General features: G+C 42.6%; 1 protein-coding gene across 1 annotated transcript; it reads left to right on the forward strand.

Annotated features, from left to right (window-relative positions):
* Window positions 1-8,397: 8,397 nt before the first annotated feature.
* On the forward strand, window positions 8,398-58,357 carry b3gat1a (beta-1,3-glucuronyltransferase 1 (glucuronosyltransferase P) a). Its single transcript, XM_047035900.1, has 8 exons — window positions 8,398-8,955; window positions 34,496-34,724; window positions 47,860-48,009; window positions 48,631-48,773; window positions 50,072-50,580; window positions 55,411-55,707; window positions 57,271-57,375; window positions 57,938-58,357. The coding sequence occupies exons 4-7, from the start codon at window positions 48,662-48,664 to the stop codon at window positions 57,355-57,357; spliced, it is 1,005 nt and encodes a 334-aa protein (XP_046891856.1). The 5' UTR covers window positions 8,398-8,955; window positions 34,496-34,724; window positions 47,860-48,009; window positions 48,631-48,661; the 3' UTR covers window positions 57,358-57,375; window positions 57,938-58,357.
* The last annotated feature ends 2,297 nt before the right edge of the window (window positions 58,358-60,654 follow it).

Raw genomic sequence — 60,654 nt, forward strand, 5'->3', positions numbered from 1 at the left:
AAAATATTTTTCTGTAGTTGCATCATGCCTCTCCAGTTTGGCGAATTTCTGAAGCCTCTGTGTTCCCCATGGATCCATATCTCTGCTGGTTTCAAAATGATGACGCAAATTATAGCCTATTTTTGGAGAACATAGATAGTCTCATGGCAAATAAGACACACAGGCTTCTCTTTACACTATAAAGCAGTACTCCGTCTACCACCTGTCTTCAAAGTCACCTTTCATTTTGTGTTACCTAATCCATTTGATACTTGTGTAGGCTACGTGTTTGCTGTAATTATACAAACATTCAAGCTATAGACATTGGAATGGTCAATATTGCACCACAGCTGTATTTGGATGTATTTTTCTGGAGGCTGGCCATGCATAAGTGCTGACGGAGCTACTAGTCCATGCACATTCACTATAAAAATTAAGTAGATTAAGTAATCTGCTCTGTTTAAATAACTGTAAAATACCATACAAATTGTAATATGAAATAGAAGGTAATAACTGAATCCAGCTACCGAAATCTGTCAGGATGACAAGTACTTATTAGAAAAGGAAATATAACACTAATGGAGGAAGGAGACATGCCAGTCTCTGATTAGCAGACATTTTAATACAAAGCTTGGTTTCTAAGTGGCAGCAGGGGTGACCTCAGAAATTCCCCACATGATGATTCCAAATGTTTTGATTGGATACAGAATGACATGCATGGAAAACACACGAGGAAACATGATTTATGTAAATTACAGATGTGATCATTTGTTTTGCTTTGGAGACTCATTGTAGAGCTTTCATTTTCTTTATTTAGACAGATCATTGTTTCACACTGGAACCTGGTTGTCTCAATGAATTAAAAAATATTTATATTTTTGATTAGACAACTTTGACCTAAAGAAAAAAAAACAAAGAATAACCTCAGGTGGTTCATTGAAATCTGACAACTGAAGTATTTTTTTTAGCTCCTGTCATAACAAACTGAACAAAAGCATATCTGTGCATCTAAGCAAAAGCTAATACTATCAAATTGAAAAACTTTTTGTCAAAAAGAAGGAAAATTAATTGGACTTGGATAAATCTGACATCCATCCTTTCAGAAAGAGAGGATTGCTAAAAAACTTTACTCTGTTGGAAACAGCAGTAGTATCTCGCTCATCTGTACGACACGCACATCAGACATAGTCTACATCAAAACCCCAACTTGGCTGAGAAAACGCACCAATGGAAATTGATAGCACACTAGTTTAATCTAAAGTATTTCAGAATGGAGTTTTGAGGCTGAAGATAAAGAATGAAGGAGAAACTTTACTATCAGAATCAGAATCAGAATTGTGTTTAATCGCCAAGTAAGTGGTCACAAACAAGGAATTTACTTTGGTGGGCAGGTGCATACAGTGAACATTTAAACATAATAAACATAAACAAAAAATTGTGTTTTTGTTGTACAAAATGTACAACAAAATAAAATAAACTGATACTTGTACTTTACTTATAAACAGACTTGTCTTCATGATATGAGTCTTAGCTATGACAGTCATAGCTGTAATGGCAGTGTGACTAAGCATGAGTACAGACCAGACTCAGCAAGGTCGGAATAGAACGCAACATTTTCCACCAATGTGTACCTTCTATGAAGAGCAAAATAAAATACATCGTAAAATTGCAAAACATTCTCGAGATGGAAGCAACATCATTCACTCTTCTATGACATTGCTTACATTACTGTGACTCCTTGTCATTATCTGCAGTGTCACATCAAGAGACATTTCTCATGAAAATGAACACAGCCTCCAATATTATATTTCAGTTGTTTGTGTATTGCCTTATTGTCCCTATTATATAATTTAGAGGTATACTGTGTCAGTTAGAATTCAGAGGCAGGTAAATTTTTATTCTGATTGGGTGTACAATGCATGTTGTTACTCTATCCAGAGGACAAATTTGCCAATTAAAGACCTTGCTATAATGGACTATTCATGTTTTACCAAACAAACACTCTGCCTGTGGATAAAAGAAGAGACAAAAGAGTTCCGAAAATGATTACGCCCCTTTGGCTCTATCAAACTGTGTCTGTGGACATGGCTGTTTCACACTCATGAATATATTAACTCAGATTTAAGGAATACACCAAAAATATATTACTTAAGAAGAATGTCCACATTGTCCACAGCATTTCAAGATTTGAGGAACAATAATTGAGACTGATTGAATCATCAGATCTCAATAAATAAATGAATTTAAGACCACATGTATTGAGGCAAAATGTAAGAAAGATAAATAAGTGGAGCCGGGTTTAATATCAATTCTCTCTGACAGATATTCACAGGGTCCATGTTGCAGAAGCAATGGGGGAAAGAAAGCTCCAAGCCATACTCCTTGTTTGTTTTTGGTAACTGTGACATCATTATCTAAATACCAGTTAGTACTAATTTATCCAGGCCTTTATGAGAACAACTGAGGAGATGCATTTCTTCACAGTCTTCATTTTGATCTTGTTAGTGCAGCTTAAAATTGAACCTGAGAAGTACTTGAGGGTGTTGCTTCAAAAAAAGCTATTTATGTTTTACAAATAACTTTCTCACAACATGTTTCTTTAAGCTTGTTCCATATTATGAAGCTGTGTAATGTTTTAAAGAATCTTCGGATGGTGTCCTGTTGTTGTCACATACTATGTGTACAACATTGTTAATTCTGGAGACCGTAACTGTGTATATTCCTGTGATTGTTCAGAGTGGATGTCAATCTGAGATTTGTTGCTGTCTAAGACTTTGCCCTTGAATCACTGACTCCCCGATCTGACTCCCCAGTCTGAGTCCCTGTATACCAGGGCCCCTGTCCAACTGATGGCCTAATTCAGAGTAAATACAGTGTCTGGACCCCCCTCAGACAGCATCTCTGATGTGAGCTGGCCTCTGACACTCCCCAGTAGGCCAATAAATCACTAAAACCTCAGCCTCAGTAATTACATTAGTAGCTATCATAAAGAATTCTCTAGAACATGGCTGATATTTAATCATCCCACTAAGTGACAATATAATTTGTCTATATTCTTGTGGCTCACTGTTCATGGTTGTAGTGTGTCACAAGTTAAAATGTCCCTGTTCAGTAACAGGATGATTAAACAAGTCATGTACTGTAGGCATCAAGCCACATGATGGAACAAACACTGTTGTTGTTGTTGTAGTCTGACAGTTTAAGTATAATACAGACTGATTATGATCATGTTATGCCAACTGTGCAGGATGATGACAAAACTTCCGGACAGGTTTATCTACGTAATAAAAACACTTGTAAAGGGTTCGTGTTGTGATTCTCCATGCATGCTTCTTGTAACATTGGGGTGGAAGGAGGACCCACGTGCAAGGAGATAGACGAGGCAGGAGTGACTGAAAGACAATCAACAAGACACAGGTTCAACTAATAAACACAGAACACAGGGAAACACTAGGGCAGAAAAACTAAGGCTGGGGCACGGGCTGTGGGCATGACACTTCTACTCAATGCTGGTTGCCCTGCTTTATGTGTGTATGTTATGTTAGGATTGTATCAAGGATTTACCCCACACCCAGATGAAATCATATTCATGTGATCCTGTCTGCTGCTGAATTCAGTCAAAACAGACACACCCTATCTTATTGAGGTCACCGACACCAAGTAAAGGCTAACTGCTTAAGAAAATTCGACAACAGGAAACAGTAAATGACTAATTAGCTGCAAAAAAATCTGTGCTTCATTAGCGAACTTCAACACTTGACCTCAGCAAGGTGAAGACCAGAGTGTCAGTCATTCCCAGGCATAGGCAAATATTTGAGTCAAATAGGAGAATAACTCATTTGTCTAATTTTGCCTGAAGAAATTTTGCCATTTATTATCTACAAATTGGTCGTTGCATGTCACCATCAGATAAATCCTGTGGAACTCACCTGGAAATACCCCCGACTTCATCATAATGTTACACAGCCCAAGGCCACAGACACAGAAAAGTCATAATGGAGAACATTATTCGGCTTGACACCAGTCCATGCATCATTTTAATGTTTTCATAATCATCACATACAGGGCTGGTCATTCATCCCATTATATGAGGTAAGGGTGGGTGTGATGTTCTCTTGAGTTAATAACCATGGGTTTGGACTTCCTCTGGAACAAAGTGACAAGTATACTTAGTCATGCCCCCCGGCCCAAACGACTGGCAGTGACTGGTTTACAGAGCACATCAGACACATCTGCATTCTCCCGTGTCTTCCATAACAGCATTGCCGAATGCTGACACCGTTTTTTACCAATCTCTTTTTCTTAGAAGTAAGAATTTTAAGAGAATAACGTCGGAATTTTCGGAACCATATATAACATAAACCTTATTACAGAGTTAAACAAAAATAGGTAAAGATAACATATTTCATATTGTCAGTAGACATAAGAAAGGACAACTACAGTAAATAAAGTGTTTGTCTTTAGGTCCCAAAGTTATCATTGTTAAGGTTTTTATTAGGGGTCCGTATAAAAAATTTGGGCTGTAATTCGACTTGACTGAGAGAAAGGTCTACATATCTGGCAATTGCTTGGGCCAGCGTTATCCAAATGTGTTTACACAGCACACAGTTTACAGTGTATTCCCAAACAAAGGCAAAATGTCACCTACTGTTGCATACCAATTAGGCAAAACTTATACATTTCTTCATTTGCTGCAATTGGATGTGGATAAGGCAAAGCATTCCAGAGTTTCCTTTCAAATTGCATACATTTGCCTTAAATACACAGACTGCCTAGAATGGTTTAGAAAGTGCAATAAATAGTTAATGCAATTAATTTTATTATATTATGACAGATACATTTAGTCAGTGTTAAAGGAATACAAGCCAAATGTATTCAGCAATAAGTGAAGCAGGATGAAATGGACTGACCACAAACTGCATAAGAAAACATCAATATGTGGGCGCTCCTGTGATTTAATCACTGTCAGGTCCTCGTGGCTATGTCATCATAGTAAAAGCGTCCAACTGTCTGCAGCAATATGTCTTCTAATAAGGCAAATAAGACTGAGGTTGTGTGGGTCATTTATATGATGAAATCAATTGTAATTGCATCACAAAAGGGGAAGCATTTATTAAAAAAATAAAAATGTCACTGGTAAGAACTACATATTTGGAGCTTTTATACTGTATATGGTTCATCTTACTTTGTAAGATGAAGTTGTTGTATGCCTTACCAATACATCTAACCCTAGCCTTAACTAACTACTGACAATACTGTTTTCCTGTGTATTTAGGTAGGTACATTGTAAATGAATTGCCAGGGAGGATATGTTCTTGTTAATTTGCCCCTTAATAAAAAGCCTGCTTGAATATTCTTCCAACTAAATAAAATCACAGCATTAGACGTCAACAGACCAATGAAGCCATGGAATCGGGACCACTTCCAGGAACGTATCAGCGCCCTCTCCATCTGTTGCCTCTGCCTTCACTGTGTGTGTAGCCATCCAGCAACCCTATCAAATATAGAGCTCCAGTTTCTATCTGCTCCCCTCTCATTAGGTCACAACAATATATAACAGATGGCTTGTGGGAAATCACACTCCTCCAAAAAGTGGGGAGGCGCCACCCACAGCTATAGGAGGGTGTTGAAAGATTGAAAAGACCCACTGGCAAAAATGAGGTCCTCTTTGTATGCTGCTCATCAGGAGTTCTTTAATCAGCATATGGCCTCTATAAAAGGATTGACTACAGCAGATAAACAGGTTATCATTGTTGATGTATTTTCCAGGTACATGACCTTGATATTGACTCCAACACGTTTGTAAACGTTTTTTCCCATTCTGCAACATGTACTTGTGAACCAACAGCAGCGCAGGGTCATACCACTGCGGGCCAATTAGTTGATCCTTTAATCTATTAAAGCTGGGGGAAATCATGTTTAGGGAATGTGGGCTTTGGGTAACAAAATCTAAATCGTGCTTTTATGATGTTGTGTCATCGTCATCGAAAAAAGTAAAACAAAACATTTTTACAAACCATGGTAGTCCAATGTTGAATGTTTGTTTTCTGAAAGAAAATCTAAAGCCTAATTTAAAGTCAGATGATGCACAAACAGCTGAAAGCTTACCCTCCTCACATGTTGATTGCATCAAATAAAAATGTACATTTATTCATTTATCAGACGCTTTTATCCAAAGCGACTTTCAAGAGAGAGCTTTACAAAGTGCATAGGTCACAGATAACAAGATAGCTCCAAAAACATTGCGAGTAGCCAAAACATGAAGCTTATATTGTGAACAACCAAAATAAGTGCCAAAGTGAAGAACCATAAGAGCATGTAGTTAAACAAGTTACAATTAAACAACATGAATCGCTATAAGTGCAAGTGTACCTGTAGAAAAGCAAGCAACAGTAAAAAAACAACAAGAGCAACAAGTCTCTAAGCCTGAGTCATTGTGATCCTTGAGGAAACTAACATCGGGACCAGCAAACCATTTCTAAGTACCGTTGTACTCCCGGAATAAGTGCGTCTTGAGCATTTTCTTGAATATAGCCCACATTGACCATTTATTCCTATTGTTATATTTGTCTGTTCATGTGGGACCAATGCAGCACCCTCAAAATCTTTATCCTCACAGTAATTGGTCCTTTCAAAGGCATGCAAAGTTTTGCCTCAAAGATTCACATTGACTCAGTGACTCAAGTCGGGAGTCCAACCACTCTGACGGAATCATCCCTAAAATACTGCCTAGCACTCCTCAGTAAAATGTGTCACGCAATCGCTAGCTCATCTGAGGGCTTTTCGCTGCAGGCAATCCAAGTTTACAATCCCTGAAATATCATCATATTAATGGCTGCTGAGATTGTTAGCATTACACAAAATGTCTTGCCAGGAGGATGGTGGTCAGACTACTGTAGTAGTCCATAGGAGTCTATGCATTAAAGAATTAGTTAGTAATTAGCATTCTACTAATGCCATCTTTTACATGTATACCTTGCCTGCAGGGAATCTTAAATGTTCCACTTCCTTGAACACTATACAGATCCACAAAATACATGTATTTGCGTTGAATGCATACCGTTAATTTAAACATATGTCTGTGTCGTGTGCATGTGTCTTTGTGGGTGAATGTATGCACACAGAGGCATATGTTCGTGCTTGTGGTCATCGCAGCTGATCTCTAGTGCCAATTTCAGATGCCCTGACCCCCCTGCCCCCCCATCTCCTGCCATTGAGCCTTAGACACTGGCTCTTTCCATGGGCACATCCCTGCACTTGTCATGCCCTAACAAGAGCTACCCCCCCCACCTACCCCAGGCACAGTGACCTAGTTGAGCTCCTTAGAAAAGCAGGTTGCTGCCGGAGAAGAAAGGCAAAAGAGGTGGTGTTTTCAATCTTCATACCAGAAGATTGGTATACCGCTACATACTACTGCCGCAGACAGATGCAATAAGGCTCAAGACAGGTAGCACTCGCAGTTATGCTGTTTACTCAAGAGGTGATTTGAGTATAGGCAACTAACTTCAGATGAACCGTTTCCTTTTCATCCGTTTCAGTGTTCCATTTCACTGTTGACTTGCATCTTACACCTTTCAATACCGTGCACGCATGCTGTATATGGATGCTGTGCAGGCACCACGGAGGGTTGGTTGTGAGAACAGCCTACATAATTCATGCCAAATTTAGTCCATCTTAATTCCACCTAGATTTCTCCAATGTGTTTGCACAAGTGCATAATTGCTCAGCCAGTCATGCATATGTGTATGCTTTATTTCTGAAACAATTGTAATATATTATATCTGATGCATCTCTTCTACAATGAATCAACTAAATGTATGCAGTTTTTTTCCAACACGTGTTTTACAATTTTAAACAGTCATTAATAATGTTTCCGAAATTATACCTAGACATTTCCAGAAATGTTTTCCCAATTCCCAACATAAAATAGATCACAAATGTCGATAGTGAGGTCACATATATCTGCAGCTTCAAAAGTTATGTTTGGGAGAATATGAGGGCAATGTGAGGTTCCTGCCTTAAAAAATGATGGGGACTCTAATGCTATCAGGGGGAATTAAATAGTTAGCTAGTAGGGTCATTCAAATGAAAGTGGGTAAGCTCCATTTCCAACCAAGTATTCTCTCATGTCTGAAAGAAAAAGAAGTTAGCACTGGTGATAAATGCTTGATAAGGAGTAAGGAGGAAAAGGAGCACTGTGCTGTCTACACCATGTCTCTCTCCCTTTTTTTCACTTGCCTCTCTCTTTCCCCCTCCTCTGCTCTCATTTCTCGAGCAGCCCACCCTTGCACTGAGGCTTAATGGTACATGCCATTAGCGAGCCCATCTCTGTAAGGGGAGGGGTGGTCTCTGCCTGGTCTAAGAGGCTACTTCAGTCCCACATAAACACATTCACAGATGTCTCTCAACGAGTAGACTCATCTCTCCCGTTACGACGGCAGCACAGCACAGCCCTGCACAGCCTGCCTCTGTGAGAACCACCAAGTCGTGCTGAGAGAAAGAGAGAGAGAACGAAAGAGACAGAGAGAGGAGGGGGTTAGAGTAAGTGAGACAGAGAAAGAGAAAGAGACAGAGAGAAGAGTAGGACCACGGAGGGAGCAAAATACAGCCCTATTGCCGTCACTCTCTCTGACATCTCCTCTCGTGCTCGTGTGTTCCAGTGTGTGAACGCGTGGAGGAGAGAGGGGGAATAATAGAATTAAGCCTGGGTGATTCTTTCTTTCTTGCCTCCTCCCCCTCCTTCCTTATTTTCCTTCTTTTTTTCTCCTCATCATCCAAGTCTTGAATACGGGTGTCAGCTGCCACAGCGGGATAAAATAAAGGGATGCTTTGAATGCTGCCTCTGTTTGCAAAAGGGACGAGGAGGACGAGAGAAGCACAACAAGCAAGGGACAAAAACCGGATTTCTCGAATGAATGGGAGTCCCCCGCAGCATGTGCTGGGAATAGCAGTCGGATACTGAAGTCTCTGATTCAGGTAAAAAAGAAAACACACAAAAAACAACCATACAATCATCCTTTTTTTTGTCCATGCTTGGTTACATCTCTGTCAATAGAGGATCGAGGTAACACTATAACCTTAGCACAGAGGAACCTTTCAACAATAATCAAGATTTCTCAACGGCAAGGGAGATATTGCTGTCTGTGTCCAGGGTCTCAGTGCGTAGCAGCATTGTGAAAGTCCAGGTTAGGCTTTGAGCCATGCTGTATGTGGTGAACAGGCGGCGTGAAGGGTTAAAAGGACCTGATGGTGGCCTGACAGGGTGAATAATAGACAATCCTCACCGTGTTGGTTTTTGTTGCTTGCTGACATACTAGGCACATGGCAAGAACGGATTGACTGGAGTCTCCTAACTAACTATTCAAATGAGCATGGTTCTAATTGAACATGACGCGAGATCAAACATGGTCATGTTTAGCTGGGTTATTACTCAGTGTCTGACTCTGACAAGCAAGACCCGACTTCTTGTTTGTAGAGAGCTGAGCTGGCAGAATCACACTTTTTACAGGTGGCTCTGGGGAATCGTTCAGTACCTCTGAAAAAACGAAATAACGGGTTGTCCGATGCAACGAAAAGGGCATCGCCTTTGGAAAAGACAGACCCAGCCAAGCTCGCAGGTTTTCTCCTGCGGAGCAAGCTGTATGTCCTCATTTCCTGACAGGTAGCCTTCAGCACCTTCCCACTTCAGTGGGAAAAAGATGCAGCTCTCATGTTGGCTACCTTGAAAAACCCTTGAGTATACACACTAAATCAACTTGATCAGCACCTCTCCTGCTCCCAGTACAAAACTATTGTGCATTGTTTTGTCTGACAATCCAGACACAATGCTTCAAAGGCAGTATGCTTTGGGGGTGATGCTAATTAGGATGCAGCCTGGGCAGAGTTGATTGGATGAACATCACATCAAACACAAGAACCTCCCTCCCCATCATGTTTCATATTATGCCTTCTCTGCAGAAGGGAGCATTAAATGAGCAAGCTAGCAATAGTAAAAATTGCTGGGCGCAATAGCTAAAAGTATAAATCAATGAATTAGTGGTGGGATTGTGCTGTAGGGTCCAGTTATTAACAGAGGCTCACTGTGCTGTTACTGGAAAAAAAATAGCTTGATGTGGCAGCAATTACCGAAGTCTGGGACACGGCCCCAAGTTCTCATGCATGTGTCAAGACGGAGAGAGAAACTTTGGAAGTTCTGACTCGTCTTGCACTGACACCCACCATGACATCAGAGACTCTGGACACATATATTGCTTCAAAAACAAACAACTGACTAAGTAAGGAGAACTAGAAGGGTGTGAAATGTTGCGAAGGAAGAGACATTGCTTCATGAATATGTTTTCAACGGCAGATGCAAAAGCATACGCTTGTCTGACAGGCTTCTCTCTTCATCACTGTACCAAGGGTTCACTCCTCACCACACTGAATCCATCGTCTTGTAGCGTTAGGATACATGTGGTACATCATTTCAAACCCGGTCTCTGCTTTCCCAGCATGCCTGCTTGCATACCATGAAGGCCAACACCCAGCTGTTTCTCACATGGGTGGCAGCTCCTGCTCCTGTCAATGCTCCGTGAGCCTGGACGTATTTAGCCTCTGCACCGTCAAACTTTGCCAGCAGAGCCCTTATGATTCTGCATGCTTTACAGTTGACTGAGGGACAAACTGTACAGTGCTGTACATGCTGATGGGACAAAATGTTGCACATGTGATCATGTCTTGGCAGAGGGGCAACCCATAACTGAGAGATTAATATTGACAACACAGCCGGTTGTACTTGGGCAGAGTTAAAACTGCTGTACCTATAATATAATATGTATGACTAAATGACTAAAATTTAATTGTTAATATAATAATTGGTTTATTTCAGACAAACAACTTAGTTTCATACAGTTGAGCTAACAAACAAAATCATATTTACATCAGTCTAAAACAGGTGTAGGCTGAAGCTCATGCTTATATATGCCTCACCAACAGTGTGCAAGGGAAGTGGGTTTTGGTGCAATGCAAGTAAAAAAAAACAAGACCACTGTGCTTTTCAAAAGTGTCCACTTTTATTTGGTTTGCAGTGAACCCCGGGTCCACTGGGTAAGGTTAAAAAGCTTTTGATGTCAGTTCAAAATATGTTGCTCTCGTGTTGCTGTTTGAAGGTATTTGGAAGATGTTAGTTTTTTTGCTAGACCATCTGAGAATTCACTGGCTTCACTGACCCAGCTCAGGGTAAACTGGGGAAACCATGTAACTGTAGCAGAAACATCATACCACACACTGAACACCCACCCCCACACACCTGTTACATCACACGAGCCAAGAAAGGAGGTACAACTACCCTTTAAAACGAGATCTTCTCCGTAAATTGACTATAAGTGAATGGGTCCCACCTACAGAGAGTCTGTCAACTGGCTTTTTCCCCCACATTCCAGAACCAGAGAAACGTGTGTGCAGAAACTAAGTTGATGGAGATTCATGAGGGCTCTCTTTGCCTGCCACATTTCCATACAATGAATATTAACCACCCCGATTGTTTCCGGAGTGTCCCCACAGTAGCCAGATCCCTTTTGTTGTTATATTATTCATTCACTCCGAGCTGCCTGCCACCGACACTTACACACTGACATCCAAAAGGGCAGGGAGAAAAAAAGAGAGAAAGGTCCCTCTGGACACTAGCAGTCTTTTCTAAATACTATCTATAAAAATAAATAAAAAACAGCTGAAGAGCAATGACATGGTGCTTTGAATGCAAGATACATGCTGTTTGGCCCTGGAATGTGGCCTAGCTCCATGGCTAACACAGCCCACTGGGTGCTCGCTTGTGCTTGGCTGCCTAAATAGACAACCACCATGAACTTCTGCTAGTAGTGTCCTACAGACTGCAGACATAATAGCCCCCACCCTTCACTTTCTACTCCCTGACAAGGACAGACTATCTCCTCTAACCCCTTTCTCCAGAACACTTTCACCTGTGATAGCAGCTATGGTGTTCCACTGAGAGGGTTTTAAGCTAGGGTGCCAAAAATGGAGTGTAGGGAACTCCCATCAATCGCAATGCTGTTTCAGCAGTGATTGGTCACTCCTGCTGGCATCTTGTTTACCACATGACTACTCCGTTCATACCTGGCTCAAATTCTCCTTAACGGCTTTTGGCAGCCATGTTATTTTTCTTTGCATAATCTCATTATGATGATTTTGAGTTTGTACGTACGATGTTCCCTCAGGGTTGTGGGGTTGTGTTAGGAGGCAAAGGGGGGGGGGGGGGCTGTATTAAAGACAGCTGGCAGTGTAGCACCCTCATGTTCACATCTATCACGTCTGTAGGCCTGTCTGTCGCAGATTAGAGCAGCGACGCTCCCTTGGTGGAGGCACACACACGAGTGAACACACACACACACAAGCACTTGCACACACACATGTCGCTGCAATGGCACTAACGCTGAGAGGAGATGCTTAATATTGGAGCTCAGTACCTATGGGGGAAACAAAAAGGGTTGAACCTGACCCGCCCCCCCCCCCCCCCCCCCCCCCCCCATCCCACACTGCACCAATGTCAAGTTACATTCTGCTTCACACAGCAAAGAATCAAGATGACACTGGAAGAAACTGTGTTTTGGCATCAGCTATCTTTTTCTTTTTTTGTACCCGTGTGCCTCTTCAGTTAAACACAATGAACCCTTTCGTGGCTCAGTGGAACTGTTGTACAAGGGTACCACAGTTTTTTTTCCTGCGGAAACATATCGTACAATCGAGGTGGTGAAGGTGCACAGCTTGTGTCTCCTGTGAAGTAATGCTCACCATGGGGGACAGAGTTGAATGAAGGCTTTGACAGAGCTGGACCAGACTCCACTGGCTAACAGCAGGCGCATGGGAAAGCTAGTCGACTGCAGTCAACGTCCATGGCTTTGACAAGGTCAGTCTGATCCCAGTAGCCTGCCATGCCTCCTCTGTCCCCTGCTGTGCACTCTTCCTTATCACACCCTCTCGCTGATCACAGATCCAGTTCAAAGTCCTTTTTCAAAGAATCTTTGCTCCAATTACTCACAGCTTAAGAATTAGCACTGGCAAATGCAGCAGACAAGACTTGGTGGTATAGCACTGCCGTTACTCAAGTAATCAAAAAGCACAGAGTCTTGCTACAAATCCCCAGGCTTACCGAAACAGAAGACTGCATCCCCAACAGAGTAGGAAAAGATCAGTGACTGTAATGAATGGTATAAGACCACCAGCCGTTTGACCTTTCAAAGACAATACCAATTTCCAGCATAGGAGGCATTAGGCTTGTACTTAGTGGTGCTCCAGTGCTCGTCACAGCCTGCTGTACACACTCCAGTCTGCTCCTGGTGAAGAAAAGCCCCTCATACTGTAAGAAATACAGATACGCTTTAGTGACATTCAAGTGCCACCTGGGGTCTCACTTCAACCTGGCTGATGTATCTGCTGTCATGTGACGAGTCAAGAAGGTGACAACCACGAGGCGAGGGTTAGGTCGATAAACCCGGACGAGTGAGCGTCTTTAGATCCGAGACCAATCAGATTTACTAATCCCTCCACAAACATATTATTAAGACCATGACCGTTTTATCCGGCGGCACTGAATACAAACTCATTTTCCACCGCAACGCAATCATCCTCGTTACACAGAATGAAATGAGATTGGCACAGAGGGTCGTTTGACTTTGGAATTTGCAGGAGTTACTTGGGGTTAATGTAGACAGCGTATTTTGCTGCGCTGACTGGCACCGATAAATACAAATTACTGCAGGGAATTGCTGTATACTTGTATATTAATTATTGATAAATTAGTCTGGTCTTTTACATCTAGGAAGAGAGCTACATTACAAGGCAAAACGAGTCATCAGCATAGCAGAGAACAAAGTTCCTGTAACAAGAGAATATGATAATTTATATGACCTTGTCCCACAAGAAGAAGAAACTTGAAGCAAGCAATGGATGATTTAGGAATGCACCAATTAAAGCCAAAAATGTTTCTCAGGAAGATAGTCTTCAGCGTGACTGCAGTTCAGCCCTGTCAAACAGTGACATACGCGTGGGTGAGGAGTGGGGCATGACAGGATAGATAGATGGAAGGGAGCAATATTTGTTGTTGTTGTAATGCACTCACAGCCTTTCAAGCGAGCCCCAATTACTTTCAACGCTGTGTGTTGTGTCTTCGACACTGGCTGGCACGCACCAATGTTGGCTAAGAGCTTGGGCCCTCTTTATTTTTATATATATATTTTTATAAAGGCAATCGAACTAATGCCACGCTCATCACAAACCAGACTGGCTCTGTCTCTCAAACTTTGCTAAGCCCAGTCTTCAGCAGACATGCTAACACTGTAACACACATGACCTCTCTCCATCCAAAGGCATCACCGTATCACCAACACTTTCTGATCTGTGAGAAATCGAACACATTTTCATTGATTTAATGTCAAAAGTCATAAAGAATGGTGTGACCTGATGGTGTCTGTTGTGCGTTCAATGCCTCATGCCTCAGTAACAGTAATCTACATTTTAAAAAGTGAAGCGAACCTGAACCGCATGGCCCTCGAATTAAATGAGTAAGCTCCTCCATTTAAAAGATGTGAGAGAATTACTACGAGCAAAAGCTAAATGTAGATACAGTTATGCAAGGGGGAAAGCTGCTCAGTTCATACCATTCAAATGAATCATTCGCTTTGCTAATAACCCTTCATGTGCAATTGTACTTTCGAACAATGGCTTGCCTAAAAAACGCTAATGGGCTCCAACAAGGTATAGTGTAATGTGCATGCAGCCTATACAAAAGACACTTCAATGTAACATACTGTGGTGTAAGCTTGGCCAAGCAAATGTAAATGTTACACTACCCTTGATAAGCTTTCTTAGTAGACTTACTTGTACTGTCTCTCGCAAACACAACTTTAACTTTGCCAGTTCACATGATAGCTGATGATACATTATTTATTATGTTCTTTATTACATTATTATGTTCTTTCATGTCCAAGACAAAATCAATACATAACTTAATGTAATGTGTACAGTGCCTCTCCTAAACGTAAAATCATGTCCAAAAACAGGGTAGAGATTCAAAGTGAATGTACCTTACTTACTCTACCATCTTAATTCTAATCCCAGATTTATCTAGCACGTCTTCATAGGCTTGATAGATACACTCTCATGTCCCCAAGCTCTGTACAGTCTCTGTGACTGCAGACGTGATAGCACGCCTCATTATAAGTGTCACATGAATATCTTGGAATAATTGGGCCAGAAGGTTGGCGAAGACTTGTGCATTCATTAAAAGGGGCTCGTGCCATGTTTTCATCCCATCCCATCAATTGGGGACCAGTGAGTTTTTTCACTACACCCATTAGGCCTGATTGGAAGAACAGGCTTATACAGTGGGACTTTCACCCTACTGGGTGTTAGCATTATGCAATGTCTGGTGTCAGTCTGGCACACAGATCCCTTTTATATACAGTATTGTAATTCACTGACAACAGAAAATGTAAAAGGGAAATTAATTAACTGCTACTGGGTGTTAGCATGATGCTAATTCTGGTGTCACTTTGGCAAGCAGATACCTGTTACAAACAATATTGTATTCACTGACAACAGAGAATGTAACATGGACGTGGTTAACTGTGTGATTCAGCTTGGTTGCTCAAAGTGAAGGATAGGGGGAGTAACGGAAAGTGTGATTGCTCTAGCATCATTGATAATTAAAGTAACATCTGTTTCTGTTGCGGTTTAGTGGGTGTTACTTTTCTCAATCACTTTAAATGGCAAACGACAACCCAAAAAACATTTATTGCTCCTGCATATGAACACCAGTGTGATAATGGTATAACTATCTAACTATTCTATGGGCATGAATCTCTCCAATCTGTCTGCCTGTCTGTGTCTTGAATATCCCAAGAAACGGGCATTTAATGAAGTTGAAATGTGCCAGCTATATAGCTCAGGACCCAATAATGTGCAGTGTCACATATGAAGGTATTTAAATAGGCGCTTCTCGAATAGAATATAAATGCAGGAATATGAACAGATTTGCTGCTATGTTGAGTTGCACAATGCGATGGAGCCATAGATCTCTGAACTGGCACTGAATTAGCATTTGCTGCAAACAGGTGCTGCCATTGGGCATTTCACTAGTCAATCTCATTTAAAATGTAATAAACTTTACAAGACTTAGATGCAGACATTTCTATAACGTAGTGTGTCTACTCAACAAACACTTGCCCGTCAACACACATCCATCCACATTTATCTGAGAAACAATGACCGTATCTGATGCTCTAATGTATAAATAGACACGACCACTCACCCATCCCCAAGGCCCTGCAACAGTTAAATCTGCAAGAGGTAACATACAACATATTCAAATGTAAATGTAAAAAGCTCTCTTGTCTGAATACCTGAGCTTTCCTCCAGCTTTAGTTTGATTGGCAGAGGGTTCACAAAATAAGCAAAGAAAAAAGGCATGCCTCACCAAAGGTGATTAGCTGGAACAGGATTCTTGCAACAGGACTGGCTGGAAAGTAACGGCATGCTCCAAAAATTGTAAATTTACATTCCACTGGCACTGAACTGTCTGTGTTGCTAAACAACTCTCAAAGAGCTGTCTTAGAACACACAACTTGTTTATAGGGGACATGGTTCTGTTTTTTTCAGAAAAAATCTTGCCTATTGTACCTTTAACCTTCCCGTACCCTCAGCAAACATGGGAAACATACGCAATTTACACCAAGAACAAGTCTCGGCACTGCATTGATTTCTCACTAGTGGTGTGACAATATATCCCTACCTCGAATAATGCCACTTTTCTCTTTTGATTTGTCCACCTTTCATGCAGTAGCCTATGACTTTGCCACACAATCTGACTGCAGATTTCCAGAATAGGGGATGGGCAGCTCCTGTATATTCCAGATTTAATGAATAAGGGGAGCGAACACATTAGGCTCATCAGTAGTGCAAATGATGTTTACACAAGAGCATGGAACAGCTGCTTATGTTCTCTCCTGAGAGGTGAAGTGAGGTGATTTCTTGACCCTTCGTTATGAAGTGGGGGTTATTAGACAGACATGACTGGATGTGTGCTCCCTGCCAGAGTAAACACTGCATCATTTACTATTATCCGAGCCGGGTCACTTGAACGCTTGCCAGGGTGGGTGGCTAGCATTAGAATGCAGCTCAATGTGACTGCCACTGCAGATGCTAACCGGAGGCTAACACTGTCAGAAACGAGAATGGTGTTGAGCTTTGTACATTGGTTAGGGGAGCGCATCGAATGCCCTTGTGTGATTCATTCCCACACTACAAACTAATGAGATAAACAGAGCCCCAATCGATTCAGTTGGAGAAAAAGCATGCTATAGGGGCATATGCAGTGGTGTGTGCTAGATCTATTGACACGCTCATATTCAAAACCCCTATCATAATTTACATTCTGCAGCACCTGCTACTGTGGCCAGCATCAAAGTTTGTTTGAATAACATGTTATGAGAACTGACATGGTAAAAGCACTTACTGTTTCGAAAACGGCAGCACAGCTATAAAAGCATTACTGATTTGTCAGCACAGTGGATTGCTGCTTTGGACTCTCTGGGTGGGGGCCAGAGTTGAATGCTCACATCAGCTGGGGGGTGAAGAAAACTGGGGGACTTTCTACGCGTCATCTACGGTGGTGACTGAGAAACTGAATTAGGGCCTCAATGGTTGTCCACCGGGCCAATTTAGGAGCAGCTTTCCTGTGGTTCACACATGTTTATGAGAGTCAGCCTGATGAGCCAGTGCTGTACTTAACCAATTAAAGCCCTCATGCTTTGCATTATAATTTCAAGAGGGGAATGGTCAGAGGCCTTGTATGATGCCAAGCCTGCCCAAGCTGCAATAACTCCCAAATATAGGCAAGAGAGGACAGTGACCAAACTTATAAATCAGAAAATTTTTATGAACTCAGAAATAAGTGTGTAGCTTATTAATTTAGTTTTTTGCTATTTGCTGACATGTCAACAAATTAAATAGTGGCTTTTCCAATAGACTTTGGGTGTGACATTTGTGACTATGAGCAATCAAGCACTTTGAACTTTTCTGGTAACTAAGCCAGACAGTAGCAAATAACTTAAGGGCATGGTATAAGATTGTGTTTAATTGATTGCCCTACGATGGTGTCACTCAGGCCTTTTCTTTTTCACAGACAGACACAGAAGGTGAGTCATCCGTCATGAAGTACTGATGGGAAAGGGGGAGGGAGAGAGAGAGAGCGAGGGAGAGCAGGGCAGAGGACAGTGCCTGGCTGCAGAGGACAAGCGTTGATAGCTCACAAGCAGAACGGAACATCAGAATAGATGTGCCGAATGTTCGTTCGCAGATCCAAAGGCCGAATGCCATTTCATCTTCCTTTCAATTGCTTAAAAGTTCAATTTATTGCCAGCATCTTAGGCTTATAGGTAAAAAGGGAATGGGGAAGGGCATGACATAATATATATGTGTACATGAATTTTACACTTGAAGGTTTCACAGGGAGATAAATGTTCCTTTTTGAAGCTCCCTTCCTGCATCATCATGATGACGTGTTGCAGTGGCTGTTTAAGAATGTGTTATGTCTTTGTCATCTTACTTCCTGAGTCAAGAAGGCTCTCCCACTCATTTAAGCTACCAAGTAGAAACCCAGAGAGAAGAAACCACCCTCACCAGAGAGGCGTTTGTCACAACAATTGGCAATTAAAGTATTTTTGTGTCACCTCACAACCAGGAGGCAATCAGCTGTGGAGCGGTTTCTGCAAGGCATGAATATGAAATTTTTTCAAAGCACCAGCAAAGTCCAGCAAGATTATACTGGGAGAAATAACTATATTTCAGGAGACTGAACTCAATGTAGTACAATTGGTATTTCAGTTGTTTTAATAACCCAATGTAATGTTTACAACTGCACCTGACAGTGTTATGGCCGTGCATTTAATTTCACATTTTCAAATCACTAATTCAACCGACCTTCAAAGAAACATGTTTGAGTTGGGTTTATGCACTGTGGCTTTATTGCTTCTCAGTATCCTGATGATACTATTTCTGATTGGTACAGGTCAAATCAGTAAGAGTACAGAATTAACTGAATAAAGTAGCATACAGATCCCCCTCTACAGGTGTCACCTCTTTACATGTTCAAGAACACAACATTAACCAGCTAATATAGTTTACGTGACCCAATACAACGCCCTTGTTGATGAAACTGCTTCCAAAGATTGTAGAATATGGTTATATCACTAATCCAATTTACCATTCAGTAGCATACGAAGGGCAATTTAAACCAATGTACTGAATAGAAAAAAAGTGGTAGCCAATGACATGGCTAGTTGGCCATAGACCAACCACAGTGTTTACAGACTTGGTGCAATGATTCATGTTAAATGCTATGGCTACTTATGTAGGATCCCAGGATTCATCACATGGAACAAATGCTACAAGCTAACATGCGGAATACAGATGTGAAGAAAAACAAGCTTTAACTCCACAGAGAGTAACGGAACAAGGGTCGGAAATCAATAAAGTTCCAGCCAGCCAACCTGAGCAAATGAAAAGCATGCATGCTACGATAATGGGTATGGATTTCTGAAAGTACGCCTCATGTTTTATTCCCGAACTTTGGAAATATTGGAAATATCGCACAGGAGGTGATTGATGACAGGTCATGCCAATGAGTGCATTTTCTGCACACTATGATGGCTGTGCCTGGACATTTATTCAACACAGATGGAGTAAGATAAAACTTCCTCTCATTTGGTTTCCATGTGGTTATGATGTAGTACCATCCCTGTCTTTGCTTACATTGACATAAGACATGTGGTTTTCATTGAAATCACGTCTTTGGAGTTGAAAATACTTGCATCCACACACTGTGAGTATAGAGCAAGTTTTGTCAGTGCTGAACACTTTTGTATTATTTTGCTCGGAGGCGGTCAGGCAGTGTGTTTTGTTTTGTCAGTATGTTGTCAGAGTGAACCTCTAAACATGTTTTGGTCAGTCATAATGTAAATACTGCTGAAAGTAGAAGTATACGCCTTCACGTATTATTCTTTTTTTCTGTCTATACTGTCTATATTATGAACTGTATAATAATTGTAGGCTATTCATGCATGCTCAGAGATATTGTACATCAGGTCAGAGGGCCTGGCCATTGCTACTGTGTGACTATGAGCCAACTGGGGCCTACCTTGGGAAAGAAAGAGAATAATGTGAGAAGAGGTTGGTTGCTGTTTAAGCTTTAAAACTCAGTTTGAATGGCAAACTACAATATTAGCATCACTGAGAGACAGGCTTTTTTGTCCGTCAAAACAAGGACATTTCACAACAGAGGCACCTTGTCTGCAGTGTATGTGAGATTGTATGTGGGTATGCATTTGTGTGTGCATGTGGCTGGTTGAGTGTATGTGTGTGTGTGTGTGTGTGTGTGTAGTGTGTGCATAAGGGATGCTACTGCTCATGGGAATTAGAGTCAAAGTGCATGACCTGTGAGTGCAGACAGGAGACCAACCATGACTTGGCTCAGGCTGGAGGCAGAGGGAGGGAGAGAGTGAGAGAGAGAAGCTGAATTAGAGAAATCTTGGCTTCTGAATTGCGGTCTGACTTGAGATCTCTTCATCCCGTTACCAGGGTGACAGTCCCAGGGTTGTTATGGTGAGTGGCACATGAATATAGGGTTGAGAAACAACATGAGGCTGTGTTTGTGGCTGTCATGACTTGAGTTTGCCACATCCATCGTATTCAGTGTGCTTCTCACAGGGTTGCATGAATGGGCAAAATATGAAAGATGTAGCTCTCCTTCAAATCCAGCATCGTTTAGACCAGATGGGTCAATTTTATTCACCACGTAACTTTAATCCTTTAAAATCCCAGAGATGATATAGTTTTGGTTATGTACAGTTGAACTAGCAAACGTTTAAAAAGCAAGTATTACTTGATGTGCCACAATCAAGTAATACATGAAAAGTATACATTAATAGCCTGCCTTTTCTCCTCTTTTTTTGGGTGACATAATTAAACCTGGTTACCCTCAGTGACCATGTCAGGTTTATCAATCTGCTCTCCTCAAGATCAGACAGCGCTTGATAAAATGCGATCCGTCTCCTGAATTGGGAGTCAAATCTCAATATCTATTTTTTTGCTGCACTGACTGAAACCTAAAGCAATATTACCAAAGAAGAAAGGATCGTTTTTTTCTTTTCTCTAAAACATTCACATTTCACGCACTTCCAAAAAATGCATAACCTACCAAAATGGTTTCACTTTCAGAGGTACATCTGAGTACTCTAAATGTATTTCCATATTTGTATTCCTAGCTGTACTCACCAACCAATTGCATCCATGCACATTCCATGAAACTTTCACTTGACACACTCTCCTCCAATTGGGACTGGTGATTTGGGAATGTGCAGTCCTCCAGTTGATCAGTTTAAATCGAGATAATAACTAACAGATGTGTGGTAGTCAAAGGGGACAACAAAGGTCACCTTCTCTATCACAAAAAAAAGTTTTGTCTTTTCCCTCTCTTCTCTGCCATTTATAAAACATGCAGTTTGTTCCAGAGCGTGGGACTGAGCTTGCCTAAGCCTAATGTCCTAAAACTCTTTCCACCCCTCTGACTGTCACCTCTCTTATGTTGTGGCAAACATCATCTGCACTTATAGGGTAAGCAGATTGGAGTCCTGTAAAGGGACAGACTGCTGTGTGTTCTTCCTATTTTTATCCACCAAGCAATTTAGCGTGGCTGCACAACATTTTTGCATTTGTTTGGGTGCCCGATATTAGAGTAATGAGAAAGGTTAGGGATGCTGAGCTATGAGAAAGCAGACATATATGCTTGTGGCTAAATCTAAGTAGGTTAAAGCCATTTAAATAAAGAGGAAATAGTACCTCTAAAGGGGGTTTTCGTTAAGCTTCACACAAATCTGATAAGTGCTCTGCGCTCAAATAGTTTTTATACAGTTCAAGAATTTATTCATGGGGGGTTTAAGTAATGATCATGTGATTAGTATGATTCTTCTCTTATCTCTTGCAAGCATGCATGCGTGCAAACAACATGAATACGACATGTATTCACATTAAGCATATCTAAAAGACGAACAAGATGGATGTTACAGACAGTATAATTTATGAAAGAGATCGGTAGTGAAAATGCCCCATGAAGTGCAATGCGATGTCTGTCTGTATGCCAAACTGAGGTTAGAGCGTGTTTAATCGCATCATTGATCAGTTGAGAGAGGTTTTGTTTTTCTTCCAGGACTAATTGGCTCTTAATTCTGAATAAAGGCACATAAGGTTTAGCCTTTACAAAGCTTGTCAGCCTTACTCATTCATCAAACGTGGCTTCAAGGGACACAGAGCCATGCTGATGTCACCGATGACTCATTGCTTTAATTTGGCCGGATTCAAGTTGATCACTCTTTCCCCCCTAACAGCGGTCTTGTTTAGTCAAATCTGTGTACCTTCTTAACTTGTACGGTATGTGTGTCACTTTCCCCCACCATAATGTGGTCAATTAGTTGTTGATTACTCAACCAGAAACACATGATACATGGCCACTCTCGACAATGAGAACATAAACTACAGTACTAAATAATCAAGACTGTAATTTATCCTGCCAAGAGAAGTGGAATCCAGATTGTGTCGGCACATTGCAAACACGCCACTCAACCTCTAACATTTCAAAGTAAAACAATGCAGAGACAGCTACTTCAGGTAAAAAAGTATTGAAAAAAATTTTGATGACGGAAAACTGTCACTCTGAAAGCACATTATTCAGGCAACCTCACAAAAAAAGAAGAAACCAGCCTCTGATGTATATGTGTCAACAGACCTGTCAAGAGCAACCTGGGCTGCTCCTCCAGAGAGACAACCTCCATTTTCATCCAACCTCACCATGACTCACGCTCATAATCTTTGCTTCTTAGCTTGGCGTGAATGTCCGTGCAGTAGGGGGAGGCACGGTTACTGGTTCGTGGTGGTATGTAATTGATCACCATGCAGGTCTTTTTCCACAGGCTACTGCCTGGAGACCAGTGTGGCAGAAGCACAAGGAAGGTTACAGGTTCTGTTGTAATTGCTCTGGCCTTGTAGTCCAGGTCCAGGTGGAGCAGCACTGAACTGTCTGGTGGGATGGGGAAGAGGCGATCTCGAGCAGGGTTAATTGAAGTGGTGGAAGGCCAGGGTGGAGCAGGAGTAAGATAGAGAGGAAGGGCTTTGAGTCCTGACCTGTAGGTGTGATGAGGATGGAATGCCACGTCTTCTCTTCGCAGCCTCCAGCAGATCTCTGAGCGGGTCTTCAAGCTGAGCTACATCGAGGCTCTGAGATGGACAGGAACCCATTCCACTGTCTCATTTGGAAGATGTAATGAGATGCTATCTCAAGACGGGTACTGAAAAAGACTATTGATCTGATCACAGTGCAGCTAATTGAATATGTATGGAGTCCATGACAAATTTTTCTCAAAGTGTATAAGTGCTGTGCTCCTGTGGTTTATACGCCCCCCCCCCCCCCCCCCCCAATACAAAATACAAATAAGAGGCATTCTTTCTTTGATAAAGCATGTTTGTCAGCCTCTGAAGAAAGAAAAAACACAAGCTTAAAAACACATTAATGGTGTTTTTAGAACAAGATTTCAATGGGATTTCCAAGCTTTGTGTAGATTAAGAAGGATTAATCCAAATCAAATTTACAGCTCATGCATTAATTCCCCGAAGGTGTGAGACAGTTTGAGCTCAGACAGTGCCTAGGTCTCTCTCTAGATTTCACAGAGGGAGCACTGCCTACATTAAAACCCCATGAGAGTGGGCCAGAGCTTTTGGATAGCCATACACAGACAATCCTTTCCGATGCGGTCTTCTGGTGCTGTTGTGAGGTTTCCCTGCACTTCTGTTCCCCTGGCCAATCTCAATGTTAGGATGGATGCCCCAGCTCAATTCCTCACAGTCAGACAACCAAACTTTGGAGAGATTCCATATTTTTACTTCACGGGCAACACCAAAACACTTGGGTTGCCTGTAATGCACACAGTTCATAAAATGTTCTATATTACCTCTAAACTTTTTACGGGCGAATGAAAAGCATGATAAATGTCTCTATGTGCTTTTAACCAAGCAAATTGACACTTATAAGCTTGTGGTGAGAGTATGGCAGTTGCCGCTGAGGTATTGAAGTGGAGACTCATCGACAAATTGCACTCCACATTTCTAACCACAAGAAGGAAAGACAGCGGAGAGAACTGATTTCATTTGAAGCCCAATATCAACTGAGTTTTCCATGGAATATTTAATTATATTGTTAGAAGTCTACTGAAATGTGAGGAGATATTCCCTGGGGGGAAAAAGACACATTATCTGTAACGTTTTGCCCATGAAACTTCTTTGAAATGTCATGAAAGAGACAAATAGAAAGAAATAAAGGACATATGTCCCCATACTATGAATTCTCTCATGAGTGATACACTCATGCTGAAAATCTGCAAAGGTAAATCTCAAAGGGTTTCTTTGGACAAACTCTGACAAACCCCAGACCCCTTATCTCCAACTGACAGAATAATATGAAAATCATTAAGCCTTGGTAAACAGGCGCGAGTCCATTCACAACGCTTACATAACTATCTCAAGGAGCCTAAGCAGGAGGGAAAAAAATGGAACCTGTGATGTGCTTTCTAGGGGCCTCTTTCTCTTATTATCTTTCTCTCTGCCATTCTCTTCCATTCCCTTTTCTCCCTTTTGCTGTTTCAGTTATTTGCCTCCTCTACCTCTCATCCAAAGACACAGAGCCCCGAGACTAGATTGGATGGCACCGGCACCAGCACCAAGGGGAGTTTTGTAGAGTAACCAGGACTCTGCCTCAGTGCTCCCAACCCCGGAGCTCTTTCCACCACATTAGCAGTGAACAGAGAGAGAGAGAGAGTGCAGGTTCTTTGTCTTGCCGGCCTGAAAGAGAGGGAGTCATGAAAGCTCAGCGGCTATGCTTCCCTCTCCACTCCTCTCCCCAAGCTCCTTAAAACACTTTACAACTACATCTGTTGCCTACGGGGGAGGGCTGGATTTGCCCTCGTGATATTTTTCATCTTCCTCGCTCGAGAAAGATAAGAAAAGTAAGCCTTTGAACGTAGAGACGGAGGGCTTACATTTCAAATTTTATACAGTACATTCTCCCCCTTTTTGAGTCTCACATGAAAAGACAGATGGTGTAGAGTTTATACTTTGCCTGTTTTTGCTAAATGTCCCGTGCATCACAAATATCATTGGTGCGACCATCAGTTATGTGTTGTGCATTTCTTTTTATTGTGAAAGCAGTTGACTTACTAGGGACAGCTAATCATCGCTTCTACCCAATCTTTCTGTGATGATTTAACTATAAACAGGTAAAAAGTCGTATTGGTTCACTCACTGAGGGATTGTGTTGGGGATTACTTGAAACCCCAAATTACCTCTTGTCCAGAAGAACAGGGAAGTGTCATAAATCAGTAGGTATGTCATAAAATTTGCAGCTCATCTTCTTACAAGGGGAAAAAGGCTGAACAAACATACGTACAGCATGTACAGTATGTTGAAATATTCATTTGACTCACAAGCTACTGTGCAGAAACAGTATAGAATCTGATGTAAACTGTTTAACTTTCCCGCAATAGAGCCAGAGCTCAAAAACGGGTCAATTTTCTTTTTGAGCTCTCCACTTTTGTTTTATGGAGGCTGATTTGCAAATCTTGTTTGGTTGGATGTTTGCATATGTTATTGATTTTTTTCTTCTCACTGAAAGCTTGGGGTGCTGAAGTGAAAAGAAATAATCACTGTGGATTTATTGCCTTCTCTGCAGTCTTAACTTGTGAAAGAGAGTGCGCTCTCGTGCCCTTTATAATTACATTTTGTGGTTTGTGCTCAAAGCGGTGCAAGCAGACATGGCACAACTTTTGCATTCAAGACTTAAGGTCTCTTTAGCGAATGCTTGAAAAGCCTTGGCTTCATGAGCTGAGCTCCTTGAGCTGTATAATGAAATATTCGCACCTGTACTTTATCCTTGTCTTTTTGGGGGGGCATATCAAATATATCAGATCTATCAGATCTAGTATCAAACAAAAAAAACAAATTCAAAAACAGAAGAACTGCTGTGGGATTTCTGTGTATCTCTGATACATCCCATTTCAAGGTGGGCGTGTGTGCGGAGGGGGTGTGGTACGATGAAGCAATTGTGATGGTGTGTTGGCAGACCCCTGCAGTCCTCGCCTCACTAAAAGCCCACTGTCAAGGCCAGGGATGCCTCATAGTGAGCCTATATAGGAAGACTGATAGGTGTACTGTTCATAGGTTGCACCAAATCCTCCCATCCCAGTGTGAGCAGGTCACAGGAAACGACAGGTGTTTTCTCAACTTCTGTCATTAAAATGGGAACATTGAGGGATCTAAATGCGCCTCTGTGTGCGTTCGGTAGAGGTCATACGATCATTTTGTCTTTAATGTTCGTGTCTGTGTCATAAAAATAGGAATGTAGGGTGACAAACAGAGTGGAAAATGCTAGCCACACATCCCCTTAACTGCAGGACATCCCATCACTCATTCTATTGAGTCTCTGTTTTTTGCCTGGAGCCCTGTGAGCGCATGGGTGAGTGTCCACAGGGAACTCTGGTGAACATGCTGTCGCACTGTGACAGGTCATCCCTCAAATAGAGGTTACTCCTATCATACACAAATAGTGTGACTACACCTGCACTGATATGTGTACATGTTCACACAATCTCTCTCTCTCACACACACACACACACACACACACACACAGACCAATACATTAGTGATCTTGTATACTCACACAAGCATACAGAACATTGACATTTCAAGAATAACAATTCAGAAGGCAGGCTCATAGGACTTCCTTACACATGCAGTAAACTGTATGTGGGGAAAGCAACTTGCATTGAGCTGTCCAGCATGTGTTCACACATGCATACCCACACACAGAATCACACACACACTCACAGCAAACAGGACGCAAATGGACAAACCTGATGAACTCTGATGCAAGGATGACAGCAGTAAGCGTAGTAGCATGTTGTCCTTCAGCAGTGGCATCAAAACCGACAAAGATGAAATATCTACAGCCTGCAAATTCAGTTTCAGAAAATCGGATCATTCTGTTGACAGCTTTTCCTGCAACATGCAGCAATTAGTCACTGTTTCTAATGTGATCTGCTACCCAGGCACATTTTCCCTTCATTAGGGAGGTTCTCTCACAACATGTTTGCAATCTAGGGTGGTTCTCAAACACAGAGAAACTGTATCTGCTTGCCTTGTTAGAAAAGAACACTCTTCCTATGAACAGCTAAACCCCAAAATATATATCTGAGCTGTGCTGCATTGAGGAGAGAGAGGAACAAAGACACCAACACTAACTCATTTCCCCAGGCCCTCAGGGTACTGGCACAAGGATGCTCGTTTGAAGCCTAAGAGAGAGCTCCTCTGCTGGGCTCGGTCGCTGTCAGACAAGGTGTCCACACTGGCTGGGCCCTGACAATACATCCATGTCAACCTGTGAAAGAGCCCTGAAGTTTGAACAGGATGGGTTACGATAAAAAAGGCTGCTGTTGTGAGGCTTGAAGAGATAAACAGAGGTTGACAGGAAGCTTGAAAGAGGATAGAATTGTTGGAAAGACGACAAAAAATTGAACTTTTTGTAAAAAGTTATCATCCAAGTTCTTTCAATATCTGTCTACGTATACAGCCATCGGATACATATTTCATACTGTACTCTAATCCATCAAGCCCAATCATTTTTTCCCCTCTTTTCTGCATAAATGAAACTGACTATTGCCATTGTCAGCGCTTTTGTTGTTAGTCCTTCCTTGCTGTCTCACTTAAATATTAAATATTTTGGCACCACCCATCTTACCTGTACTGTTTCAGCACAACGATTCTGTGGGAGGGGGGAGGGGAGAGAGGGGGGGGGGAGGGGGGGACAACAACGAAGACATGGAGGTTCAATCCCCTTGAGAACAGGAAGAGATACTTCTCTTCAAAAGAGCTCTGAATATACTATTCATAGAAAGCTCTCTGTCAGAATCGCAGATGGCAGACAAGAGGGAATGCCTTGTCATTTGTCTTGGGCCTGATTAGACTTGTCAGGGATGAGTGGTGCTGTCCACCAACACACTCTTCACACACTCTCTTGTCCTGATCCGAGGACAAGCAAACTACTGGGCCCATTTCACGGTGAAAATGGACCTCTATATTTTATGACTTTAAAATACGTTTAATGCAGTATGCAACACCATACAGCTACAACCCGATATTTCACTGCGTCAGTCACCTCTACATACAGGTCTTGTTCTTCGTCTAAAGCTGGTGTCAGAGTCGTAGCTGTAACGTGTTTGCAGGCAGTGCTGCTTGTCAGCCGAAAACCGAGAAGCAACCGTTAGCCACGTCTTTATCCTAGCGTTGGCAGGTTGTGCACGGCATGCTGAAGCACTGATCCAACAAGGACGCACCGTGTTCTTTTTAATGTCTTTCATCTCGCCGAGATCACTTAAGCCCCCTGTTTTATGGGTAGCGCAGCCCCTCGATTTCCCCAAGCCCCTATAATTATGCAGACCATGGCCGTGCGCTAGCTGTGTGATTGCACTCTGTGACATATGGTATATTACCTTTTAGGGCGTCCAGTCGGTTTACCTCAGGTAGTTGTATGCATTAATTTCGGCTGACATTTAATTCAATTTTTAGATAGCTTACAGTAAAAGGGATTTTTTTATTGTTTGGTTGACTGAGTCCTTAGCCCCAGACGTGGATAATTTACAGTTGAGGAATGAAACATGTAATATGATCCATGATTAGAAATTACATTGATGTGGATGTGTGCTTTCTGCCATCATACACTAGACATGTACAGAGGGGGGGAAGTGGGGGGGGGACAATTACAGGACATTTTCTCAAGGGCAATTGTTGAGGGAGTGGGGGCAAAAATAGTGCTGTAACACATTACCTATGTTGTAATGTATATTGGGGGGGACACATTATTTATTGCCCCGTATTTTGCCCAGGATTGGGGGACCCTGGGATTTCCGCAAATGGGTTTAAGCATATTCCAGTCAGCATTAGGGGACAATTTACTTTGTACTTCATTAAGCATTCTGTCATAGTACTTATTATTTTGCCCACCCCATTGCATGAAAAAATATTGAGTGAAATAATGTAACCATTGTAAAAACATTGATTCACAACTGTTGGTTGAAAATGAATATGATAGAAAGTATGATAAAGTAATGTTTTATGACTGTAAACTAAATACTGTCAGCCACCTAACAGTATATTTACTTCTTGAAAAGTTGGGCCTCAAAGAATAATTGAATACAATAGAGCAATACAAACAATTAGGTATGTGATACATATTTCAAGGTGTGCTCTTACTCTTACCATTGCCATTTCCCTCTTGCTCTAATGGACCATTATGGGGGCCATAACAGCAACTCATAAAGATTCAAGGCAGGCAGGGGGGATTTTTGCCAAGCCCCCACCATGTCATCACCTCCAGAGCTTCTTAAAGTGTCCCAGTGACAGAGAAAGATTGCAGCCCTCTGCTCTTGCTATTCCGGTTGCATAGCACCTTGGGCCAAACAGGGGAGGGAAGACAGCCAAGTAAACAGAACAGCAGTCACCTACTCACCAAGGGTGAAAATGAACCCTCTCTCCCATTTGGTCCTGGATTAATTGAGCCCTTGCCGGAGCAGAAAATGACCCAGTGAGGTTGAGTGACAGCTGTAGAAGATGAAAGGTCCGGACTGAAAGGTTGAGCTCGGAGCAGTCACCACAGAAGCAATATGACCCCCCCCCCCCTTCTCTCAAGCCAGGGAGCCGGCAGCAAAGAGCTTTCAGTAATAGAGGTATTTTACTGCAACTTGGGATTGAGAGAGCAATTACTATAATGGCACTCAAAACATCCAACATCTTCGGTTTTCTAGGATCGAGCCTGACCTTGCATCGGTGAAGGATTATGGGATATTTTACCCTAGGGGAGACACATGACAATAAAACATGTTTTTTGCTTTGTATATTCAAACACAGTGAATAGCCTGCTTTAGTCAACATTTTCTTTTGGAAATACATTCATGGGTGCACAGTGTTCTACTTACAGTATCTCCAGCGGTCATTCTCTATTTATACCCTTGGGAGCATCTGCAATACTGTCTACATTACCCGGCACCTTTGGACTGTGTTATTCCTGTAACACTCGGTTCTGCTGGGTAGGGTTTCTTTACAGGGCTCAGCATATCGTTTTACAGACAAGGAAGGGAAGTTACTAGTATGTGTGGTTGGTGGGAGAGAAAGCAAGAGAGACACATTTTTCTGAGAGATAGTGTGTGAAAGAGAGAAAATGTGTGTGTGTGTGTGTGCCTGCACTGGTGCTGTCTGGGTAGGGGGGATTGCTGTAATGCCACAACCTTCTCCTGTCCTTTATCTCTGGCAGAGCCTGAGCCCTCCCCCTGGAGGAGAAGCGTTGGGAGGAGAGGAGGAGGTGGTGTTGGATGGAGAGCCTTGGCCCTGCTCCTGGCTGACCTCCTGGAGGAAGCCTTCCTGGTGTCCCTGCTCATACCCAGCACTACCCACTATCATTGGGCCCACAGTCATGGTGCATTAATAGCTTTCCGTTTAATCCAGGATGTCTGCTGTGATTTTGGCATGGTCAACGCTAAATACTATAAATAGTACTTTTCCATATCAGCAGTGTTATCGCCCATCCACATAAACAGATAAAGAAGGGTCATATTTACCAAATGGCCAAGACACTTACTTCTTTTCGGTAGGAGTAGGAGTATTACTGCACAAATATTGAAGATTTGTATATCTGTGTTCAGTATCCTGTTCTAACCAACGCCATGCACTGATTCAGTATTCGTTGAATATCCTGCCTCATTCTAAACATGTTCAGGGTGATCTTGTTCTCTAAATGTGCCTGCACTCAATCATTTTCAATTCTCTGTAGTGCATGAGGTGAGTGCCTCTCTGCCTGTAAGCAATCTCAAGCCATCACCAAAACAAACAGGTTTTTATGGGGTGCAAATGTCCTTGGAGTTTAGGGGCATTGTCTTTTTGCATTTTTAACACTGTCGCCACAGCTGTGCGTGAGAAATACCGTCATTACCCCCTGTTAGAAAACAATCTGAGGTAGCATGATGGGGCCAGTTCCGACAAAGACCATCAGTTAAAGGTAAATAGTCGTTGTGGTGTGCCTGCATCTATAATACCAGACTCAGGCAGAGAGAGTTAACACATCACCATGGCAACCGTTGGTCTAGTAGGCAAAGCTCAAGACAGATTTGTTTTGATTTTGGTAAACCATAAAAGAAGAGCAGGAAGAGAGCCTTCCTCTTGGAAGGCGAAGAGAAAAAAGGCTGCAGACCAGCAACAGTCTTAACACTAAATGGTGAAGTGATTAAGAAATATTTGGATGATATCACCAGAGGAAAATAGCCATACCCTTATGGTTAAATATCAAACAATTCACAAAGTAGAATGTTAGACATTCTATGGCAGGTCATTGGGCAAACTAATTATGAATTCCAAGTGATAGGGGGATTTATGCAACCACTGAAATGCAAAAAGCATCTGCAATTAATTAAATAAAAAGTGTAAATGAATCACCCTGGAACACATCATGCCCATACATACTCTGAGAAAATCATTTAGGCCTTGCGTCTCTGTGTCGTTTGATGGAGGCGCTTCAACCTGTGTCCGTCTCGATGACTGTAAATGGTTAATGAGGGTATAATTGGACGGCTCTGTGCTCGGGTTGAGAGAGGGGAGACCCTCACCTCTGATGATCAGACGTGTGAAAGGACACCCTGTCCTTCAAGGCAGCCCGCGCAGCAAGCTGTCAGGGGCTGCAGAGGAGGACGCGCCTCTTTCCTCCTCGCACCATGCCTGGGATCGATGAAGCCCCCCTCCCACCGCCCGAGGTGCCCCCAGCTTGCTGTACCTCCAATTACCACTGATGGGCAGATCCCTCCATCCGCACGGCTGTCATGCTGCCACGCATCCAACTTTCACCTTTCTTTTATGACGGTTGGAGGGGGATCTTCTCCCATCCAGCTTCGAAGGGTTTTTTCAGCGAGAGAACTTTCCAAAGACAGACCCTGAACTTAGCCACCTTGTGCATTATTAATATCGACCACTTATGAAAGAATAAAGCAGCATTTACTCAGCACGGGAGCGTCTGAATTAATAATTGGGCTGGACTCAAAAGGTGCGATGAATTCTCTTTCATTACAAACCCGCCAATTTTAGCTTAAATGACAGATGTCTTCGGGACGAAAAAAAAAGGCCAACTGTCCCTATCATTATCTCAGGCATCGCTTTCCTCCGCATCAAATATTCAACAGAACAACAGGCTTTGTTTTACGGAATTTTCCATTCACCGCGTAAGATCTGATCGAAAGCAAACTGGTGACAATTTTGGAATTGGGTAAAGGAGGATGACACTGTACAATTTACAAAGCCAGCATTACTATTCCACACAGAACGTAGACAACTTGACAGGTCTGGTATTATTTGTGTGCACTCTGTGAAGACAGAGTTAGAGAAAATCCCCTGGGGACCTTCCAAAGACCATGCCCATCAAAGGCCAAAAAGTAGTTTCCATGGTGATTGTGTGAGCGAGTGGCTGTTTAAAGCAGCCCCCTGTGCAGGATCACACAGTGTGCCGCTCCCAGAGTTCTGTGCGGTGTTCCGTCATGCTCAGGGCCAGAGAGCGAGGCTCTCTTTGGTCACCTTCCTCAGACAGCTTCTCATCAGCCTGATCACAAAGACACTGGATTAGACCGAAGTGCCCCCCCCCCCCCCCCCCCCCCCCCCTCAAAAGCCAGGCAACTCAGCTCTGCATGCCTCCATTTTACCCCAAAAATTGCAGAAGTCTTAAAAATAGTTCAGAATAACTGATTTTGTCCAAAGAAAATAATTGGTATATTCCTTTCCCAGAGCCATACAATGACCCTTTAAAGTGTCTGGAGGTGTACTGTCTGACATTTCTCTTCTCACAACACTGACTCCTCACCACAGGTAATTTTCCGTCATAAGACTACTCCCATCCTGAGTGTTTGGAATTACGCTCATAAACGGAAAGGTCAAAGGGGTCAGATGAGGTGTGCACTTATGTTGGAGGATTTACGGGCTTCGTCGTCAACAGGAGGAGCTGGGTTGTACCTGGGACAGACGGAGTTGAGGGGAGCTGATGGGGCGTTGATTCATTCCTGTACTGGTGGGCTGGCGTGGTGTCGATCGATACCAATCCAGTAAACCACCTGCCCCTAAACCCCCAGTTTTATGGTTCCTGTTGGGTCTCCCATCCGTCACTGTCAGCCAGGAGTGACTGGGGGAGAGGTTTGAGTGGTCAACCACAGATAGTCTACCTCATGTCTGTAAGCCCCACCACAGTTTGATGCAACTGCTACAGTAGGTCCTAGAAATTAGCTAGAAATGTGATAGGCCCTCCTAGTTTACAGCTGTATTGACATAAATCAAATTAGCCTGTTGTCAGCAGTGCACATACAATGGTTTCATTATTTGAGAGTTGCATGTGTAACTGCATGGACAGATAATTAATTCAACCATCATGGAAGGCCTCAAGCTAGACAAAAATACTATTGTTAACCAGGGTATTGAAATAGTTAGTACCCATTTTTCCTCGTATGATTACCCTATTGGATTTAGATTAGGCTCACAACAACCCCATGACATTGCACAGCCTCTATTTCTCGCCTTGTCAATATAATGCTAATGTTTTCAACCCAGCTCATTTTTCAAGCATGGCATCGGCCAGCCTTCTTTTGCAACAGTGACTGCCTCCAGGCAAATACAGCTGATACTGTAACTCATGCCAAAGACAGAGGAAAACTCATCAACAATGAAAGAGCGAAGACGCACAAGGAAAAAAAAGTGTCATATCGGCAAATACATCTGGCGTGTTTGTCTTATGTTTCTCCAGGTGGACATCTCTCAAATGTCATTCCTAGCTGAACTCTAGAGGAAGTGCTTTCAATTAATGATTGTCTGATTGACATCACTTTTCTTTGGGTTGAGATGGCCTCGTCTTTTTAGCCTTGTCCACTTTCTGTGCTCAGTCATTGTCACTCAGAAATAAAAATAAACAAAACAATTTTTCGAAACAAAGTTTGGCATTACCCTTCTGTGATGTATTCATTTATAAATGTTTTCTTAAAGAAAGTTAGTTGTTGCTTCTTATTCCCTTTCAAATGCGACCAAAATGCTTGAGCAGTAAACTACATGGGGGCAGCATTTAGCCGCACCTATGCATGGCATCTAGAAAGCTGTGCACTTCCTGCTCGTTAAATTGTGTCATTCTTTACATCATCAGTGTTGCTGTGCCTTTGAGAAAAAACAACCGCCCAGCTGCAGCTATGTCACACTACCCACAAAGACACTGCCAGCCCACCCTTTCCATCAATGCCACCCATTGTTATGGTGTGACACAGGCCATCCGAACTCATGACTCTTTTCCCTCTTGTATCTTTAGGATCCCATCCAGAGGAACTGACCACTCCACTGCACACGGCCTGGGTGTCTCCGAATGCTTTTCTCTGCCAAAGTTCTGGTTGACCAACCACGGCCCACGTTGCTACACTCCAAGTATTTCATCTTAAAGGATGTTTGAGGACTAAGCCTGGGATTCCGACAGATCCTGACCACACCTGCAAAACAAGGGGAGAGATTCTTGCTTGTTGTAGACAGGCAAAGCCCTGCTGGTGAGTATCCTTTTAGTGAATCTTGGTGTGCATCAGCATTTGCACTATATGTATTTTTAGGTTAGATTGTAAATTAGGGCTACTTATATTTTATATTTGATTTTGATTCCCCTTAGTATTAGCTAGACCCCCCTTAGTATTAGCTAGACTTTGCTCCTTTTGTATAGTTAGTCCACATATTTAAGTTTTCTATATTCCTATATGTTTAATGTATGCACCTCCCTGCCAAAGTAAATTCCTTGTTTGTGCAAACATTCATGGCGAATAAAATGCTTCTGATTCTAATTCTGATTTCTGCAGCAGACTGTGATTTGTTGTTCTTAAATTAACATCTGGTTGTGTAGGAATATGTTGAATGTCTGATGTCCATCTTACAGAACCAACATCAGTCTGACAGTTCTCATGAATTTATGAAATTTGTTGGGATTTTATTGGACAGGGCAAGTATGTGAGAGGATGTAACGCACTGTGGATTTTATTCAGTGACCCAGGTTCAAGACGTGTGATTCTCAGCCAAAAGGAAGTTACCAACTGAACGTGCTTTTGCTTAAACTCAACTTTATTTTTAGCTGCACATTCATTAATATTCTCCAGTGGATATAGACACACAATAAGAACATGTTACCTTAACAGCTAAGGAAAGTTCTGTGTTATGTCATACATAAGTCAACATAGCAAAATATTACTGTGAGTTCTCAAATCAGCAAAGCTATCATTTAGTTACAAGTATCATCAACACATTTTCCTGTTGAGTGGTGACAGAACGAAGCATTGTGTAGGTAGAACAAAGCTAGTTCACCCAAGACTGAGTGCTCTGAGAGTGCAATTGTATAAAGTGTACTGTATAAGTTGAGAGCCAATGGTCTGACAATACAGAAGCAGAGTGAGCCTTCACATCCTTTCCATAAACTGCATGATGGGTAGCCAAACAGAAGACCAATCCTGACAAGCTCATCTACCCGCAGATGAACAGACCCTTTGCCGCCATTACTTATTTAGCATCGACAAAGCTAAATTTAAAATGTGATGACACAGTCCTGTCTGTGGTATATCAGGGGATGTGATGTGGGGGTGGATTGCGGTTCAAGCGGGGCTGGTTCAAGCGGGGCTCTACCTCCACCCCCTCTCTCCCTCTCAATGCGGCGCTCCATTTTCGCAGGAGGGGAGGGGAGGATTAGGGGGAGGACAGGGGGCGAAATTATCTGACCGATCCACTTATTTCAACCATCTGTGATCCCCCTCTGGCCCTGGTATTATTAGCGGCAGATACCTGAGAGTCGAAGACACAGGCTGGGGAAGGGGAGGAGACGAAGGTCTGGAGGGGAAAGGAGGAAAGTGTCTTCCGAAAAGCAGATCTCGTGGACTCGCGAGAAGCAGGAGGAATCATTGTCAGATGATGGGAGCAGGGAGGGATGGAGGGAGCAGAGAGCAGGCGGTAGGCGGCAGTGAAAGAACGCCTGTGGGTGCTGTCGTCTCCTGGGTACCAAGGGAAATATTGGGCTTCTTTTCTCGAGTGCCTTGGGCCAGAGTTATCCATTCCTCAGCCTCCGTTTTTTTTAGCCTGATGCAAACAAACAGTGGTGAAATAAGGCTGGTCAGAACACTTACATAAAACATTTTTACCGCTGTGCCCTGGGATAACACCACTGTTGTAGCATGGGAGCTTTTTAAATAGGAATATGGGGAGAAAGAACGTTCTGTATTGTTCTTGCTTGCACAGTATGTTAACCTGTAGTAAACAATCTTCATGTAGTGTTACGGAAAGCACATTATGCAATGTTTTCTTTGTTTAATTTCCTGTATTACAACACACTTCAGAGTAAATGTATTGTAAGAATAGAAATGTAACATTGTCGGTTCTCTTCATTGGGATGTTAGAACATATGTTACGTGGTATCATATAATACATTCTTAAAACCTTAAAAGACAGTAAGTTCAATTAGACGTACTAATCAGCATAGAGAAACACAGCCTCTCATCATGACTGTATAGGGTTAGGGTTAGGGTTGTCACAACTGCTGCCAGGTCCAGATTAACTCTTTCAATCTGGCCAATCCAGGCCAATGACACTTTGAAAGGCTCTTGGCATACAGATGGTGATGAGTCTCTCTCTCTCTCTCTTTCTCTCACTCCTCCCTCTGAAAGGCCTGTCACACACGCTGTGTCTCTGAGCATCAGGAGACCGGGGTTGAGCTGAATTAAACTGAGAGGATGTCCTTTCCAGCTCCACGGAGGGCCACAGAGGCACATCCGCCCCCTTTGAGCGCTGGAGAGACACACAGAGATAGATCATAAAAGAGACAAAGAGAGAGGAGAGAGAGGAGAGAGAGAGAGAGAGAGAGAGAGAGAGAGAGAGAGAGAGAGAGAGAGAGAGAGAGAGAGAGAGAGAGAAGGTGAAGGGAGAATGACAGAGAGCATACTACATCCTCGTTGCCAGCAACTCCTATTAATTAACACCACACATACTACAGCTGCCAGACAGATTCAGAGCATGTTTTTGCTGGCTTTTGTGTCTTTGATCTAAACATATGGGGTCAAACCAACAGAGAGGCCAATCTTTGGTTGGAAAAGAGAACAAACAGTTGTGTGTCATTGCTTTTGTCAAATCACGTCTGTCATTGTGAAACCTGCTTACGCTTTGAATTGGGTCACGTTATATGGTGCTCTCTTGCTGAGCCTAAACTGTATTTCCCATATTTTGCTTCTGAAAAAAACAAAGGCATTTTTGTCCTTGACCTAGATGATAAACATGCGAGACACAGATGTTTTAGTAGAACAAGAAATTGGAACATCCATTATTGAGTGAGAACTCACCCATTGTTCCCCGCACCTTGAAGCCCACAAGTGCTGGAGCTCCATCACAAACAGCATCTAGGTTTCAGCTCAGTGATCCACAGTGAGCCCACCACCATCTCCTCACCTGTGATTCATTTAGAATAGTTTGAATACATTTGGCTACCTCTGTCCTCCAGTGCAAAAACGAGACTAGGAATTGGAAGCCTGCTGCTATGTTTATTTGTGTCATACAGCATGGTTTAATTCACAGGGCTTTGGTACAGTTTAGAAAAAACACATAGATTTTTTGACTGAGAGAAAAAAATTTAGGCAGTATGATAACGTAGGAAAACTCAGTTCCATTGTATACTGTGAGATTAGTACTCAGTTTTGCCATGATGCAATTGTTGCCAACTGCACAGTTATCATCTGAAACGTTTGATAAAAAAATTGAAAATCCTATCTCTGAACCCCACCAACTAAATACACAGGACACATATGCAGCACGTGCTAAATGCATGTTATAGTATTTGCATGGGTGACTTTCACTCAATTCTCAACAGACCGGTATCACTACATTCAGTGTTTGCATGATCTCTAAACATCCAGACAATGTCTAATTCCAAGCATTCCTTTTAGAAAGCCAGCAAATCCACTTGGATCACATGACAAACATAGTTCTGTCTTGTCTGGAGATACTTTTAAGCGTAGCTCCAGCTTGTCCCTCTACAGTCAGTGTACCATCCCACCCATTCGTCCTGGTTGATAAGATAACCACAACTGAACCGAGATGCGGCTCTCCACGGTCCCCTTGGACCCGGACTGCCCTCATCAGAGCACCCTGGGCCAACCAGCAGTGAGGGGGTTGGGTGAAAGAGACCGTCACATCTGAAACAGAAAAATAAAAGATATTCCCAGATTTTCTCAATCTCCGTGGGGACAGCCAGAGATGGATGCCCAACTTTTTCAGCAGCCTAGTGCCCCGCAGCAATACAGCAGTAACACTATTCGCTAAAGCAATTTCGCTGTTCTGTTTTCTGGCTAAACATATGGCCACCACCATGAACGCTTTCTTGGATTGGAAAACAAGGGGTTCGCTTCTCAGGCCCCAAGTGATTGTGAGGCGTCTGGGTTGTGCATACCGAGCAAGGACGGGGTCTAACTAAAGATTCTTGCATTCGCTTCGTCAGTTTGAAAGAGAAGACTTTGTCAAAGAGAAAGACAAAGTGTACTGTTCTGGAATTTAGTGTTCTTAACTTTTTGTCCCAGGAGAAGTGACTGTTAGTTGCTTGTTTCTAGAAGTCTCTAGAAAGTGAGCTAGGCTTGTCCTCAGCAACAAACCCCCCTTTTGCCTCTCTTCTCTGAAGGCAGTCACTGATTCTTCCTGTCCCTCTAATCCCTCTTAAAAACTCAGTATGCAGTCATGTTAGCCATGACCCCAGCCACACTGCTTCCAGAGTGTACAGCAAAACAGTACTCAGGTCAGAGCCGTGGCCGGACAAGTGGGTTTCAACGTAGTCCACACAAACAACGTTGCCATAGAAATGTAACAGTGAAACATGTTTATCGAAGTGGCTACACAATGTTGTTTGGCCTTGTATGGGCATTTTATATTGGCAAATGAACTGATTATATAACCTAGAACCTTTGTTTTGTATTTGGAATTTTAAGGGAATGCAATGAAAGCAACTATTGTTTCACAAAATTACACACACGTTTGTAGTACTATGTGGGGACTCACAATTCAGTCCCTAAATCCTTAACCATAACCTTAATCTGACCCACAAACCTAAACTTAACCCTAGACCTTCTAAACCTGTAACCTTCCCTAACACCAACACAAATTCGAACCATAACCCTAAACCCACTAAACCCCCTGGAAACAGCACTTGAACATGAGGATCAAGAGCTCCCAAGTTCTTTGCCTCAGTTTACTATTTTGGAGGAAACTTCTGGTTCTTACAGCATATATAATAGCCAGGACACACACACAAGTACACACACACACTACCACAAATAATAAGAGCTCATGAGCAAAAGGGGGAAAGCTGCTGCAACTTCACAGAGTTGTTTCTTTTCTTAACTTTGTGAGCAGTGCAGCAGAGCATTGTCAAGCTCGAGAAACGTATTTCCCAACATCTGCCTCGTGCCATTGATCTGTATCTGTATCTGCCGTGCGGATTAGAGCAGGAATTTCAATCAATTGTGAGGCACTACAAACCCCTCTTATTTGCTAGGTACACTGTACACATAATGGCAGAAGAAAGAAAGGAAGACATTTCTTTGCCTATGCCATCTTCAAAATTATTTTGCCATGAAATGAGAGCTAGATTGAATGTTTTCACTGCCTTGGCACACTTACAACAGTGAACATCGTCAGTGAGCTCACAACGCCCTTGAACGTACCCCACCATTACATGATGGTAATTGGATGAATGCTAAGCTGTCTGCTGCAGTGTTACAGTTTGCATTCAATCAAATGACACAGCTAGAAACCATTACAATCGCTGTTAACTCAAAGGTGAAGGGGTGATTGGGGTCACTTTTCCTGAGGTCCATCAAGCTTATGAGGCAGACTTTACACTAATCGGTCATGCAAGCTTGCCAATATGACTTGTCACTGTCCAGGAACAGATTACAATTAGGATTTACAGAGCATTTCAAGTGAAAAATGCCTCAGAGTAAGGTTAGAACGACTAATCACTACACCCAGACAGAGATGTAAACATATGCATTTGGTACAGTAAGCATCTGGCAGAAAGGATGGGTGCACTGCATGATGATGAGGCATCATCTTAAGCTTCACAAGACAGTTTTCTCTCAAGCACACACATCTGAAACAAGTCAGAATGCAAATCACTCCAATAACGTGACTTTCATAGGAGAAAAAAAGCCATTGATTTGAGCAATCAGGGGGTCTTAGGAGAGGCAGGAAGGAATCACTGGTCTGCTATTGTATGGTTGAATGCAGCTCTGATGACCCCGATTAAGCCCGTAGTCGCTGGGGTCACAGCCATACCCCACCCCCCCACCCCCCCCCCCCTCCAAACTTTGCTAACGTGAAACGTTCCATCCTCCTTCCACAGGAATTCACGGCTGGATGGCATAATTGGGGCCATTTCCACATGTAATATGGCATCCCCTGGGGGGCTCATTAGAGCTACTGTTACCCCCCCCCCCCCTCCCAGCCCCCCCATCCGCTTTTTTTCCTTTGTGGGTGGAGAATGGTTTACTCTGTCTGCAGCAAAACACCCTGGTTTTCTCTCTGCCCCCAGTCAGCTAGCTAATTGATTAGAGAGACTCAGACGAAGTAATAATTGTGTTGCCTTCATGCTGTTGATCTCAAATGATTCTGACCTGTGTTGTCTTATTTACATATGCTGGCATACTGTAGTCTCATAATGTTGTCCACAATTTCTTAAACACGTCGCAAAAAATGACAGGATCCTATATCTGAGAATAGTTCTTGAGCTTGTTTGCCAGAGCGTCCTGTCAAAGTCACTGGGTGCTCTCAGCAAAGTCATCGTCCAACAAAGTCAAAGACAGACTGCAATGTAGCATCAGCAGGCGCAGACTTGCTGTGTCAACAGTGCTTGCTGCGTGTCATTTTTCTGTACCCCGGAGCACTTTTGACTATGACTCGGTGTATTGGAGCGCACTTGTGATGTGCAAGGACAGCAGAGGTAAAAGGGATGACAAAATATGCCAAGCAGTCGATAAGTTTAGGGGGCAAAGAGAGCAGTTAGCAGAGATAGACTTATAAATGCCAAAGGCTCAGAAAACAGATCGAATTTAGGCTGAGTCATGTTGAGTTGAAGCCTTTGAACAGCAAAACAAATAGGTCTTCTTCATTAGCAGTTTCGCTAAGCATGACACTGACTTGGCATTTTACCCAAATTTTAAATGTCAATGCTTCTTGAATGTTAAAAAGCTGCAGCAGTCAGAAAACTGAAAACTCAAAATACGATGTTGTGTTGAACAAAGTTGTGCTTACGGTATTAGGAATTGGGGTTTCAGGAACATTTCTCTGACCTTTAGATAAGTGGACACTAAAATGGTTAGTGAAATGGTATTCAAGGATGTGAAGGACATGGTCTAGACAACAGAGTGCCCCTATTGTTGGGTTGCTGAAAGAGAGAGGTATTTTCATGGTCTCTGAGACGCGTGTACAAACTTAAATGACGTCAATATTTTATTTTATGCACACAACCACACACATCTGGGTTAAAGGCAATGTGATATAATGCAACTTTTACGTTTAAAAGATTACAGTATAAAAACATGACCTTCTTTTGACTGTATACTTCTTATGACGAGAAAACATGTAGTGTTATCATGCGTAATGCAATAAAGATGACCAAAGCACTTTGATAAGAATAGGAATATAGGAATAAACTGGTATGCCCATTAATTACCAAAGCCGTAAAATTAAATTTCAATTAGTTCACTCTTGAGGGTTGACTTTTTGCTGGCAGGTTCAAAGCTAATGACAGCAAAGAGGGAAATAACACATGCTGACAGTCAGATTAATTATGTAATTAAGAAATCTGCAGTGAGGTACAGTAACAGTACAGTTTGTGTAATTTGGTCAATTTACAAACGTCACTACTAACATTTTACAGGTCAGTCATAGGATGGACATGGACATAGGAACATCTGGCTTTTTCTCTTGTTGTTCAACTATCTGCATTTGTATAATTATTCAGATCCCGTACAACAGCCAGAAAGCTCAGACAATTAAAAAATAATACAACCCTTCCTCAGCAAATATTCTAACTGTTTCTCAAAAAACTATGAGTAACTTGCTATTAGAAAATCTTGCCTTGAGCTACACCAACCCCCATATTTGGTCTGTTTCCGGGACCGCTCTTTCCCTCTTATCATTCCTAAACCAATTATTTCCCCTACCCAAACAAAAACACTTGCTCCATCTCAGCCTTGCATGAATCCCCCCTGGTTTAATTAGTGATGATCAAATTCATAATTATATATGTTTCTCTCTATGCAGGCATATAATTGGGGGGACTTTGACTTCTGTGAATCTTATCTTTTATATGAAGAATATATCATCTCCCCCTCATTAGGGAAGAATATGGCTAATGTAGGGCTAGCTAGAGAAGGATGTGGTGGATGAACTAGACTGGATGGGGAGTGCTAGTTAGGAAGCCAGACTTAATTGGATAAGAATCTAGGAGGCTCTAGTCTCTAACCCTTCACCCTCACTTAAATTGAATTGGTCTTTTGTTAAGGCACTTTACATTGAATGCTGTGAAAGCCTTAGGCAGCACACTCAGCTCTTAAACCCACTCTGTTGAGGGCTGGTGCTAGACACCTTTCACAAAGTTAGTTTTGTTACCCAAAACACAGTGAACTATAATTGTCCCAAATAATATTGAAGTCTATGAAATATTCCCTGAATAATATATGGGAGTTAGATGGCTGAGCGGTGAGGGAGTCGGGCTAGTAATCAGAAGGTTGCTGGATCGATTCCCCGCCGTGCCAAATGATGTTGTGTCCTTGGGAAAGGCACTTCACCCTACTTGCCTCGGGGGGAATGTCCCTGTACTTACTGTAAGTCGCTCTGGATAAGAGCGTCGACTAAATGTAAAATGTGCACCATAGAATGGGCAATGCTGACTGGCAATGAAACATTGATATGAGATTCATCTTACGTTCTTTCAATGTAAGGTGGCAAAACATTTCCAAACAAGCTGTGTCCAGTGTCTCCGAAGGGAAACAAGTATGCATCAGCATTCTGTAGCCTTCAGCTTCACACTGGGAAATTAGATCTAAAAAATACAATACTACTATTCCGGGAAGATGGGAGTCAGCATTAAATAACAGTAGAATGAAGCCATATTGTTGTTTTCTTTATAGGTAAGTCAATAGGTGCGGGTGGACAAATCGAACGTGCACAATGGCATGTTCTGAGAAGACCACGCTAGATCTGATGATGGCTTTGTTCCGTCTTGACATCAACGACAAGAGACAAAGATGTCACTTGGGGTCAGGTCTATTCAGTGAACTGTGAATGACTATACCCCCTGATCTTCACAGCTCGACATTTCTTTCTTCATTAGTTCCACTGATGGGGCTCACAGGGGCGTGAAGTGGCGTGACCTCCCCGCAACCTTAAAAAAAGAGGTCTCAGTGCCAGTCTCTCCACAAGTACAGGGGACCTCCCTGAGCTTGGCGACCCAGCAGTAAGTGCTCCTTCCTGGGCTTGGAGGTTAGGGAACGTGCCTGGGGTGGCTCTTCTGCAGTGCATAAATTAGAGGGAAAGTGGTAGACAGGCTGGCCTGTGTGGTTATCAGCACAGAATAACCTGATGTGACTGGCGCCCCTAAATCTTTCATCGAGTGTGACTTGTCCCTACTCTTCTCTGGACCCTCACCATCAATCAAGGGCGACACCAGGGCACAAATGGCTTGCGTTAACTTTTCCAGAAATAAAACAGCCATTTTCCTCTAAATCAATGGGGAGAAAGTGCACCCCCGACCGTTCTTTGGGAACTGATTAAGTTATTAAGCAGAGTTAAAGTGGACCTTGTGCTAGCCTTGTGCTAAGCAAAGGGAAAAGTATAAATCTAAATAGGCTGTCTGCCAGTAAAATAGAGGCCATGTTTAGCGCTGTGCCCATTAAGCACACTTGTAAAAGATGTATTATTTTTCATTGCATGTTATTGGAAAGTCATGTACATTACAAATTGCTTATAGCAGGTGAATTACTGTTCCTGGTAAGGAAGCTTGAAGGTTGTCTCAGCTTGATTACACCATTTCGGTAGAGCTTTATGTTAAATGTACATACTGTATACGTATTGGTGGTTATAGTCAAGGAAATTCTGTATTTTACAAGGCACAGTGCAACAATAGTATCTCCACTGCAATATTACGTGGTACAGTGCAACAAAAACAGAAGTGTAACGTCATAAACAATATCGTTGGTGCAGTCTACCTATGAGACAGTGCTACAACAGGAATGTAGATAACGACTGTCCAGAAATGGCAGGCGATGTGAGGGAGGTAGAGCCAGGTTACACAGCCCTTTCACACTCCGACAGTATCTTTGAATGAATAATGGCCTTTTGCCTAATGGTAAGGTGTCTTACATTTGACACCAGAGGTGAGCCCACAAATTGATTGACGCATTTCCCCCGGAAATCTTTTACAGTCCTTAAATGTCTACCTTGGATTGTAGTTGTTCTTTTTATTTGATGTGTTTCTATTGTGTCTACTGTACTGTATACTGGATGTTCTGTGCCTTTCTATCAGATTCTCAGCTTGTACAGTTGGAAAATCAGAGAAATGCAATAAATGCCTGACATGTTTGTACAACTAATACGGGGGCGGGGGGGGGGGGGGGAGTAGACTATTGATTTTGTAGTATTACGAGGTACTCTCAAGCACACACACACACACTTGCACAAACAAACAGTCCAGGTCACATGTAGATGTGCTTGGGAGAAACATCCTCTACATTATACTGTCTGTACTTGTATTGGAAAACGTATTGTTTACAATGACTGCTTAATTCTCACATTCCTAATAGGGCATGGCACATCACATTCTCTGCTTGCTCTGAGTACTCCTTGTAAGTTCCACATAAGGCCAATGTAGAGAGCAATGAAAAGCAAAGCAGTTGGGGGAAAAAAGGCCACGCTCTCAGCCGTTTCAAAGCAATTAAGGGCATTTGAATCAATACCTTGAAAATTCGGATTTCACATTTAATGACACCTCGGGGCAGAGCTGTTTTTCGGGCTGTGACAGGAACATCGATAATAATGACCTATCACCGGCCCCTCTTTCCCAGAGTTTCCCAGGCGTCACTGTAAAGGGTTCCATGCCCCCGCCAAGCCAAGCTGGTACGAGACCAATAAATTCCTTAAAAGAAGTGACTGATTGGACAGACTCTGACATTATATTTCCTCTGTGGATCTTCTTCTCTCTGACTAGGGAGAGCATCAACAAGATGCCACAGTGAAGCGGGTGGGAAAAGATGGGGTTATTATTGGCCTCTGAGAAATATGAGGAGATGGGAGCCAAGGGAGCTGAAAAGTCAGAGACAAGCTCCATTACAGTCTTGGAAACTTGCCCTGTCCTTGTGCCTTTGAAGACACCGGCTCGTCACTCGGATTCAGGCAGAGGAAGTGTGAGCAATGTACGGGGCTACTGATTGGCTAGCGAGCGGAACTCACTCCATAATGATTTCAGCGTGTCCTTGCAAAATCGGAACCGCGAGTTATTTGCGGAAATTGGACATGTTCACATTTGCAATTAAGTTGAAAAGACAAAGTGAATCGATCCATTCAGTCCCCAAACTGGTTCATGGTAAACTGCCCAGAAGGGGCGTTTTTCAACGGGATGATTTTTGAACAATGAATCGATGAAAAAATATCAGAAATATCCTGTCTTTACTTCTATTTCTTATTTTTACCCACAATTAAGTACTCTCTACTGTACTCTCAACCATAGTGGTGCTCGCTTAACCTCCTCCTACTTGCACCCTACCCTGTTGTTCCAAACAGTGGAGGCCCCCTAAAAGGTCACAGCGTACACTGTTAGTTCACCATCAGTGAGACCTCCGTTGACAATACATTGTTGATGCGATGCTATTAAACAGCAGCAGGAGCTGCCTTCACGGCTGGTTAGCTGCTGTTGATGTGAACCGCCGACAAGCCTCCTCTGTCATTGATTGTGGCCGTCTCCTGGTCAAACGGCACTTGGTATTCTTTCTGCCTCACACATGGGCTAGGCAGACCAGATCCCTTTGTTTGTAGTGGCGGAGAATGTGAGACATCGCCTCATGTGAGCCATCAGGTGGAGGTCAAGTATTTTAGCCTTTGCTGGTCTCCAGTCGATGCGATTTGAGATCAGGAAGGTTAATTAGCTTTCTGGATTTTTTTATGTGGATAATCAAGAAATTTGCTTTTGAAATACATTAGGCTGTTTCACTGACTGTAATTATCATCCATTGTTGTCCTTGTATTGTTGTTGGGAAGAGGGAGCTCTGGGAGGATTACATTTGCTCCGGTTATGTTTGTCACACGAACAGACTCATTTGTCACATTGCAATGCACGTTGGAGCTGGCAAGAAATCTTCAAATCACACATGCGTTGTTAGCATTGTAGCATATGGACTCATCTGTCTTCTCAACCATGTGGTCATTGTTTGAATTTGTTCTTTTTCTGAATTTAGCTTGTGTTAATATTGAACAGCAGCCAGCTGCCCTACGCAAGACAAGTTTATGAATGTCGGATAGGGTTGTCCTTTACATTTCTCTAGTTGAGAGTAGGCTTAGCACAAAGTATGTCACAGTCCCTAAGTAGAGTATCTCTCTATCTGCCTTCGTTTGATTGATCTGAATGCTCAGATGCATACTTCAATTTGTCAGCAACAAAAGGATGCGTCAGGTCATTTGAGGGAAGATATGTTTTTGAAATATTTTGCACATCAAACAAATACAGTACCCTCCCTTCCGAATTATGGGGTCAGATGCAATTTGCGTTTATGCTGTGCCTCATAACATCAAGACCGGCCCCTGCTGCTCTCTGCAAGCAAAAAAATAAAATAAAAAATATCTTTACAGCTCATTTGATCTTCCATCAAAAACCGTCTAAAAATAAAGTTGCATCTGTAGTCAGACAATCTTCAAGCTGCAGTCTGCAGACATCCCAACCCAGATTGGCGTTTACGTGTTTGACATCAGCCTTCATTCCCATATCTCTGGATGAGGCACCGTGCTAATTGTCTCATTTGGATGGTCTCTAGCACCAGACACTTGGCAAGCCATGTGGTTGTAGCTGTGCTCTTCTCTGCGTCTGAAGCAGAAATGAAAACAACATGTCACTGGCACAGACAGAAATACAAAACAGAGCCAACGAGGCAAAGCATCCCATGTGTAATTTACATATTAGCATATTAGCATTCAGTCAGTGAGCACCAAGGCAGCCAGGTTCTTCCAGCTGCAGAATAGTGAGAATGAGGGATTCTGCTTCCAACCCAGACTGTGGTTTGGCCTAATTAGAATTCCTTGTTGTGTGAGATGTCCTCCTTCTTTCTCTTTTTCTGAGGTCAGACGTTTATGATTAATTAAGAAAAGAACGAGCACGTGAATGCGTATGGAGCTAGAAAGTGGTTGTAAACTATGTAGGTTCCTATTGACTCTTGACTAACTACTTATTGAGCTGACACTTGACCTTAGCTCGCTGAGATAAAACTGTCTCGATTGAGCTTAGCTCTTAGAGGGTTTGACCTATATATGTCACACACACACATACAGTAAGACAGCTTCATAGAGTGATGATTACCAAGTATTTAAAACTGTCACACGGTGACTAAGCCTCATGTCACTCGCCGGCAGGTCCTGGGGTGGTGTTTCCTGTCTGCCACAGGAAGAAGAAACATGTTTGGCTAAGATGTCGTTGAGGACTCCACCACACTGCCTCTCCTACACTGTGTGCCCCCCCGGATGTGTGTCCCCGATGGTGCCATGATCCTGTTATAACCGTGGGTGAGGATTCATCGCCTCTTTCAATCAAGTTGTTTATCGCAATACAAGCAAGCGTTGTTTAGTGTCCATGGGGTCCCAGTGATAGCCTCAAGCTGGATCCTGTAAAACAAGCTTGCTGTTACTGAATGACAGCAGATAAAAATGCATTCTTTATTGTTTGTTTGTTTTCTATGTACCTCAAACCAAATCCAGCTCATCTCCACGTGAGACAAAAGACATGCATTCATCCCTTTAATCACTGGAAGACCCATGCGGTTTCAATTCTTTAACAAATGGGTATGAAATGATGGGTGCTAAATGTGACTGAACTCAGCATAATTCTCTAACCGCACTTGCCACTGAAGCATAAAAAACTGCTTAAAACTCTTTTTGACCCAATTCTTTATCAGTATTGGAAGGCTTTTACTGTCTATGTCTTATGGAGGATTCATATGCATTCACACTAGGAAAATTAAGTCCTGGCCTGACAGCATGGTACGCAAACGGACGGTTTACACAACGAATTGACACGCACAGAATGGAAACGAGATATGAACAGAAATGTAGAATTAAATTATCACTATTATTAAACTGCTTAAATCATTCCTTTAAATTCCTCCTCCGATGCTTTTTTTTCTGTAGGTAATGACGAGGCATAAGACCAATCCTGGAGATGCCGAAGAGAAGAGACATTCTTGCCGTCGTGTTGATAGTGTTACCGTGGACTCTGCTCATCACCGTCTGGCACCAAAGCGCGATCGCGCCGCTGCTCGCCATCCGAAAGGGTAAACCAATACTCATCTTGATCGTTTTATGTCCTCCATAATATGCTTTAAGCCTAATGAGATATTGAAGTCTGAACACTTGGTCATCGTAAATCATTCGCTCCTAGAAGCACTTGAACGTAATCACTGATTCATCATGTAATGATTTTATAAACTAGTAATTATTATCTTTCTGAAATATCCATTGCAAAAAGGACTAGAACCTAGTTACCAGTCAGAAAGGTTTCATTAGAATCAGTTCACAGTTAGTCTTATTCAATATAAAAGTCTTATTCCGTTCTTCAGTTTTTGTTCAGATTAGCTATTGAGCTATAGTGGTTTCTCAAATCCAATGGAGATGAGATGAATTTCTGAAGTCCTTTAGTCAACATCTAAATGAACTTCTTATCCTATATGGGTACCAGGCTCGTTTAATTCAATGACCCGTATATGTGTGAGTGATTTTGTGTGTGCGTGCGTGTGTGTGAACGTGAGTGAGGTATTTATCCACATACTGTACACAAGCTTTAGTCATTATCTTCAGACTCAATGTTACTCCCAAGAGACCACAGCGTGAAATGTCAGGCATGCTACACACTGAACAAAACCAAATTAGGGGGACAGTAAATCAATACAGTTTCTTCTTCATCCTTACCTCCCAACATCAGGGTGAAGGATGACATACTAAGAAAGCAAGTTCACACAAACCATTTCCAGGACCGATTTTTGTTTTGTCTTAAAAGAAGCAAGTGGTTTTTGGCTCTTAAGAGACTCTCTGGCAGCCATCTCTGAACATCTGGCCATTGTAAGACTGGGTTAATCTGTGTGGTACAGAAATATCCCCTTTATGTGTGAGGAGCAAATGGCTCACGAGCTGAGCAGCCATAAAGATCGCTATTAGCTGCGACACAATGACTGAGGGAATTTACAATCTTAACGATCAGTTAACTATATTCTATCTGTCATGAAAGACCACGGGCATCACCTTATCATCTCTATACTGGAGCAAACTCCCTTTCTTGTCCACCTGGTTGTTTTGCGGCTGGCTCAGTAGGTAAACAGCAGGGTCAGCCCCTCAGGGGGGGTCTCCGAGCCTGTCTTGTAGATGTGACTGTCCTCTCACGCTGCCTGCTTTTGCTTTTTGCAGCCTGTCATCACCTAGTAAAAGAGATCTTTATCATACCAGAGAGGCTTGCAGTCCATCGACACCGACTCGCAGGTACACGGGGTCTCTTGGTTCCGCGTCACTTGAAAGGATCCACTGGGCAGCCCCGGGGCGTGCTAATGCCTTACATGTGTTCCTCTCTCCCGCCCTGCAGATGACAGAGCCGAGGGGAGGAAGGAGGGCGGACAGGCCTCCGACTCCAAGGAGTACTGCTCCTCGGACAAGGACATTGTGGAGGTGGTGAGGACCGAGTATGTATACACGCGGCCCCCGCCCTGGTCCGATGTGCTGCCCACCATCCACATCATCACCCCCACCTACAGCCGGGCCGTCCAGAAGGCGGAGCTCACCCGGCTGGCCAACACCTTCCTCCATGTCCCCAACCTGCACTGGATCCTGGTGGAGGACTCCCAGAGGCGGACGCCCCTAGTCACCCGGCTCCTCCGGGACACGGGGCTCAACTACACCCACCTCAACGTGGAGACCCCCAGGAACTATAAGCTGAGGGGGGACACCAGAGATCCGCGAATCCCCCGGGGAACCATGCAGAGGAACCTGGCGTTGCGCTGGCTCCGGGAGACCTTCAATGCCAACAGCAGCCAAGCTGGCATTGTGTACTTTGCAGACGACGACAACACCTACAGCCTGGAGCTGTTTGAGGAGGTCAGTGAAAGTTCAAGGGTCACAGTGGCCTCACGTGGCTGAACATTAGCAGTGAAAGCTCGTTTTTAATCACACAACTTAAATCTATTTTCATCACATTGGGTAACATCTGGCTGTGACTAATTGAGTTGACCTACCAGTGTGTAGTGTCCACCTGGCAGTGCCAAAGCCTCACATGACGCACTATGGCGAGACAATAGAAGGGGAGGGGGGCAGCAATGCAGATGATCCAATGTGCATGTCAAGGCTTTTTTGACATCCAAACGAATCAGCCCCTCAAGATGGCTACTTCAAGGGCTTCTTTAGCGCATCTGCAGAATTCAAGCTTTTTCGTTCTCCAACCTTTTCGTGTCCTCAACCAGCCCTATTCTCTGCTGCCACTAGTTAGCACGAAAGAAAGCGAATCAAAAATTATTCAATATGATGTTAAAATAAACAAATCGTTGAAGTATATTTCCCTCTGATGATCCAACTTAACCCTTGTGTTGTTTTGGGGGTCAAAAATGACCCGTCACTATGTTTATCAGCAGAGAAAACCACTAAATGTTTACATTTTTTCCTGAAAATTAATGACTTTTCCTAGAATGACTCCAACATTAGAAAAAGTGAAACATTGTCTTTGTTCACATTTCCATGAAAGCTGTACACCGTGAGGGTACAAAGATGGTCTTAGGGGTCATTTTTGACCCGGCATTTATAAAACCATTATACACGCCCAACATTTTTAATGAGACACACATATACACACACACACACATACAATAAGATAATAACATTATTTGTGCTAATGATTGAACTACAGCTAAAGCTAACTAAGCTAAAACTTCCGTGTGCAGGTGCAGCATCTCCTCTCCCTACATAACTCACAGACAAAATGCAACAATTTCAGACCAACTAAACCAAATTTCAGACTAAATAAACATTTCTTCAAAGCATTGTTTACTAATGGGGAATGCAGTCAGAGGCTACAAAGGTCCTGCAAATGACAGTACCCCCAGTATTCTTTGCTGAAGCCATGACTGCACATTTCAGTGCCCAACAGGATTAGGGTCTCAGCTCTCAGATCTACAGGTTGTAGATCTGATATTTTCAGATGTCCAGAAGGAACAAGAGTACAATTAATTAGAATAGGAGGTATCTGAAGAAGAACACGGGGAATAATACAACCCAGAGTATGAAGCAATAATACACCTGTACTTTCTAAAGAAAAAACAGTTATGACAGGTCTGCTGTAATAAAAACGATAGCTGTCCACTGATTAAATGCTGTCTTTCTGCAATGTGAAGAGGTAAAACCCGCATATTCACAAATATTGTGATGAAGTACAGGTTGTATCTTCATGCAAAAAAGATTTGGAGTTTAAAATTCAATTAAGCTGCTTTATTTTAGGGGTTTGGTGAAGGTGGGTCATTTTTGACCCTTAGGACAAGGGGAGTGTATAGAATGTTAAGAAAACACGAGGGTTAAATATGTTTATTATAATAATAATAACACAAGCTTTTATAGGTTGAGATGCCTGGACTTGTAAGTAATGCCTAAATGTTGATGCCTTTCACCAGCAGATATTTGTGGGACACAGAATTCTGTAAATGGACACAGTAGAAGGCAGGGGTTTCAGATTATCAACAGCCTCAGGTCTTGTCAGTATGAGAGAGGTTGTGGTAAATGGGTTTCACTCTGTATTGACGAGCCTGTCATTACTTTTCCCTGGGAATCAGGCGAAGTGCACTTTGCCAGGAGCCCTCCATCACCTCCCCCAGCGGGGTCTGTTTATGGCTCAGAGTAACAACCCTGTGGGGCTGACCTGTCTCTTAGTTGACGGATAGATAAACCCCCCAGAGTCAGTCATGGCTTTGGTACTTCAAATACTTTCCGGCTGACCGTGCAGTATCAGCCACACTCATCGACCTACTTCCAGGTAGATGTCACAACTATGGACACAAGGCTACGCTAGGATACCGTGCAGCCTGTAGCATTCTGCTTCAGGTAGCTTTGTAATCCGATTCAATGGTGCATTAACCTTGATATACTGTACAAGTTTTGCACTTTGCTCACCTTGAAAAGCTTATCTGCCCTATGGCCTATCTGCCATTCATTGTCACATCCTCAGTAGCAATCGCTTAACGAAAGGTTAAACACACAAAGCCTTGATTAAATATGACATTACCGGCCGCCTTTTAATGATTATGGGTGAAATCGCAACAAGGTAATGTTCCTCCATAGTTCCACCACAGTAATGTTCCTATGGAGGCAACTCAGACTTAACCAAACCATGGGGAAACGCAGTGTGTCGTAGAGACATGGTCAGAGTCCGCTGTAAATTGTGGAAATTAGAAATGTTATGCCATAAAATGCATAAAATATGCATCTCCCACAGTTGAACTACATCCCTGTAAAGGGGTTGAATTAATTATTAAGCTTTCATCAAAAATGTTAATGTGCCTTTTCAAAAGCGCAAAATAATTTTGCAGTTGCAGCATCTACCTATTTTTAACCTGTCTTCTTGATTCTCTCACTCGCACCAGGGACTCAATGAGTCAAACTCCCTCAAGTTACACATGTAAAGAAAACATTTATTCATAGAGAGATTGCATTAGCTTAGTTGACTACATAAATCACTGATGTTAATGTGATGGCGATTCATCTTGATACTGCTTCCCGTCTCTGTAAATTATATTAAACTCATCTTTATGATCTTGGTAAAAAGCCAAACACTGTATCGCATTTGTTAAAGAAGGGAGGACCAAGCTCTGCGATACACTCTTTTAGGAACCAACTGAAAAATAGATCTCGGGCAGACACCCTCAGACTAATACTGTAATTGGTGAGTTCAGGATAACTGCATTCTTTAAAATATGAAAATAATTCTTCAAATTATTCATTGAGGCTGGCCTGGTATCTTTTAATCTCTCCATACACATTACCACAACAGCTCACAACATCTCTAGGGTGAATGTAATGTCAAAATCATCATTCCTAGGGGACAAGTAAATGCATTCAGACTCACACAGTTTCTAGTATTGCACAGTACAAGACTTATTAAAATGTTAATTTTGATGTCAAATTTGAAAAGGGAGACAGTTAGGTTCGGATTTCAGAATTTGGGAGTCAAGTTTGGGGGCCAGACTTTGGCACAGCTGTGTGTACCGAGTGTGGGTCCAAGTGGGTCCAAGTCAAGGTAATGATATCCTATTTCTGACTTTTATCTAGACACATAAATTGATTTATGAATGTGGACGTCAGCCTTCTCCTGCTAGAGTTTGGGGTATGCTAGCTGCCTTTGTTGTGCTCTGACTTCAGAAACACAAGCTTCTTTCTCAGCAACCCCTCTCACTCCCTTTCCGGTAAATAGAGTAGGAAATAGTTTATAGACACACGGACGACGGGTAATTCAGCCCAAACACTTCCAATACGAAGAAAATTGGTTGGCGGTCCCTTTTTCATTTTCATCTGCTTAACTGCAAACCGAGGGAGGAAGTGGTTTATCTTAGATCCCTCACGCTGTCAGCCCTCGAAACGTTCGTTTTCACATTTCAGTACTAGAGAAAAGACACTTGGGCGGTCTGATTCATTCACGAGAAAGTAAACATTCTAGCACAGGCAAGATGGTCAGTTGGTGGGATCATTTTAAGCAGAGGAGAGGTAGTATAGAGAGTCAGGAAGGGGTTGAGGGGATAGAGGAAGAATATCACAACTCGGAAAGGGTGATTTAAAAGATGCAAGGAGCTCACACTCTCTCACACACACACACACACATACGTAACTGCATGCATGCACTCACATTCACACACACACACACACTTCCTTTCCTCCCAGTGCTCGTTAAGTGGGACTACCCTGCCAGATCTTATCGGGGTGGCTGGCGGAGTCACGGCCTCCAAGACATAAACGCATTTCCAAAACCGAGGCTTCCCACAAACCCCCGGCCCCCACTCCATGCTGTTCATACACTCTTCCTATCTGATCCCTTCAGCTGATGGCAGTCCATCAGATTCTGCCACCGCACAGGGACACAGACACACCAGGCTAATCCCACATCCTTCATAATCTAACACACACACACCCAGACACCACCAATCTCCCGGCACGCACGTTTCATTTCCCACAAACACTTCCACAGTCGATACTGCGGTGCCATTATTCCTGCAGCACCACATGCGTTTAAATGATCCGGCCAGTTCTCTTTCTCTTCCTCCTCCTCCCCATCCTCATTAGAAAACTTTCCTTTTATGATCCGGGCGTCTCCAACCTCTACCAGTAGCGCATAAACAGAGAAGTCGACAATGAGCAGGCTGCTACAGGAGCTTTTGATGCTGGAAGATTAAAGGACAAAGTGGGGGAGTTCTCGGAGCAAAAGAAAGGGCTTTACCTCTCAAGCATCTCCTCAGCAGCCCGGCTCCTCAGACTCTCAGTGTAATGGCCCCAGCTCCTCCAGGCCCCTCTCGGGCTCTGTCCACATTTACACTACTTAAGGCAGAGAGCAAGTGTGTTGAAGGTGCCTGTCACACACATTTCTTCCCCCACACATACTGGAATGTAGCTCACCGTTGACTATTTTGTTTTGGTGTTATAGGTGTAAAAAAAAAAAGCGTCTTCACATCCGAAGCAAAAAGAAATTGCACTATACATGATGCCAAGTGTCTCTATTTGTGAACGAATTATCAGAAACATTTGAGAGATGTAGTGTGGGAGGTTTTTGAAACCTAAACCTCTGGGTAAAATAAGACAGTCTCTTATGTCAAAGAGACAGTTCGAGATGTAGGTTTCAAATGAGCAGGCGTGTTTGCTAGGTTTGACGTCAAACCCGTGTCCGACTTTTGTGATCTGTAGATGAGGTCCACCAGAAAGGTCTCCGTGTGGCCCGTGGCATTCGTGGGCGGGCTACGCTACGAGTCGCCCAAGGTCAACGCAGCAGGAAAGGTGTACGGCTGGAAGACGGTGTTCGACCCCCATCGACCATTTGCCATCGACATGGCGGGCTTCGCCATCAACCTGCGCCTCATCCTCTTCAAACCCCAGGCCTACTTTAAACTGCGGGGGGTCAAGGGGGGCTACCAGGAGAGCAGTCTACTCCGAGAGCTGGTCACTCTCAATGACCTGGAGCCTAAAGCAGCTAATTGCACTAAGGTAAGGACATGCAAGAGGACATGTGGATTGCTTTCCAGAGTTTATTTCATGTTTTTTATATAATCCCCCTATTCCATCTCTGGCATAAAAAAAGCGAAGAAATAAATACTCACCTTATAGGCATTGACTATGCGCCATCCCCCTTGTGGAAGCCGAGTAATCAATATTCTGACAGTTCTAACTTTCTACTTTCCTGAACTAGTGCTGGAAATGTTTTACTGCATCTATTAGGTAACTGGCCCTGTCCACATCTTATCACACACAACCCACACAGACACACTGTACAGTAAAACACTTCAAGGTGGGTTGTGCTTTTACCACTGCCCACTCCACCTCCGGCATGTTTCCTTCTGCCCGTGGTCTGAGCGGCTCAGGTTCTCCCTGGGCAAAGGAAAGTCAGCCAAGTCAGGCTTAGCTCCCCACCACCACTCTCTCTCTCTTTTTCTCTCTCTTTCTCTCTCTTACACACACACTCAGGCTCTCTGTCTCTCGCTCACAGACAGACAGGCTCTCACATGCTTATACACATATTCCACCACCTTCAGACACACAAACTCTTACTCTCACAAAGACACACCCTTCCACACATGGTGTCTACGAGTGAGTACTCTCATACTCACTTTGGCACACATTGGACTTAGACATAAGGGGAATATTGAGCTGATTATCATTTTTGGTCCAGCACAGCATTTTTAGGAGGAACAGATACAAATATGGGATTGGGCAAAGGGGTTGGGGGGACAGCCAACTGAGGGCTGGGGTAGTACAGAGTTCAGTGGTGGAAACGGAATTAGGAGGAAATGGGAAGGACAGAAGGGGATGTGATCTTCCTCTTTTAGGATGGAAATGTTCTTTATAGATGTCTTCAGACAAAAGTGTGGCTATTAACCCTTTACACCTGGGTGAAGTGGGAGTGAGATTGTGGCGCATCTCAAACACACGCCATGCATTATTCATGGCTGTGGCGGTGGAGATGAAAGGCGCTGATGCCCCAATAAGCAGTAGTTGATGAAAATGAGCTTCACACACTTCTGATAGTGGCATACTCCCTGTATATTCCCTATGTTAAGCATGTGTCTGGTGTTCATAGCTCAATCATTCCACGCCAAAGACTTGATCATCACCCGGTAATGTCCCCAAAATAACTAGGCTTTTCTACTTTCCCAAATAACAGTACGAGCCTGAAACAGCTCTTTCATTGTTCATTTAGATTCTTATCGATTGGGTAGACCATTCCAAATCCATTTGTGTTGCATTGGTGAGGTCCTTGACACCTCCCAGAAGGTTTAACTAACTGGAATAAAAACAATTGAGAGTGAGCAAAGCCTTCAATTGCAGTCTAGCAAAAATGTCCTATTGCTCTTTGGTACAATGTACTTTCTGTTCTATTCTTGTTGCTATATACGGAAGTGAATATTGTGAAGTAGAGTGTATGCTGCCCACACAGAAGGGAAGAGTGGAGGAGGGAAGAAGTCTGCATTATACCAACTGTGCTAGCGTGTGTGTGGGTGTGCATGTGTGTGAGGTCTGTCTTTTCACATATATATTTTTCTTTTTCTGCAGATACTCGTTTGGCACACCAGGACAGAAAAACCTGTCCTTGTTAATGAGGGGAAAAAAGGATTCACAGACCCTAACGTGGAGATTTGACAGTCTCCTCAGAAAAGGGTAAGTAGGAATGGAGCACCCCCAAAGGTTTAATCAGCTTTAATCATTATTTTTTATTTTTTTATTTCATATTTTGAATCTAAATGTGTTAATTTCGCTTCCTAAAACCCACTAGAGGACACTATTTAAAAGGATATTTTTATAGATTTTTTCTGGGGGAACATGCCCCCAGACCCCCCTAGTTTTGCTGGGTCACAGGAAAAATAATAGCTTTCATCTAGGGGCTTAGCCCCCCCAAAAGTGGGAACCTAGAATCGCCCCTGGTAAGAAAAAAAATGACGATGATCTAAGTATTTTGTTCGGGTCAGGTGTTTCTGGCTTACATCATCCTCTTGTTTGGAAAATAACTTGTATCTTGTTGTTTTAAGGAGCTTTCATTATTTAATCATATAATTTAATAATTATCAATACATTGTATGAGCTTAGAATGTTGTTCAATAAGCCTTCACGTATTCAATGCAAAAGGTCCATAACCGTTAAGGTTGAGAACGCTCATCAAGCCTAATATGTACTTAATACAATGTGTGCAGTTTACTCAGCATGGCTCTGTCCTCTTTTCCAGGTGGTTGGCTTTGGATTCTGAGAGAGGAAGACAGACACTCTTCCTCAGAGCAAAACAATATTAATGTCTTAATCATGAAAAGAAAAAGCGAAATACTTTTACTATTGGAATTAAAGCAGTTATAATGTATCATATTAAAGCACAGAATATCTCAAGATGGCAATATTCATCAGGTTTAAGTGTTGCAGACACCAACACAAAACAGATATGGAAGGAGGGAGCGACGGCAGATGGGACACTTGTCAGTGGTGTGCAGGCATGAGAGACAGCACAATGTTAAAAGGAATGGTGAATGCCAATGGAACTCGTTACACTGTAACCGCTTGAAAAGACGGAAGAGAATGATTCTTGTTCAATGTGGATCTGCGTTCTGCACATACTAGATGAGGTCAGGAATCCTCGCCTCGAAAGGCTCAGAAGACTTCAGCAAGAACGCTGACCCCCCCCCCCCCCCCCCCCCCCCCAACACCCCCCTTGCCCCCCCCCTCCCCGACCTCCAACTTGAACTGAAAATCTTAACACGACCGTCCAGTTCTTTTGTGCAAACAAAATAGGAGAATCTGAACAATGGATTTTACCTTGATTTTAACGCTGGTTCAAAAGGGAAGGAATATTCTTTTTTTTGTATAACAATTTTCTTTTTTTTCTTTTCTTTTATTCCATTGTTTTGGGTGTTTACCTGCATTTTCTTTCTAGTTAAAAACTACTGACTACTTGCCTCCATTTTCACTGTTGGGCCTCTGTCATATATATTAGTGTCACCCTCACTCATGGACTAAAGTTGCCCATTCAGTTGAAATAACTGAAATAACAACAATGGATCCCTTGTGTGCTGAAGTATGTTGACCTTCCAAATCTCAAAAGCTTAACTAAGCACTTACAAAAAGAACAGTATTGACTGTGCAACCCCAAAATTGAAGACAAATGTAAATATTTATTTAACAAAGAGGTTTATTTGAGAAATCCTCCTTGGTGCAAATTCATGAATGATGTAACTACTGTATTTATATTAATTTAAAGAATACAAGGAATACACACACAATTGTTTACTTTGGCATTGCCGACACATCGCTAAATTATTCGATCCCATTGCACAGTTTCACTCATGTTAAACCACATGGAGAGTATGACAGCACATCCTGCCTGAATGATCAGGTTTTTGCCCCTTGTGAGTGTGTATGTGTTCCCTATGCCCCTTGACAAACAGCTTGAGAGGGAACAGCATTGCTTACATTATGGTACAACGGTGCAGTACGGTGAAATTCAAGTATGACATCAATTGATGAAGCAGTGATCACAAAATAGTAAGGGAAAAGAGAAGCAAAGGCAGTCGCCCAAGTTTAACTCCATGTTATATAGTGCTCACCCTGTGCGCACATCCAAGTGTACTCTTTAGATAGATTGTCAGCTAAAGGCATTAATTATCCACCTTCACTATTACCGCATGTGTGTCTGAGCTGGTCTACAGTATCCTCTGCCTTGTCTTGACAGAATGCTTTATCTACACTGGGCTTAATGAGATATAGGCACACACTTATGGGGCTTGCAAATGTGCACATAATAATACTGGTAAATCAATAGCCCTGCAGGATCTGTGCCAAATGTGAACAACAAATGTATCCTCGGTTGAAAGCATAGTTTCCTGTGTGTAACAACCTATATCCAATAATGATTCTCCCAGTTAGGACAAATCGGTCACATTTGTACAGGTTGAAGTTAGTTTTGCCTTACAATAAATATTGTGACCGTTCTTGGCAATAGCTGGCAAACTGTACTGACAGAAGCACAAGAGGCCAGTCAAATGAATGTGTGAGAAACACAGCTATAACAATTATAAACCTACAAATCCTTGTAAACCACAATCAAAGGTGACAAACTGTAAATACTGATAAATAATGACTGGATGTGAAAAAGGGATTTTACAAATGCTCACAGTTTTACAAATATCAGAATAAATCATGTATAGTTGCGTAGGTTGTTGGAATCAAATAATAATTTACCGCCCTCATTGCATAGCCCCTTAGTCTATCTACTGATAAATATATCTAAGACCTGCAGAGCAAGAGCATATGTCAACCAACACAAAACACTCATAAAGAAACATTGTTTTCGAGTCTTTAAAAGCCACCTGTAATTTGCACCTATGTTTCTGCCCTCCAAAAATAATAATTTAGGGTTTTACCCAATTGTACTTCTGCAGTCATTACTGTCAATTTAAGACAGTGCTTCTTTGAGTAACTCAAACAGTGCTATTTTATCTCTGTTTGATTTTATTTTATTCACTACTGGTTGTTGACATTAACTGCATGAGACTGAGTTGCACAGATGAGACCCTTGCGCCAAGAATCAATGTACTTAAATCGGTTCTATTCTTCAAAATGTCAAGCGAGCTCTGTTTATTTATTAAAAGTCAATCTTAATATATTTATTTATGTATTCATTTCCAGTTTGAATATCCTCTTGTCCTATTTAATGATGATAAAAAAAAAAAAATTTTGTCTGCCCCTTTGGCTCTGTTCAGTTCTGATTCATCTTCTAGACCTGGCAGTGACACTGCTCAAGAGGTCACATTTATGATCGACCACATTATCTCATTGGTGACAGCCAGCTTGCATGCTATTCAGATACTGTTTGCTGTATTGCTTTGACCTTCATTGTCTTCATTTTCCTTGTTCCTTGCTCTTCACCGTAATGAGTGTGGAACGCTTGAACACTGA

The sequence above is a fragment of the Hypomesus transpacificus genome, chromosome 15 (assembly GCF_021917145.1).
Source record: "Hypomesus transpacificus isolate Combined female chromosome 15, fHypTra1, whole genome shotgun sequence".
Lineage (NCBI taxonomy): Eukaryota > Metazoa > Chordata > Actinopteri > Osmeriformes > Osmeridae > Hypomesus > Hypomesus transpacificus.

Excerpts from the sequence above, each read along its gene's own strand:
- b3gat1a (XM_047035900.1), top strand. The coding sequence starts at position 48,662 with ATGCCGAAGAGAAGAGACATTCTTGCCGTCGTGTTGATAGTGTTACCG. Across the intron at positions 48,774-50,071 it reads GCTGCTCGCCATCCGAAAGG|ATGACAGAGCCGAGGGGAGG; the intron begins GTAAACCAATAC and ends CCCGCCCTGCAG. Across the intron at positions 55,708-57,270 it reads AAGCAGCTAATTGCACTAAG|ATACTCGTTTGGCACACCAG; the intron begins GTAAGGACATGC and ends CTTTTTCTGCAG.